The sequence below is a fragment of the Genypterus blacodes genome, unplaced genomic scaffold, assembly GCF_046128005.1.
Source record: "Genypterus blacodes isolate CSIRO-AG114 ecotype Tasmania unplaced genomic scaffold, CSIRO-AGI_Gbla_v1 ptg000120l_1, whole genome shotgun sequence".
NCBI lineage: Eukaryota > Metazoa > Chordata > Actinopteri > Ophidiiformes > Ophidiidae > Genypterus > Genypterus blacodes.
This window is the reverse complement of record NW_027466923.1, coordinates 2,981,063-3,053,151: the sequence shown is the minus strand read 5'-3', so window position 1 is coordinate 3,053,151 and position 72,089 is coordinate 2,981,063. Positions and strand designations below refer to the sequence as shown.

The 72,089-nt window shown below is 43.4% G+C and overlaps 2 protein-coding genes across 4 annotated transcripts; both read right to left on the bottom strand.

Moving 5' to 3' along the window:
• Positions 1-14,974: 14,974 nt before the first annotated feature.
• Positions 14,975-57,023, bottom strand: tnk2b (tyrosine kinase, non-receptor, 2b). Of its 3 annotated transcripts, XM_076162240.1 has the most exons (18): positions 56,754-57,023; positions 50,669-50,915; positions 29,955-30,132; positions 29,089-29,159; positions 26,980-27,249; positions 26,559-26,711; positions 26,006-26,169; positions 25,687-25,806; positions 25,319-25,445; positions 25,084-25,230; positions 24,858-24,952; positions 24,574-24,768; positions 24,247-24,338; positions 22,923-23,356; positions 21,652-22,812; positions 20,508-20,603; positions 20,027-20,157; positions 14,975-19,192 (listed from the first exon to the last, which is right to left on the bottom strand). In XM_076162240.1, the coding sequence occupies exons 3-18, from the start codon at positions 30,115-30,117 to the stop codon at positions 19,186-19,188; spliced, it is 3,426 nt and encodes a 1,141-aa protein (XP_076018355.1). In that variant the 5' UTR covers positions 30,118-30,132; positions 50,669-50,915; positions 56,754-57,023; the 3' UTR covers positions 14,975-19,185. The 3 variants fall into 3 exon arrangements, with proteins under 3 accessions (XP_076018355.1, XP_076018354.1, XP_076018356.1); XM_076162239.1 differs by lacking the exons at positions 50,669-50,915; positions 56,754-57,023 and adding an exon at positions 33,599-34,251; XM_076162241.1 differs by lacking the exons at positions 50,669-50,915; positions 56,754-57,023 and having other exon boundaries at positions 29,945-30,033.
• Positions 57,024-58,522: 1,499 nt separating this feature from the next.
• Positions 58,523-71,429, bottom strand: LOC143010076 (transferrin receptor protein 1-like). The gene is made up of 17 exons (XM_076162242.1): positions 71,277-71,429; positions 66,388-66,437; positions 65,714-65,951; positions 65,150-65,339; positions 64,792-65,014; positions 64,535-64,657; positions 64,345-64,440; positions 63,941-64,080; positions 63,668-63,813; positions 63,426-63,545; positions 63,230-63,315; positions 62,952-63,015; positions 62,760-62,827; positions 62,564-62,631; positions 62,114-62,441; positions 61,836-61,991; positions 58,523-61,568 (listed from the first exon to the last, which is right to left on the bottom strand). The coding sequence occupies exons 2-17, from the start codon at positions 66,418-66,420 to the stop codon at positions 61,326-61,328; spliced, it is 2,322 nt and encodes a 773-aa protein (XP_076018357.1). The 5' UTR covers positions 66,421-66,437; positions 71,277-71,429; the 3' UTR covers positions 58,523-61,325.
• Between the last annotated feature and the right edge of the window lie 660 nt (positions 71,430-72,089).

Sequence of the window (72,089 nt, the reverse complement as noted above, 5' to 3'; positions counted from 1 at the left end):
TCAAGATGGACCCAGCGGACTCCGACCAGTCAGCCAAGCTCTCCCCACCCAGGGCACCTTCATTGGACAACGCGATCAGATCCTTCGTGATGCAATGGAAAACCTGAAGTCGCTCTCAGCCAGCGTGAACCAGATTGGACAAAACTCTGCCAGGTTTCTACACAGCTTCTTCCTGCAGTCCTGGCTAATCCTCCAACCCCAATACAATCCTGAGACCAGCTGGCTCTCCAGCTGAGAGAGCCTGGGAGACATGGGTACGAGTCACAACACACAACAACTTACACGTCAAGCATTTGTTATCCGCAGGAACCAATGCACATTAATACATCCACAGCTAAAGATGCCGCCACCACAAACTTCTCCACCCTACACACACTCACCCTGCACACACACACACACACACACACACACACACACACACACACACACACACACACACACACACACACACACACACACACACACACACACACACACACACACACACACACACACACACACACACACACACATACAAAAGATATGAAAGTGCACCATTTCTCTTTATTCTCTCATTCCATTAAAAAGGAGCATGGGCCTGAATATGCAGCACATGGCAGAATCCACTACACGCCTCCCTTTTTCTTTTTCTCTCTCTCTCTCATGTATCACCAGAGACAAACAAGTAAATAAATAACATCGCTGGCACTCTTCAGAAAAACTGTAATTACCAACACCCAGCTTAATGGGAGGTGGGGGGTTTCAGAGGGGTGACAACTCCGGTGCCTTGAGCCTGGCTAAGAGCACACACACAATCATAGACAATCACATCTAACAAATACGAAGCCATTCATCATGATGTCAGTAGGAAGGACTCTTGGGTAAAAGCCTCTCAAATTAGAATTCCATTTCACTTGTTTACTCTGTTTTCACATGTGTGAAGGCCGCCGCTGTAAGGTTAAGTGTGTATGAGAAGAAGAGACTCTCCATTCTGTGGGAGGTAGGGCAACATGATTAGCTGTAACAGTGTGGTGTGTAGTGCCTGGCTGAATTCCCTGTAGCAGCTCTGCTCGCTAAACAGAAGGCTTGTTGCAACAAATTCCTCATTAGATTTGTTTTTCACAATTACATTTGCGAGTAAAGTTCTCCAGCTGGGAGCGTTGGCTTAAAGAAGCACTTACTCTGACTTACATTAGATATTATTGAATCAACACAAGGATAAAGAAAATTAATTATGAAGGAATATTCTATACATCAAATCCATTGTTTCCTAGATTGATATCTAGAATCCAATTGTGCAGTCGAGTCAACATTATTTCTATAGTTCAATATCCCATACAATTTCTCAAAGGGCATTACAGACCCACATCATCACATTCCCGACCCTGCCCTAAGCTCTCTAGGCGACAAGACGAGGAAAAACTCCAGAGAAAACCTTATTGTATAAGGGGAAAAGGGTAGAAACCTAAGGAGAAGCAATTGGACATATTGAATTATTGATGAACAATCCAAATAATCAATAAATTCATAATTTAGTTTGCCAATGAATCTCCTGCTTATTTCCACAGACAGCTTTAGCAAACAGAGCTTGAAATCCTCCACACTGGAGATTTGTCTTTGGATATCAATTACACAAATAAAAACATTAGCGCAGATTCATTTCAGATTTTTATTCATCTTATTTGTTTTTTGGAATAAATCTAAATTAAGGTTAAAAAATGAAACATACCTTCAAATGAATTCCAATGACTGTGTCTGTGTCATTTTACAATGCAGGTCTCAGTAGGAATACTTGTGTTATTTAGCCATAAATGGTAAAAAATCAATAAATGCCAAGGCCTTACATGACTGTGTGTTCAGCGCCTCCTAAATACACCCAACAATCAGGATCTTAATCATTTGGAAAGGATCTAGTGCAAAGATGATAGCCCTAATTTCCCTAGACACATATTTAGACTATTCAATAATTCAGAACATTCCTCTTTGGTAAATACACTACCTTTTTCTGATAATGAAGGGGACTGTTTGATGAACCTTTGCAATAAAAGGAGAATAATATATCATGCCATTTACAGCTGCTCTCCTGACTGTGTGGGGCCAACACCAACCCCAGCAGTGTCTGAAGATTACAGATTTGAAAGCATCAAACTGCAGCCAAAGCCTGGAAATGCATAATTTAGGTATCCAGCACACACTCAGTCCCTCCCTCATTTATCTTTCCTCTTCTCTCTCCCTATAGACTATGTGGTCTCTACCAGAACCTGCAGTCCCTCCATCACAGCAAGGACAAATGCACTTTTTAAATGTTTACTATTCGCTTTAGTACGGCAGCGTGAACAATGGGTTTACTAATCTGCTCGGTGACACATCATGCACACACGTTCACATACACACATGCATGCATTTCAAGTGCACACACAAAATGGTCAAGAGGCACATACTGTACTTGGAGAAGATCTATTGTTCTAAAACTGCAGAACATACAAAACATTACCAGATTCAACAATGAGCATCCTGGCAGGAATACGTTTTTGTATGGTATTCTCTATCTAATTGGGTTTGACAAACTAAAGCCTAAATAATTGAAAAGTGAGATGGCAAAATCTAGTCGGGAAAGCTAAAAACCCTTCCTGTGTAACCAGAGTGCAAGTTAGAATCTCACAGAATATTTAACAGGGGTGAAATTGGGATTTTGAACTCTAAATTTGGCCTAAGGCTGGCAAAACATCGGATTGGAATGGAGCGTTCATACACTGATGGCAGGGGCATACCGTGCAAGGAGACAACCTGCACGTCAGGAGCAGTTCGACATTCAGTGTGTTGCTCAGGAGCACTTTGATGTGCTTCAATGATCAGGCCAGCATCCTGATGGGACTCACTTCTTTAAGGGATCTCTACTAACAGAGCAACCCAGCCTCTGATCTGCTGCATACAGGTACAAATCTCTTATCTCTTAAAATAGTGAGAAAAAGTTCCAACAACAAACTACTGCTGCTCTCAAGTGTGGCACTATTCTGTATCAGTCGTTTGAATTACTTTTATATAATGTAATCTTTGTAAAATACAGGGAGTGAAATGGTTAGTTAAATATGTGCATATTTGGTATTCTTAGAGGATATTGTTGAAAGCTTTAGCTAACCAAAATGGAATCAGAGAGACAGACGATGACATAAATTAAAGTTTGCTACGAACCCTCATCTACATAAAACTATATTTTTAAGACAAAAATACAGGAGGATAAGAGTGCATATCACTGCCAAGGAGGACCAGCAGTCCTACAATTATCTCAGCTCTGAAATTTAACAGGTTAGTGCCCAAACCAACCTAAAACTGTCAAAATAATACAACTAAACTGAAGCTAAACTGAGATTGAAGCAAAAGAAGAAGAAAAAACTAATGTAAAGACACAGAATGAAATGAAGCTTGCAAGTGACAGAGAGAATCTATCAAGTGAAAAGAACTAACGCAGTAATGCAGAAATAAATGTGTTCAGCTTGTGTGAGCGTGCAGTGAATGCCAAAAGTTTGTTTTCCAGCATTTCACACTATAAGAACCTTCTCACTTTGTATTGAATCACAACAAAACATCATTTCCCTCACTTGTGTCGAAGCAATTAATACCTTCTTGGCATAATCTGGAATATGAATTTAAATGGAAAGAATTTACAGTCCTAACAACATTTAATCCTTGTTCATTCTCTTGGTCTCGTCTCCTGGTCCCTCGTGTATTTTAAACCAAGTTTCCTGCTTGTAGTTTACTCTTTGTTTGTCGTCTGTAAAGGTTCTGAGTCATCCAGGTCATGATATCCAAGGAAAGTAAATCTTAGACAACTGGACTTGCTGGTAAAGGCTTGAAGATGTTTCAAGGCTTCTTCCTTTCTTACAGACTGGTGGGGATTCCCAGGATTTGACCTCTGTGGAGTGGTGGTCAGGGTCTTTGATACTCCTGATCAGTCGTCTTGGTTGTAATGATTGGTGCTACGTCCCCTGAGGTCGGGAGTGGATAATGACCACAGTCGTTGGGGTTCTCCTTTCTGCTGTAGCAACATTCATTAGAGGCTGAATGATTGTTTAGCCTCCTGGGGAGGGATGAGAGAACAGCATTGTACGTGGGTGACAGGTGGTGTCATAGACCTCCTCTGTTTAGAAATGTTTTCTCTATCTTTACGTAGACAGCCTCTTTTACCCCTCTTTCAAACCATCCGTCTTCCCTGTTCCTTAAGGGACACTTGTCCTTTGAGGACAATAATGAGCGGACAACAATGTACACACAATGTACACATCCTGGACAGGGAAGACGGATCGTTATTATTGTTGATTGTTGTTAATAAAGGACTGCGTTTCTGTTACGTTTTATGCCCTGCACTTGCGTCCGCACCCTTGCTCTGTGGGTGATTCATGACAGTACAGTAAAGTTGACTATGACATCATTGCAATTCCAATCTACTTGTACTCTACCTCAGGGTCTATGTATAATGTTTAACAACAATGGTAGTGATAATACAACCTTCCTTCCTTCTCTCTATCTATCTCTCTCCTCTTTCCCCTCTTTCTATATAAAAAAATTATCTCAAAAATATCCTACAACTGTCTGCACAATGTTTGCTTCAATAAAAACAAATTGCAAAAAAAAGACAGTACAGTAAAGTTGTAATTTTACACATGTAGAATCTGCTATGACCCAGCTGCTGTTGACTTGTCCCAACTAGAGTACTGCACAATCATCTTCCTGTTTGTACTAAGGACTGTAGCAGCAGCATTTCAAATACTGGTGGCTTGGTACTGAGCCAGTTCAGACTTTATCCTCATATATGAACTTGTGCTTTTTTTATCAAAGGCGACGATGTGGCTCGACTCTTTCCCTTTCATCTGCTTTGATGGAAAAGGTGACTTATCTCTGCTAAATGTTGAACCACATGATGAGAAATGAGCAAACCATCACTTCCACTGTGTTGATCTTTCATTGCGCAAATTGAAATCTTTCATGTTGGGAGAACGTAAAGGCCAAAGTGGCAGACTGAACATTTCAGACATCCAAATTTAATTATTTTTCCAAACTTGAAAGTCAGTGAGCGGCAAATATTGCATTTGCATTTGAAGCTGTATCAGTAAAACTTCCAAAGGTGCAAGTTGATCACACATCAAATGTGCACATGAGCATTGCTTATTAATGTGCAAATATATGCAGATGCACACACACATCCTCAGGTAATGCTAATATGTGGTTTTATTATGTCTGGAGGGCATCGTCGCTCACACCGAAAGCTTCTCTGCTACCAATTATCTGCTTCTTCTAAGCAGTGAAAGAGCTCAAACTATTCTTTGCTGATTAACTATAGTCTTAAAGGATTAGTTAGTTTGTTTAAACCTGAGCCCTGTAATGATGTTTGTACCCATCCTAACCAAGTGGAACGTTTTCAATCAGACTTGTTTAGCTTCTGAAGCTCCCAGTGAAATTGAATACAACAATAGGTCAATAGGGAAAAATTACGAGGCTCTAATACCCCTAATCCCTAACTTGAGGTTAAAGAAAAGATTACTTTAAAAACAGCCAGGTAACAATGAGGAAAGATAATCACTTCCATCTACTTCAGTATTTTTCAATGATGATGAAAAACATCATGTTCCATATTCCAATTTTACTCCGCTTAAAAGATTCCAGCTTTCTGCTTTCAGGAATCCCTCCAGGGGAACGAGAGACTGAGAGGCAGCAGGATCTTCTGTTCCATTTAATTTAGTCTGTGTTGTCTCTCCTCTCAGGAAGTCATTTAACAACTTGATTAATCAGGCCTTTGTCTAAACCCTGATTATGAATGAGTCTCCGGTCCATTGTGTTACTGCAGCTGCTGTCATCTCAACATTCTTTACATCCATGCTGATTCTTTATAAACAGTATAGAATTCAGTAGAACACCTTGAATTCCTAGTGAAGAATGTATTGAACCACACATGACAGATTTCACACTTTTGGTTGTTAATAATGCAAGAATGTGGCAGCACATTTTGACTGCAAATGCATCGGTGACATCATCGCCTTTAACAAAGTGAATGTGAAGTTGTAATGGTACAGGGGCACACAAGGACATCACAGAGGGTGTTTTATATATACTGTGGGGTTACAGGACTCCAGGGGTGTATAACTCAAGCTGCTCAAAGTAAACATGAATGTGATTCCTTAAAGAGAGCATAATGTAGCCATGGGAACAGCAGCGCCATTTCTGTATTTAAGCGGGAGTTGTGAAATCTAATTTTAATGTGTGTTGGCGTACTTGAAGAAACAGACAAAGCTTACCTGTGATGCTGATCCCATCAACGATCCAGCTGCTCAATGTGGACTCACACAAGGAGGGCTGTGAAGTGAAAGTAAAATGAGATAAGGATGAAAACAGACATATTTAGTTATTGGTTCAAAAGCTCTGAGGGAGAAAGAGGCTGTCAAGTGAAACTCACAAGGAATCGTCCCAAAAGCAGAGGGAAAAAACACTCATATTTGATTCAGAATTAAACTTCAATTCACATATTAAGATCATCACAAAGATTGCATTTTATCACTCAAAAGCCCAACTAGAGCTCAACCCTTTCCTTTCTCACTGAGTAATACTGAAAGACTGTTATGTCCAGCAGGCTGTGCTGCTGTCGTGCTCTCCTCTACACTCTGCATAAACAAGCAATCAGTCAGCGACAACTAATGTAAAATACTGCTGCCTGAGTCACATATCACGGCTTCATTAGCAGTTAGTTTCAGTTAATGTTCGTATTGATTTAAAGAAAAATATTCTGTTAGTATCATGGTCTGGTGCTCTCCATGTATGAGCCAGTTTGGAACCCTAATTACAAGACCTGGAGCCTTTACCCCTGTAGATCAGTTCGTTTGGGCATATGTGAACACCGCAATCGATACACCTATTGTACTGTATACGGTAGGAACATAAACATTGTAAAGTTTACCTGATGCGTCTTCAGAGGAGACGTTGTTGGGTGAACATGTGGTTGTTTTCAGATCCACTTTTCCCACGGAGGTAACTTGAGACTGTGCGTCTTCTGAATTGATGCATCAAGATATTGTTTTCTACTCGTAGCCTTGAAATGTATGTATGTTGATCTAACAAACATTTGTGAATCAATGCGACAGTAACAAGCAAAGCAATTATGCCGCTGATCCGCCATTTTCAATGTTTGTTATTTTGTCCAGAGGAACAAACTTTCCCAGGTAAAAGGTGATTGGTCATCTGTGACCAATCACAAAACAGTTTATTAGCACGTCGGGTTACGTCGTTTACGCCACATTACGTTGTTAAGATTTGGTCCGCTGTTTAAACGCAAATCCAACCAAAGATTGTTTTTTAGGCTGATTCTCTGATGCGTAACTAACTAAGCGAACTACAGACTGAAAGGAAACATTTAATGAAAAGCAGTTCCTGATTTAATTGTAAATGTTAAGTCAGCCCTTTAAACCGGAAATGGATTTAACCCGGGCATCACGCTTCCGTTTGCGCCCTGTTGCTTTAAGAGTCCCCTGCAATGTAATATGACAATAAAGAAACAAACATTAACGTCTAATTTCACACTCCTTTGTATGAGTTATGCAGAGGGAGTCAGTTAGCAGCCAGCCTCACTATTTGGCAGACCCACTGATCTATAGGCACCATGTCTGATGTAGTGCGTATTTGCAGAGCGTAAGCATCTGTGGGAGGATTGTTATCAGTAATAGAAAATGTGCCAAGCAGCTATAAATAGAGAAAACAATCAGCACAAATGTACATAGCATATGTGCAAGTTGATATACAATGTGACTTTTATAGAGGAATTTCAAATTAAAACATGCGGTGCTGTTGCTGGGAGGCAATATTTGTGGACAAGATGAGGCAACAGAGTCCAGGCAAAGTGAAATAGCACAGCAACAATTTGATGTTAAGTGTGATAAAGTACAATGCAGAAAATAACCATCATAAAACTGCAGTATTTTCAGACTGTTACCATTTCTAAACTTGACCTGTGTTCCCAAAGAGCTATTTCCAGAACGTAATGCTGTGTTCATCAAAAATATCTGAATATTAAATTGTTACATTATGTGAATTGGAGAAAACAATGTAGTTGTACTGCAATGTGAACCGTGTCCCAAATATACCCAACACATTAATTATTAAACCTCAGCAAGTGCGTGGTAATGCTACATCATAACACTACTTTTCTTCTCAGCACTTACTCCGGTACAGTCTCAACCACATTTCCTGTTGAAGACTCTAAAACCTTATAAGCAGTATGCCTGGAAAAGACTGGATAACAAGTCCCTTGAAGCCATCCTGTGACGGGCAGAGCAACTGAATATCTTGTGTTAGCACTAGAACTTTCATTGGTCAGCTATTCTTGCTCAGGAAAACCTAAACAGGCAAACGCAGATCAGATAGCAGAGCAGAGATCAGGTCAGATGGGCCACACTGCAACTGTCAAAACCATAAATCGGAAAATCGGGAAAAAGTGGATGCAGGCAGCGTGACTGTGACCTGTACGTGTGGGGTGGCAGGAAGGAGAAATTGTAATATTGCAATTTGTGATCATATGATCTCGCCCAATCGATTTTTGCTATGGTCCTCCGTATTTCCCTACAGGATGTCGGGTCTGGCCTTGATTTGAAATTGATGCGGCCCTGGAGGGCTTCTGAGTAAATCCGAGGCGGTAATATGCACTCACAATACAGGAGAATCTGACCCAAGAACCATCAAAAAACTGTAAATTATGCTGCCAAATATCCAACTCCAATGCAATCGAACAACCAACAAAGTCGTAATTACAAGTTGCAACGTTTTACAAGTTTACCAGGTGTGACGTATAACATGAGCTTTTCCTTTTTCACAAGAAAATGTTGTGGCAGCCGTTAAGTTTGTAATTACACCTGAAAGAATATCGATTTCTGCTCTAATTATCATATATTGATATTATTTAAACCCACGAAGGTTAAATCCGGCCCTAAATTGACTTCATTCTAGTGTACCAAGATTAAAGAGGTAGGACAAGATGTGTTAGAGCTTATATTCACACTGACACAATAGCCACAATGTCTTTGGGGTTATAAATGATTTCTGTGTCACACTAAACAAGAGTTAAGTGTCTAAGGCAGAGTTTCATTAAGGCAATATAGTTCATTATTTGGTAATAAAGACATCTCTTATCAGCAATAGGCCACCTTGATTTTCATCTGATTTTTAGCTCCAATAGTATCAGCCACTTGAATTGATTGTGTGTGCCTGCATGTGTGTATATTCATCCGTGTGTGCATTTGAGTGTGTGTGCAATAAACATGCTTCCCAAGGCTGAACACACAATGAAAATGACTATAAGGTGGTCGATCTATTGGAGGCCCTCCAATCCCTTTCAGAGCAGATGGGTCACCTCTGATTGATCTGATTAGATGGACTGAAATACACGTGAGCGTACAACAAAGACATCATTGTTCTTGCAAGTTCGTCTCTTTCCCAGGGAATGAGACGTCACCTATGATGACAGAATTCAATATTCCATTTAAAGTTTGTGGAAACTAAGCGGAATTTAGTGGCCTACCATGAAGGTTATCCAAGAAATGAGCAGTTTTTCATGATTAGGTTCTTTGTTTTATCTATTTAAAAAGTAATGGACATTATATTTTATACAGAGATTATTATGTCATCCCAATATAAGTATACTCGTAAAACAAGCCAGGGTCATTGATTTTGCTTAGCCTACTGACCACTGCCTCAGATCCAAATTATTTCACAGGTGAACATATCCATCTCCTCAAGAAGAGCTTTGATGAGTAATGATTGACCTTTTCAATAAACTGCTAGGTTAGTTCTCTAATCTCTCCTCCTTAAAGTGACGTCACAGCAATTTTCTATTAAAATCTGCGCTCTTATGTACTGCGTAACACAAAGTCACTGACCCCTCTGTAATGCATGTGTGTGTGTGTGTGTGTGTGTGTGTGTGTGTGTGTGTGTGTGTGTGTGTGTGTGTGTGTTGTGATATGTAAGAGGGGGGTGCAAGACACATTTCAGAGCACAACACATTCTTACACGTCTCAATCACTGACATGATCAGTTATCAGTGTTGTGTTATTATAGCAGTTATCCAGCGACCTGTGCAGCCAGGAAAGCTCTGCATACACACATTTAAAAATGATGAATGCTATCATTCCAATGTGTCACAGCATCACAGTCTCATAGCTTTTCATTTGCATCTGCTGTCCATATCTAGACAGCGCTGCAGGTCAGTTTGGCATTTTTGACATGATTCCAGTATCTGCATGGTCACGATGGCTTAAAGCAAAGGCAACCAGCCCCTCATGATGTTAATTCATGCAGCCCACATGCTCCACTACAAGGGCCCTGGAACGAAAATTGGTTTGGAGACATCTGTAGTGTGTCTCTCTTATAGGCTCTCCAATTCACCAGGGTGGGATGGAGACAGCAGCCAGAATTAGGAAGAAAAATATTCCTAAACAAATCATAGATTTACTACAGAATTCAACAAGTAAAACACACGGTACACTTGGACTGGGACATAAAACAAAATGCATGATGCCAGCTATAGTTAAGAAACTACTGCAACATATATTTGGAACATAAATTATAATTATTGGCATCTGCTATTTAATGGGGCACGCTGGTGGTAAAACATTCGAGGTAGTGAAAAATGTATTAGTCAATAAAAATTACATACAAAAATTGAACTTATGTTGCAGAACGATAAATGGCGGAAGGAAGGTGAAATTCAAATGATTAACTTCTTTGAGAGTAAATCGTGTCAGTGTGTGTATGTTATTTTCTGCGATAAAACATGAAATACGATAATAACAAGCCGGGAAACAGGCATGGCAGGTGTGAGGTGTGAGGATGGTGTGTAAGATAACAAGGCAGAAGAGCGATGATGGGAGGTGGGGAGGCCGTTCAACTTTAAAGAGGAAGGAGTCAAGAGAATAACAAGTATAAAACCACACACACAAACACCAAGACAGAGAGACAGACAGAGTGAGAGAGAGATGGTCTTATGCGATGGTCTTATTTTGAAATTGGGCAGTACCTTTAAGCAAAATTAAGCATTGAAGTGGAACTTTTCATAAAATACACATCTACAGCCTGGCGCCAAGGTCAAAGGGCAACGGTTGAAGCATTAACCTTAGACACATGTTCTAGTGTTGAGGGAAACTGAGGTACCAAGAGGAAACCCCATTGTTCTCTCCTCTCCACCAAGCAGGTCTCAGCTCTGTCTTGCGAAGATCAAGGTGCCATATTTGACTCGAACGATCATGTTATGCTTATGAATAATCTTGAAAGGAGGATCTTGATCTTGAACTTGCTCTTGAGTCAAGAGGTGACCACTCAGTCTGAGAGCCTGTGAGATGAGGGATTTAGTCTTGGCAGCCGAAGTCTCAATAGTTCAAACTCTCCAGAGGATTAAAATGACACTTCAGAACACTATAAGACTTTAATATTACACAAAAACGATGAATGACTTGAATCTCTCTCTCTCTCCCTGTATATATGTATATATATATATATATAAACAGTTGCATAAAAACAATTTTTAATCTGCTGGACCATCACCTACATCAACATCTGTGCAACATCGGCTCACAATGATGCAATCATCTCTGAGGAAAAGGTGACAGTACAGTCCACTGCCCTAAAGCGCCCCAGTGGAAGAGCTCAGCACATCATCCTGACACACTGGGATCTGTCTGTTTGGAATCTAATATCCATCTAACAATATTAGAAATGTGCAATAAATTGGATTGTCGACCGTTCTGTAGGATTACAATCACAGCTTAATCCTGTAGAATGATATTTTAGAAGAGGAAAGGCAGGAGTACACTTCAGCTAAATAAATGGAACCCTCTGATTTCATTGTAGAGATCAGGTTTTGCAGCAAAGAGAGTCGCTCGAGTGTTTTATGTCACACGTTACAACAAAACACTGCACATTTCACACGTGTCTTTACATTCCGGCTGACTATGCACGTGTATTGGTACTCCCAGAAATCCAATTACATCCATGAGTGGAGGTCAGGCGACGGAACATGCACATGATGTACCAATACGACAGGCAGAACATTCATAAGCCACATAACAACCAGGATCCCCAAACACTTCAAGGGGGACCTTCAGAACATTCATGTCTAATTATGCCAAAAGATTGGACACGGTCCCTAACATCGCACTGTATGTGATCTCATCATGTCATATTTACAGTCCACATGGGAGATTAAATTCAGAATATGTTAATATTATGGCTTACAAGGAGGTTTGGACTCCTTGTGGTAGGTTGAGCGATGGCAAAGTCTGGAAGGTGAGAGTAAAGAATCAAATGGAACTTTATTAATTACTTAAGATGAGTTGATTCTTTACTAACCTTCAGGAATCTGGAGACACAAATCGGTACAATCAATTATTGATATTTCACTATTGTGTCTGTGTTCCCAATAACAAAACACACTCATTCCCACTGTCTTCACTAATCTAAATAAACCACAACAGTGCAGTATATTCTATCCTTACACAGTATTGATCAATAGCTCTGAGAACATAATGTCCCAGAGACAGAGAGGGATGAAGTGAGCCACAGAGGAACCACTGAACCCTTTACACTCTGCCATTATCACTGGAACTCACCCATAATCATTCTGTCACTCAGCATTCATTGTTTTATAATAAGTGAACAACTTCAGTTAATAACTCAATTTGCAGTACAGACAAATTACTGGATTACTTTGTGCATTTCAATATAGTGACTGATGGAACAACGGTGTTCTTACCTCTATTTACCTATGGATCAGTCTGAATTTGATGTCTGCGGGTGCCTGTACATAAATGATATGGAAATTATGCTATTACAGTTAGCGGCTCTACGGACTGATGTATACCGTCAGAGAGAAGGTAGATGAAAGGAAAAATGAAGGGCTATAATGCCATGGTTGCACATAGCTTTCAAACCTTTCATTTCCCCTTTTTCCTTGTATGATTTCCTTCAGACTTCTTCTCTTCCTCATTCCGCCCCCCACCCCCCTTCCCTACTTTACAGCCCACTTACTCTTTCATCACTTCATCTCTTTATACTCTCCAGCGCAGCCGTTCCTCCACACTGGAAAGGTTTTTGTGGGTGCACCTGACTGCAACTATGCTCAGTTCAGAGGTAAAGATTCAAGTCATGGCACCAAAGCAAACAGCAAGCAGGGAAAACAGTGCCCAGGGGAAAATGGATCTTCTTTTTTTAAAGAAGAGGAAAGAGATTTATTTATGTTATTTATTCCTTAAAGCAGACATCAGACACACAGATCCAGGAGGATACTAAAAAGTACAGTATACTCTTATCTTGGCAGCTCTCTTCCTCATCCTCTCTTGCTCATCCTGTGTTTTGCCCCCTGCCTTTTGTTTTGAGCCACAATAATTTCTCTGGGGGTTCCTCGGGGAAACCGACTGCACGGGTGACCAACACCACTGGAACAACACATATTAATAATTTGCCTAGGGACTGAGTAATGACACACGGATGTACCGAGCCCTGGCATTAATGTGGGGTCTACTGGGTCTTTCATTAGTACGCAGAAGTTTCATGGCTGTTACAGTGAGACAACGACCAAGTGTAGTGAACATGTATACAACTAAAACACATAGATCATATGTGGAAATAAATGTAATATGCATCAGATATGAAACACACACAAAAGGAAATTCCTTCACTCACACGTCATAAAATGTCCTTCTTCTACTTTGTCTACATATGAATGACTTGAAGTGACGAAGATTTCCTATGACCTTTGACCTTTGTATGATTGGATTATTTGATGGATATCGCCATCGATGTCACTCCATAACGTGGCGATATACATGCAGGGTGTTCCTTAGCTCCTCCCACTGTGGCATGCAGACACAGGTGAGCAATGGACTGCACATCACTGCCACGCCCAGGTGGGGGTGTGGCGGTGCACACTCTTAACTTCCTCGAGTCAAAGCAGTCTGTGTGTATGTGTGACATCCTAATTTCTCTCTGCTACATTGACCAGTTTCATTCTGTAATAAAGTTTTACCTTTATGGAGCGAGAGACCTTTTACATCATTAGGATTCTAGCCATCGTCAATACACAAATGAGTCTGTTATACCCTCACTTGAATGCCAATTCATCTGAATCAATTTATGAACCATGAGCCATAATAGACCTCTGTTTTGCCCCACAATAAGAAGGTCAATTCATATCTGTTTTGTGAGGATCAATACAGTGCAAGTTTCCTGCCAGGAAGTCAATGATCACATACACAAACACTGCCTAATTGCTTGAGATTGATCTGACACACAAACAAATACACACACACACACACACACACACACACCGTTCATCATTGATTAACAGGTTAACCTACCGTAAATGCTGTAATAGTGGCTCAGGTCTTTACTTGAGACAGGTTTATAGATAAACACTTGAACTCTATTTTCAAATTCCTCCCGTTTCTCATTGTGTGTATTTTCAGATGATGCATCTTTTTGTCAACATACACACTTACACACATACTATACTGTACATAATTCTGCAATTCACTGTAAAGACCATTATTGGACATTTATCATAATGTCCATTTCCACAGCATTACAGCCATTAATGCAACATACTGTACATGCTGTAAAAAAACAGCCATAATTATTTACCGTCAATCCAAATCACGCCTTAGTCCTTTTTCACGATTAAAGCCCTGAAGTGGTTTGTAGGAGACACATTTACTATCTCTCCTGGCATTAAAACTAAAATCGATGGCAGGAGATTTAGATGTCAGGTGAGGGAAGAGCAGAGACAGGTGGATTATGTGCAGTGTTGTCTGCATCTGGGAGCTCTAACAGACAGAATCCAGACCCTTGAAGAATTTTGATCGAGTTGCATTAAAATCAAATTAACTACATCTAAAACAGCAAGAGGAATAGCTCTGAATAGAATTGTGGCTACAAATGGTTTCTGCTTAACATAGATAACATAAAAAACTGTTGTTGGATTAGTTTATTCCTCTGTGTGTTGTATGGACACATGAATTCAGCATAGAATCTTGATACGGTCCGACTAAAACTAATTAAAATGTCATTTGGGGAAGATTCATAAACAGAAGGGGAAAAAAGTAAAAAATAATTCATTCTTTAATAAAAAATACATTTATAAATTCGGCAGCATGAACTTCGTTTCAACATTTCCAACAACCCAAGAAGGAAAAACAATGAAAAACAACTGTACAACAGGCATTTTGAAGAATACACAATACAAATGAGAACAAAGGGCCAAGCTGGGTTGGATGGAAAAACAGAAAGAAAATCAACAACCTACAAATGAGAATATTTTCTGAAATGACAAAAAAAAGAACTGAACAGTTTTCTAACATCAGAGTAACAGGAGAGTGTGGCTTTGGGTCGATCATAACACCAACCAAGGTTCATTTCAGTACTTCTAGTACATCTACAGCAGCGGGTATAAAACATACATACACACATGAACACACTGGAAGGAGGTCCAATATCAAGCCAACCATTCTTAATCAGATCATTACTAAACCCTCAGAGGGGAAAATGGCGTGTTTAGGGACTTCATCCTCCTCTGGGGTGAAAAAAGGAGAGACCAAACACTTATAAACACTAAGTGATGGTAACCAACAACAACATTTCCTGTTCATTGAATTACTGACATTACACAACATTGAAAGCTCCATTATCCTAACTGGATGGCCCTTGTGGATTACACACCGGGAGGTTACAGGTTCTACAGCAGCCATATTGCACACAGGATAAGCTTTACTGAGGTTGTAATCCAAACATCAATCAAGTACATCCTTGAAACTACAAAAGAACATGTTTTTTAAGCTTTATAGGGGACATATTGCATCAATTTCCATTCATTTCAAAAAACATTTACAATGCTTTCCTGTGCAAAAAAAACCCTACTTGAGGATCACTGTGCACACTGAGTGAAAACTGGAAATTGAAGTAATGTTACATGTTGATGTAAACATGTTCCAGCAGTAGAGGACCAATCAAAAACAAAGCTTTCAGGGCTGCTCAGGACCTGTAACTTTGTCTAACTGGATCCATTTCTATCAGGGGGCGACCTGTGCTTCTCCAGACCATATTACACTAAGAAATGTGGAAATATAAGAAAAAAGCACAATATGTCCCCTTGAATGTAAGCCAGACACCATGCAAACATGGCTTTGCCCTCAAATCGGTCTCATGTGAAAAGTAGAGGGTTTTTGTGTGTATGTGTGTGTGTGTGTGAGCATGGACAATGGTCTTTGTCTGAGACCAACTTTTTCGATGTGGTTTTAGGGGAAATACATATTTTGCTATCAACCCTTTATTTTGTTCCCACACAACAAGACAGCAGGGGCGGCGCCAGAGAAACGCCTTCACATATTATCGGGTATTCTATCCTATATAACCCCAGGCGCTTCTCCCAGGCCGCTCCAAGTCGCCTGTTTGAGTTCAATGCATATTCTGATGGACATCCAGTGGTACGCAAAAAAAAAGAAATCAATAGGTCAATTACCACCGACCATTATAATGTGGCCTTTACACATTTTTAGGGTTATGGTTACGGTTATGGAGGCTAAACTAATTAAAGAAGGCGGTTATCCCTTGTGCTGCAAGCATGAGATCGACAAAGTGCTGAGTCGTTTTGCACATTAAATCATTGTAAAGGCTTCAAAATCGAACCAAAATTTAAATATGAACATGGTAATCTATATTCTCTTTAATGTTATAAACCAAAATCATATTAGTGGGCACTCTCAGGGCTGAAAGTACACTCCACTTACATACCGTCAGAAATGATAAGTACCATTTTACAAACAGGAGGAAAGCTTGTAGAGATCTTGTGTGCATTACACTCCTAACCTCATGTCGGCTACATCAGGTTCATTTTAAAATTAAGTGGAATGCCTTTTATTTCCTTCCTGTCGGTACATTCTGTGCATACCGATGAACAAAATGAGGAATAAAAGCAGAACGGCCTTGATCATACTGAATAAGATGTCATTGTCACACACAGGCTACATTAACAAACCAAGTCTTGCCAGCATCCATTCTCTCTTTTTCGCCTCATTTAGTTATCTCCAATTCCCCTCCCTTCGTTCCTCTTTCAGCCTTTGTCACTGCTTGGCCCCCACTGTCTTAAGATGGGGGGAGGGGTTGGGGGTTCTTTGCTTCCCTAAGGAGGCCCATGGCATCTTTCCCAGACTCCTTGTTATGGTGGGTGAGTGTTTTATATCTGTCCACCTGTGTGCTCTGATAGTGATAATTTACTTGATTCCCGTCTACCTAAAATTGGGTCACTTGCAGCTGGGGGGGTCACTTGCAGCTGTCGGGGAGTAAATATAGCCGAGGTGAGCACATTCAGTGCTGACCCGTGTTCCTCTTTCTAAATGATTGGCCGTAAAGGTGCCACAGTTGTGTTTTGATGATGCCCAGCAGTTCTATGTTGGCAAAGTGCTTCGAGGGAAAGAATAGGGCCTGATTTTATGTGAGGGAGAGAAAGAATCCCCTGGGAAGGTGAAACATTTATTTTCCTGGCCTCCATGTGACAATATCCATAAACTTATATTTAATTCAAGGGGGAAATACATTAAATTAATACAAAATGGCCTGAACAAACAAATCACCTTCCTTTATCATGACCATTATGTAAAGAAAACCCATATACCTTCTCTTTAGACACAACATACGCATTCAAACACACAGCAAGTCGGTTGCATCTTTTGAGCATAAACCTGATACTTTTGTAAGAGATAAAAGGAGAAGTTTTCTTTCTCCTTTGATTTTTTTGTCCACTGGGATACTTGAAACACTGAATCTTGGCAGAAAAAGTCCAATTCTGGAAATCTGTGGATACTGACCAAATTCCCTCACCGAGCACAAAATGCAGAATGTAAATCTTGTACTTGTGTTCTATTCTGAAGGTCAAAGGAGGTTATTTGTTGTTCATACTAGAGCTTGACCTATATGCAACCATATATCATCCACCAACTGTCCCAAATGTGTGTTTATATGAAATAAATCGCACTCCACACACTTTACAGGCTGCATTTCTGAGTATTTAGGATTCTTTTCTTAATTTTTTGGAACATTTTGGAATATTTGTTATAAATTCTATATATTCTTGTCATAAGGTCTCATTCGGTTTTATGTAGTAGTTCTGTAGATGTTCTCAGCACTTAAAATAATGACTTTTGAGGGATTCTAGCCATTCAATGCAGGGACTAGATATTAAACCTAATATTGACCAATATATCATTATCAGATTTTGTTTCTTATCCTGGAAAATGCTGAACAAAATCCGAATCGGGCTACAATTAATTGAAGATTTTTTCTCCATAGCGTTCCAGCTGCAGTCAGTCTCCCATATTGTATCTACACTCCAACACAAATCACTTTAAACTTAACAGCAAGTTAAATCATGTTTACTTTGAATTTAGTTGTCTTTGCAAAAGGTTGAGGGTTTGAACGTAACTGCAAGAGCGGAGCTACAAATCTTCAGCCGCCAATACGTGAAATTGACCTTTAATGAAACACACACACACACACACACACACACACACACACACACACACACACACACACACACACACACAATATGCAGTAATTCATTCTGACACTCTGTTCACTGAATGAAATACCACGTCTCAGTCACACACAGCACTAGTACAGTGACCTCATGGCCAAACACGGGGCTCTTTTCAAAGTGCGACTAAGTACATTGTGCTTTTTTAGTTCTCACCTCTTGGGAGTCACCTCCCACATATTTAATGTCATAACCAACAGGAAAGAGCAAAGTGCCTCCCTGATGTTGGTCAACAGTGTAATTTGGCAGTGAATTTGACAGATGGATGATGAGCACACCCGTGATTTGTGAGCCTTTAGGGATCCGTTAAGCTGACATGCAGCAGTTAGCTCCTTCAGTAAAGCAATAATACACTGGAGGTCGGCTGATCAGAGGCTCCTCAACAGAGTCAAAAATGAATCAAATTCATCTTGAGTCTCTTCTATCCAAGGTTAAATTCCTCTGTTCATAGAAACTCTGAATCAAGCTACCATGAACTCTTTTCTGTGTGTTATTCGTGAGATTTTCACACTCAAAAGGATTGGAAGTCAAAGGCGATTCCACTTCTTCCGATGACGTCATACTGAGGATGAAGAGCAAAGCGCCGGGAAGGTTGGTCATCGTCTGCAAACATAAGGAAGATTTAGATTAGAGCGATGATACGGAAAGAAAGTGATGAGAGATGATGAGATGTAATGCCTAATCACAGCAAGTGAAGGGAGCAGCATGGGTGGAAATCCTGCTTTCACGCATGGATCAGTGATTTCCCTCAGATCAATGTCATTCACACTGAGAACCGCTCTACTCTCCAATCAGAAGGAAACAGATCAGGCTCCAAAATTGTTCCATACAGGCTATATCTCTCTTTGATGTAAGCTTGTGGAGAGGGTGGAAAGCTTTAATTATTTTAGGGAAGAACAAACAGGGCCAATTGTAGCTCTTTTCAGCTGGGATACTTGACACCTGGGATCTGAGAGTGACGGTACGTTCCGGAGCGCCCTCAGATGGGAAAACTCACCAATACGCCAACACTGGTATTACCATATCTCCTCAGTGAGTACACAACACAACAAAATCCTTGCCCCATAGTGCATATTGTCACACTTCTCCTGATTATAAGTCTAATTTATGTTCCAGTAATTCATATTTGGAGAGCAAACATCTCTGAAGTTTAACCCAGCCAGGAATGTTAAGAGATGAAATTGACTTGTAGTAGCAGCAACAACATCCAAATAAAAGATAAACATTGCCCCGATGCCAAGAGAGCGTAAAGGTGCCACAGACACAAGTTACAGTTTACATGAGGGCTGGAGGCTGTGAATGCAATAAAAAGGTAAAGATGTTAAATCAAACATTTTACTGAGGCAATAGAAGGAAGTTGAATTGGTGGCTCATTCTTCATAGTTATTGCTGGTCAAGGCGACTTGCTGGCAAAGCAAACACTCTAAGATGTAATACCTCTGCCTTGTTGTGGAGCCGTAGTTATCTAGCATTTGGGTGCTGGCCACTTCCAGGTTCCAGTCACACATCTCCAGCAGCTTTATACACTCCGTCCTGCTTCTCAGGCCCAAGCAGAACAGCTGCTCCACCTGCAGAGACACCGGGAGCCAGGGAGAGACATCAGGACAGGGATAGATGAGAGGGCAGGAGTTAGGATGATCTTTTCCCCTTGGGCTGCACATTTCTGTTTGTAAATGACCTGCATGCGTCTGGTGTGAATACAACTTTGCTCTAAAAGGCCATGCATGAGCAGATACAACAGAAAACATGATCTATATGAGCTGATGAACAGGAAAGGTCATCTGTGCAACAGTCAAATAAGAAAAATAGACTCCAAATCTACTTAGAGAACATACTTCCTCAGTTGTTTGTTGGAGGTTTCTGCATACATATTAAATGAATTTACAAAGTTGCAGGGTTTGTCATTGTGTGTTGTTACCTTGAGGTAATACACAGCTTTCTGGACATTCCAGTTGTGGTTTTGGAGGGCAGTCTGGCACTCCTCTATGGTCACACCATGAACTGCCTCCTGCACCTGAATGGCACAACCACACCACACACACACAGAGTTCAGAGCAGGTCTGTGCAGCAGCCAGTAACACACTCATTCTGCTCACTCTGAGGCATCACTCCTGTTTATGGTGTGTTAAAGGTTTGTATCAAGACCATTTATAAAGGCATCAAGTAAAGTCTTCTCATATTTGAAGTAGTCACAAGGTTATCAGAGAGGTTATCAGATTCTCCTGCGCAACAAAGCTACACACTACTTGAACTGCATGTGCAGCTACTTGTTTGGGCCATAACAGCAAAAATCAATAGGATTTCTTGTGAAATCCGTCTTCTGCCAACATGAGCTTGACAGTGATTGGCTCTTGAGCAGTCAATAATTTCCCATTTAAGGTATCAATCATGTCATAATGCCACAGCTATAACAACTACTAGAGAATGCATCTAAAGTAGATCATCTGTCTTGCAATGAAGTGCTCTGCAGTTCACTTCACACATGACCCCACCTGCCCTTTGACCTCTGCATAAATCTGATTCTACTTAAAATGAAGTACCTGATTGTTTATTCACACACATATATACAGTATGTCTACATCTGCTGTGTATATATGCTTTTAAAGTATGCTTCCAACTTCTTCAAATATATGCATGCATTTCTGCTCCATCTATTTTTGCTATGACAGAAATTTTCATTTGAATATGGAGTTAGAAACTGCAATGCAGCAAACTGCGTACTTCTCTGCCAAACAAGTGACACACACACACACAGTCTCAATAAGTACAGAAAGTCGTTTCTCTCTCGCAGTTTGATTGAGCACTCCGGTGACAGAAAGGGAGGCTCTGGTTGCAATAACTTAACAAATTCACACTTATTTGGTCTAATTTATGAGAATCAATCAAAACAGCATTAAGGAGGATATGAGGAGAAAATATATATTGGAAGTAAACTTTATAATAAAGCTTGTAGGACAGCATTCCATCAGCAGAACGATAGAACACAAGCTTAACACCCCAAAATTGTGCCGCTTTTCAGCAACCAGTAACATACAAGCATACAACAAACAATCTCTCCTCACCATCTTGACCTTGTCTTGTGAGTTCCCTCCTGGATCTGTTCTTGCCGTCACCGTTTGTGCCGTTAGACCCTCAGAACAGACTCGAGGAAGACCAATCGACGTATTCATCCCTGACCGTGCCACGCCCAGTGTGCTGTTGTTGTTGGAGGAGAAATTGGCCTTCAGTTCATTGGGCTGGACGAGGCCCTGTCCCTGGCCGGGTCCCTGGAGCGCCTGGAGGCTGTTGACTACCAAGGGTCTGACAGTAGCAGTGTTGGCTTGCCGTACGTGGTGCCTTTCCTCCGCAGGAAGACTCTCTGCCTCCCTGAAGAAGCGGTCGTAGCGTTCAAGGTACGGGGGCCTCTCTGGCAGGAGGTAATAGTGGGTGTTACTGACCTTACGCCCGTCGCGGACAATGGGGAGGATACAGGGGCCCTTGCTGGACGGGTCCTTTCCTTGTGCTTGAATCACCTTGGGTGCAGCATATTTAGGATCTGAGGCAAAGCTGTGTGTAGTAGGCATGAGTTTACCTGGAGAGGTGGAGAGATAGGTGCCATAGGCATGTGTGGAGGAGCAGGAGGTCAGGGGAGCCTGCATTGTGCTGGGGCTCACAGAATAAACTCTCTGCTGAGGAGAGCCCACTACAAGGCCCATGGGACTGGGAGTCCTGGAGCCTGGCTGGGACAAAGGGTCCCTGGGTGGAATCTGAGGTGGTCGGTCCTGGTCTGGACCTGATATGTCGTCTGTGGTGTCAGCTGGTGTGGGAGACAGGGAGATTTCCCCGGACCAGCGAACAGATACATAGTCACCCCGTTTTACAGGGCGAGGTGGGATGGGGACACGGGGAGGGATCTGGGGTTTGTCCTGCGTGTCCTGAGTCTGGGGAAATGAGGCGAAGCTCAGGGACGGTGAGCATGACCGAGCAGCACTTCGAGTGGGCACATTTAACCTTCTCATGCACTCTTGCTGCAGTTCCTGGAAGATCTCCGCTGACTGAGAGAAAGATGTAGACAGGCCTTGGCTTTGGTTGCTGGGGAGAAAGAGGTTGTCCTCCAGGCCTGGACCCCTAGAGAAAGGGGCCTCACCTTCTAACATCTGTCCACAGGAGAGAGACCTATCGGGACTGGAGACATCGTTCTGTTGCTCTTCGTACTGCTGCTCTGTGCTGTTGATGGAGCTCACCTTTAGAGGACAGACAATTAATTAATGAAGTTGTATTGAAACATTTGCAGCTAAACATACTGCTTTCCAAGTATTAAATAAGTGACATATGGCATCACCTCCTCTCATACCTCCATATCATCTTCGTCTTGAGCTACATCATCATACGCTGGAGGTGGGGGCAACGGTCGAGCATCCCAGTCCACTACTGGTGTGGGGTGAAGGGGGCGGGGTAACGATCTTGATGGACTCTGAGGTGGAGTCCGGTCCAGAATATTGTCTGCTTGCAAAGCCAGTTTAGCCAATGATGGGATCTGAAGTTCGACCACAGGGGAAGGGGTGGGTGTTGGCGGAGGGAACTCCTCCCCAAAGTCGATGAGGGACACGTCAATGTTTGGGACGTGGCCCGAGCCGGATGTCCGACCACTCCCCTGTTTGGACGCAGAGACCCACGCGGCAGGTTTAAGTTTGAGGCCTTTGACGGAAACTGGTTTGCAGAGTGATAATCTCTTTAGTCCTGTAGAGGTTGGATCCTCGTCGTCATTCACCGGATCATAGCAGGGTTCTGGAGACACAAATATTCAGTCAAACCAAGAGTTTCTCAGAGATTACTTCATCGCACAAACACCAAAATACGAGACACATGCCACTGCACAACAACACTCCTACAAACTCCTACAGGTCTGTCAGCAAACAAGTGCACAGCTGTTAGAGGGGCAGAGGGGGAGAGTATGGAGATGAAGAAACAACAATGTTGGAAACAGAAAAGTAAAAGCGGAGGACAGAATCACTGCAACGCAGGCGGAGGACGGAAAATAAAAACTTGGGATGTACCTGTGAGGAGTGGAGCTAAGAGGGAACAGAGAGGGCAGGAGCAATGGGTGAGGAGCTGCTGAGAGAGACCAGACTTACTCTTGACAAAAAATGCTGGCTGAGGAGGGCGGGGAGGAGGCTCCTCTAGAAAGGTTGCAAAAAAATATCAGGGAAGAGAAACAAAAAAAAGAGCAAAGAAAAAGAGCAGCAAAGAGAAATCGATCAGAAACAAAGAAGGAAGTATTAGACTCAACTGAAATAAAAGATTTGCAAAGCAAGTGCTCGAAAAGGAGGAAAGCAGATTTGAGCTTTCATCCAAAATAACATTATGCAATGTTTACATTTTACTCACCTCACTCAATAGTAGCAGTAAAACTATATTACCACTTATAATGAGAATAATGCTTCTTTTTGCTCCTGATTTCATATTTCAACTCAACTGAATGTGCCTGTAGTGAAAATAGTAATACAATTAAGTGAGGCCTTCAGGATTATTATTGATAACTTGTTCCTGCCTTGCTTCTTGCTCACAGTGCTACTTTCTTCCAGACATTTGACACAAAGTTCAATACAAGTTGGTTCTTACTCAAGAGGTTCTACAAGAGTTCAAATGGTGATGACTGTGGCATGGACCTTACTCACTTCTGGATCGGCTCGGCAGCTGTGTGGGCCCACCTGCATTGAGGTCTATACTGAGAACATCGGGAGGATCCATGGGATTGCCAAGGTACAAACTGTAAGGAAGAGAGAGGAAGAGACTGAAGTTCTTTTGCTGCAATACCCTGGTGGAAATCTACAATGTTCTACTGCCATCTATTGGTGAACGTTTAATAGTGCTAGTAGTACAATCCCAATGTGGTTTATCACTATTCTGCACTGTGTCTGTTGGTGATCGGCAGTATTAGAACTACTACCTAAAGTTGAATTGAGTCAAGGTAAAGCTGACAATCAACACAAGTTGGTTCTTACTCATCGATCCGGTCAGGGAAGCCCCAGCAGCGGTGAGGGTTGCTGTCTCCATGCCCTGTGTGAATGAAGCTGTTCTTCAGCGGTCGGCTAATGTCGTGAGCTGACAAACCCGCAACTGAAGTGACCACATTCCTGGGGAACTGGCCGACCTTCTGAGTCCGCTTGTTTTGACCACGCCACCAATAGTTCTCTGCCCTGGAAAAAGTAGAAAGTGGGGGTTTTTACTAAACATTTGAATGAATTGAATTTGATCATCTCATGTAAAAAACAGACAGGACACAGACCTTCCCTCAATGATGGTGATGACATCATTGATCTGGATTAGAAGTTTGTCAGGCTCGTCGAAGTCCTGAAGGGCACACATGTCCGTGGGCATCGTCTAAGATGGGCACATACAGTCAAGACATAGGTGAGACTTTAAAATAATGTTTCTGAGACAGTGATGTAGCGCCATCTGGTGGAGATACAAGTCCTGATCAATCACCATTTGCCTAAAAAAGCCTTCGTTACCTCAAGCAAGAATTCCCGTAGAGCGACAAATGTCGGTCTGTCATCTGATTTCTGAGCCCAGCACTGCAGCATGACATTATAAATATCCTGGGGACAATCCTCTGGCTTAGGGAGGCGTTCACCTTCTTTATCAATCTTATGCAGGATCTGGGATAGAAGAAAATTAATTGTATGACAAAAAGTAAACAGTTGAAGTCTGAAACAACAGTATCTACCCTGAGTATGACTCCTTTACCTGGCTCCCATTAAGACCCAGCCAAGGCTCCTGGCCATGGGTGAACATTTCCCACAGAGTCACTCCAAACATCCAAGTGTCTGTAGCGTGGGAAAAAGTTCTGGTCTTCAAACTCTCGGGAGCACACCTGCAGGAAGACAAGGAATTTTAAAAGAAGATTGAACCAATCACCTACAAACCTATTAAGGGTAATCCCTGCTTTAGGTGAGGGGACACTAGGCACAGGTATTGATTTATGGATGGGAACTCAAACAGATTACCAACTAGCTTCCCGGCTGGCAGGAAGTTAGGAAAGAAAACAACAATTCCCAGCAGCATTGTACACAACTAGAGAACCAGCTATTGTGTTGTTGCTTCATTGAACCCACCAAGCAAAGGGGACCTTGCGGTGCTCCTGCATGACGTAGTGCTCATCGTTGTTTGGCAACGCCCTCATCAGGCCAAAGTCACCGATCTTCACTCTGTGAGCTGAGGCCAGTAGAATATTCCTGAAACAATTTGGGAAACAATTTTAGTCATGCACTGTCTTTAAGTTTAGATTTTCTCAGGTATACACTAAGTCAACATTGAAAGGGACCCATCAGGGTAGGAGAGGGTGCTTGGACTCTGCAGTACAGCCAGCCAATCAGTGAGTGATCTAGTTGCTATGATCTAGTTCCATGTAGATCTCCATGGCCTTCTGCCTACCTGGCAGCCAGGTCCCTGTGAATGAACCTCCTCTGCTCCAGGTAGGCCATTCCACAGGCCACCTGCACAGCGTACTGACACAGAGTGTGGATCAACACGGGGCCCTGCGGACGAAGGCATCGCAGCCGCTCCAGCAGAGAACCCAGAGGAGCCAGCTCCGTCACCTAAAGGGCGGCGAGAGAGAGAAAGGGAGGGAGAGAGAGAAGATAGGGAAGGAAATGGAAGAAAGGGGAGAAAGATCAATATGTAGATAAGGCGAGCGCAGAACAATGTGGCCACATTAATCTCAAATTAAACCAGAGGAAATAACCACAATGTAACAAAGGGACAAAAATAACTAGGCAGAAATGTCAGCCTTCTTATTTTTCTCCTTTAGTCCTCCTGCTCTCCTCCCTTCCTCTCCATTTTCCTTCCTCTATCATCACCTCTAACAGCACAAAGCCTCAAGATGCCTGAGGTGATTAAGCTGGGACTTTGTGTGATTCAAATGTAATAAATATACACAGTGTATGCATTAATGCTTTGCGTGGGTGCGTTTGTGTGTGTCCACTACCATCTTCATCGGATGTGTGAGCACCACACCGTAGAGGCGGATGAGGTTCTGGTGGTCCAGTGAGTGCATGGCGTTGATCTCACAGATGAAGTCCTCCAGAGCGTCAGGCTGGCTGAGCACATCCGTCTTCAGACACTTCACTGCTACGTTCAGCTGGAAAGGATGAGAGCCAAGGAACAATGAACCGAGCACCAAGCGTCCATAGACTGCAGGCTCCGAAATACATTTCTGCTGAGATTTGATGGTACAAACGGGCAGCTGCGAGCAACACCAACCAGTGCAAAAATACAGAAACTGCTGGTAGGACAGTTGAAAAAACCGGCAGTGTGTGGCACTTTAAAAAAAATGGATCATAAATTATAAAGTAAGAGTGCAGAGCGAAGCAACCGCCAAAGACGACCTAATGTTTTCGCCTCCTCACCACTTTGCCTGCAGGCGTGAGCCACTCTCCTCTCTTGACTACGCCGAAGGAACCGTCCCCCAGCTTCTCAAACAGCGTCAGGTCCTTCTCCGGGATGAGGCAGGTCAAGGCCTGCTGCTGCCCATCCAGAGGAGCACCGCTTATGGGCTGTGTGGCCAGAACTCCCTCTCCCAGAACCAGGGGAGGTGTTGGGGACAGCTTGCGGAAGGAGGAGGCCGGCTGACCCTGCTGGGGAAAGTCTCCACCGTCTGGCCGTTTGCCACTGAACACCTACGATCAAGAAGAAGAGAATGCGTAAACTAAACATCTGTGCCTTTATGAAGGAAGCCAATACAATACATTTACTAGTTTCTCATACAACACAAACGCTCACATAAGTGAACCCAACTGTCTGACGCTGTGTGGGGACAGAAGAAGTTGCTGCTGGAGTGTTTTATCTCACAGCTTTTATTAGTCATGGAGCTATCAGCCCGGCCTCTTTGTACACAGATGACACCAGGCTGAGTCTGGAGAGCAGCGGGGGTTGGAGGGAGAGATCAGACATTTCCCATAACTCCCACTAATGTTTAAGGAAACTAACAGTCAGGTTTTTACAAGTATTTACAAAGGCACCATTTTTCTGTGTCCTCTTATGTTTCTTGTGTGTGTGTACTGTAATGTGTGTGGCAGGAAGAAACAGTACAGTTATAGTGGCTTGCGCAGAAGGAAACATCACTCGTCTCCTATCTGCGCCTACGGCCATTAGGGAGCAGACCCATAACTCAACACACACACAAAACCTTTTTCACGAGACACACAGCAGGGAGAGAGAGAATTTCCTGCCTCTTGACTTAAGCGCCGACAACAACAACAACACTCAAGACAACAGGAACCACTTAGCTGTTAGGAAATGACTCATTAGGAGGCACTATTAGATTAACTGACCTGAATGCTTCAATGAATGTGAATGTGTGTGTGTGTTTGTGTGTGTATGTGTGTGTGTGAGTGCATTCTATTCCTGTTTGCACTGAGCCGTGAAATAAAGAGCAGCTTTGTTTGTTTGTCCCCCTAAATAATTTAGAATTCCTAGTATAGAAACATTTAACCCTTTGACCTTTTTCAACTAAACTTCAATTTAACACTGAATTTACAGGAAGGACTATGGAATCTTTACACACTATAAGTTTCAGATGGATGGGAGTTGAATCGGCACCTTAAAAATTGTTGCATCATCAACACCGCTTAAAGAAATCGGTGCTGCTATAAGATGCTGAAGATGAGACCGAACACAGTGAGGTGACCAGACGGCTCAGTTTTTGGCAGGCTGTCCGTGTCCTGTCTGTGATTATGATTGGTTCGTGAAAGCGCTGTCGGTGAGAATTGATTAATGGTGCGATTTTGCTGTCGCTTTGCTCGCTGGTGGCATTAAATGGGAATGAAACTAACGTGAAATCAATGTTTGCAGGTCTGGGAAATGAAAATCAATACTAAGAAAAGGCATCAGCGGCGAGAGAAGAGAGGTGTGAATCAATTCCCAGTGTGGCAGCATTTGAATGGCCAGATATAAACAGGAGCCTGTGGTGTGTGGTTTCACATTCACACCGGACCAGACATGACATAATGCTCCAGACCTTTTAAAAACACCACATCTCTGTGGTCAGACTCTCTGTGTGTGTGCGTGTGCGTGTGCGTGTGTGTGTGTGTGTATGTGTGTGTGTGTGTGTGTGTATGTGTGTGTGTGTGTGTGTGTGTGTGTGTGTGTGTGTGTGTGTGTGTCTGGAAGGAAGCAGATTACCCTCGCTGATGATGGTGCCAGAGGCAGGAACAGACAGGTGTAATTTTAGAAGGAAACCGTCCTCAGGCCAACACACACACAAACACACGCACACACACACGGGCAGTGGCACTGTGTGTTTCGTGTGTGTGTGTAATTTTGCATTATTGAATGTTTTTTCTTATGTGAGCATTACTGAGCAAGGACAAATAAGGACAAGAATAAATCACGAGAATAAATGACAGACAGACAGATGGCACCATGGTGACAGAATGTTAGGCATACCATGTACCACACTAAATAAGTCCTGTGTGTGTGTGTGTGTGTGTGTGTGTTGTGCCTGTGTCAAACTCTACCTTGCTCATCCAGGATTTGCGTTTGCACATGGCTTTCCTCCTCTTCACCGCCTCCCACAGTCGTCTCTGCCCTTCATCATGAGAATTAGAGAGAGAGAATGAATACGATGAGTAATTCTGTACAAACCTCCAGAACCAAACTTGAGCTGTGGCACTTCCTCTCGCACTCTCCTCCCAAACAAATCGTCTCGGGATATGTTTCTTTGGATCTATTACAGTTTGGATACTCAAATGAAGTGAAATAGATTGTTTAAGTTTTGGGGCTTCTATCCAAACATTTGCGATGCTTCTATACGCAAAAACACATTGATCCACGTCGACACCCTGTTTGCTGTTTGTAACCTATAGGTTTTGGTTCAATAAAAGGGATAAAGATGCGGAGGGGATGGAGAATGGAAAGAAAGGAGTGAGGACAAGAAAGTGTAAGTAGCAATTTGAATGACAGAATAGGAAAGAAAAGCAGGAGAGCAGCAATCTGAGCAAAGGCAGGAGCTGTGAGTGTGTGAGTGGCAGAAGTGGGTGTAATTAGTCTTAAGCAGCTCTACAGCCCAGGCCTCAAGGGTGACAGTAATGAGACTAAAAAGCATCTGCAGACAAAAGAAGCAACACTTCAGTATCCCTTCCCGTTGTGTATAATTACCAGTTGTGAGTATAAAATGGTATTAGGGGCTTAAGTGAGTGGAAGCCAAGACACACACTGCAATTACAGCAGATAACAGTATGAACTCATTAATGATTGAGCAAGAATAATCTAGAAAGTTGTCATACATACTTGCACACCACATATACATTACACACTCAAGCAAAACCCTGGAAGCTCTCCTCGAACGAAGCTAGCGCACACACCCACACTCACTCGCTCTCACCAGGTCGACCCATGCCGATCTTCTCCAGGTCCTCGTTCTTGACGTAGTCGAAGTGCGACAGCCGCGTGACGTTCAGGTCGTCGCGGATGCGCAGGAAGTACTGCTGCAGCTGCACCTCCATCAGCAGCTCCAGAAGCCATTCTGTGCCCTCCTCACACTGCATGCTGCCGCCCAGTTTCTATAGAAACACACGGGAGAGAAAGAGAGTTTAAAGCAAACATTCAACATGTCTCTGCGTTGATGCTCAACACCACAAATATAATCTAAGAAAATGTGATTCTGTGCTTTGTCCCTTATGTTTGGATGCTGAATAGCACACAGAAAAATCTAATATCAAATCAAACTCCTTGCATTCCAACAAAGACATAGAGAGGACCAAGAAATGATCCACCCAAATTAAGTTTCTAATTTGGGTTAGTGCTTTACAGACATTATATTCCTACATACATATATTAATTCAGTCATTCAGGCGCAGATCGGCCAACTGTGATGAATGATGTACACCTGGTGTCCATAGCAACCACTGAAGACAAACTGAAGGCTCTTCCACCAGCTGAACACGCTGTAATAATGCGTTTCAAAACAATGGCGTCATCCCATCAATCTTCAATGTCAAAACACACCATCTGAGCTTGAAACACCATCCATCACTGTCAAATTCTCTTCCACTCCAGCCATAAATCAAGGTATAGATGAGCCCCTGTTACGACTCCTTTAAGCAGGACTAAACACTGCCAAAAACTAATCCAAACCTTAGCAAATGCACTTAAGTGCGTGTAAAACAGCTGGCCTGGCCTCTCATTACACCTGTTTCACAACCGTGTTAACCCTAATCCCATGTGAAATCTTTCAAAAAAAAAAAAGAAAAGCCAGACATTCCTAATCCTTAGAGACTGACAGGGAGAGCTTTGGGTTACGTTGAAGGGCGTAGAGGTCATTCTCCTCAGTGGTAATTGTGCTCTGTGAATGAGGAACTTCCTGTGCTGGCTGAGGCCGGGTGAAAAGGTCCAGGGGAAAGTATCAAAGGGGTCACAGCTTCCTCTCCGTCACTTCAAACTTCTCAATGGCTTTAGTTAGAGGTCACTTCCTATTGCTTAATTGGCTGTGACCTGCAGAGTTAAAGAATGTCACTGCCGAGCACACACACACACACACACACACACACACACGAATACACACCTAATGTAACAGCAAAAGAATCCATGACGAAAAAGTGAAAGATTCCAAAACACAGAACATTTTCAACTCAAGGAAAGATTCCACTATTGGAGCAATCCTGTGTTTTCCAGGAATGGAATGAGTAATGTCCTGATTTTCAAACTATTCAACACCATAAACTCACTGTCACACTTTATTCTGAAGGTTTGGATTTTAACTTAGATTAGGAAAGAAATAAAATGAATGAAACTAAAACCAGCACTAGATTTATGTGTGAAAAGTAAAGTGTTAACATTTCCACAACATAAATACACAGATTGACACAAACAGTCTGTCCCAGTGTCATGTGAAGTATTTTGAACAATTCAGCTTTTCAGGCAAATTCATTGAAAACTGATTTTAAGACTTTGGGCTTCAGACTCCAGACATTTAAAAATAGCTCTGACAGAAATCCTCTTTTTAAAAAGCGATCACAGAATAATCCTGCATAACAACCCGTCACATCTTGCACACACACACACACACACACACACACACACGCACACACAGTCTGCACTGAATGCCTCTGGTGCCTGTGGCATTAGTGGCAACTGCTGCTGCAGTCACTTGAATCCCTATTTCATTTTGCTGTATCATGTCTGACACTTAGCCTGAGAAAGACGATACAACAGCCTGTGTGGAGCGTCCACCACCGCTCTAAACTGGGCCCAGACCTCTGCCACTGCATTACATACATACGGACCAAATAAGACTCCTACACTGCCTTTTGCCTGTATTAGACAACAAAACCTGGATTTTTCCTGTTGCCACCTAAGCAAACTAACCCTCTTCATGGTAGATAGTGTGTTTTGGATAGAACTGATACTCATAATCTATCTAAGGCTTATAATTTGTGTAATTTCTGTCTGCTACACCCTGATCATCTCTACAATATAGGTTCATATATCATCTGCCCTCCAACATGCAAGTGTTACTTCTCCCCAGAGTGTCAAAGACGTAAGACAGCTTCCTATTCTGTGCTCTTTCCATGCCAGTGTCAAACCTGAGGCACGAGGGGGTCAAAGGCAACATTTCTGAAGGCTCACCCGTCACTCACCCATCTCTCCATCTCTCCCCCAGACCCCCCACAACAGTAGGGTCACATTTTTGCCATTCTTGAATACGTGTGCAGGCCAGAAGTCACATATGTGTGTGTGTGTGTGTGTGCGTGCGGTCGTTGGCTAAAAAGTGATGACTCTCCCAATCCAGCATAAAAATAATAGTGGTAATTTGACGCCATCACAGATTGTTATTTAATGAGCTCTGACAGTGGAAATTGGCAAAAACAACACAGAACCTTTGCAGCTGAAATGCTTCAATGTGATTTTTCCTTCCTTGTTTTTCTGAGCAAAAATGTCTGAAAATCACATTTGATGGCAACATAACACACACACACTCACACAATAACACCTCCACTGTCACAAGATCACAGAGTCTCTTCAGTTTTTAATGCATATATTACAATATTTTGACTATATATGTTGAATGTTGAACGTATTCGCAGCTTTCCGTACGTTTGATGCAACACTGCTGATATTCAACAACAAGACGAGCTTCCTAATTGTTTCCTGATCATGAACAGTACGAACATGTGACTGAATCTGTAGAATGGTAAATCATGAACACGTTAGAATATTTATGACGTGTAACTCAACTAGAAGATGACCACACAACTAAACTTGACTCTGCAGACATTGCAAATGTGTGAAGGCTGGAAGAAGACGGAGCTCAGTTCTACCATTAGGTGTGACTTCTGGCAGGACCCTGAGGAATCCCACCCGGGGGCCAGCATCAGTTTCCTATACGTTTATCTACAGAAATACTTTCAACTGACCACCTTGCAACACCCATAAACTGTCAGATCATATAAAACAAATAACACAAGGAGAGAAACTAAAAAGTGACGTGTAGAAGCTTGGACAGAAAGAAAAGAACACAATGAGCCTGGTAAGAAATGACTTTGGTGTGAACTCATTCCTCATGGTGGTGCAGAAATGAGCGTGCACACATGCATCCCACACACACACACACACACACACACACACACACACACACACACACACACACACACACACACACACACACACACACACACACACACACACACACACACACACACACACACACACACACACACACACACACACACACACACACACACACACACACACACACACACACACACACCTTCTCCATGTCCTGTATCGGATTCTTTTCTGCTCCGACATCCTGCTGCAATAACAACAACTCTCCCTGAGGACAGCCTCGGTCCAGCTGCAGAGTCCATACACACTCACGCACAGATTTTTTTTCTCAAAACCCATGACAGTTTTGCCTATATAAGGACAAAGTATTGTAGTTAGAGACCAATCGCCTGCAATCCTGACCATCAACATCAGATTAACAACACCAAAAGCCCTGAGTGGACTAACAGATTCCAGACTTACTCGATACACGTGAAAGCGTGCCAGGAAGGGGAATGACTTCTTCAGCTTGTCAAAACGCCGCATCTTGAATTCCCGTAGTCTGGATGTAAGTAGTTGCAAAGAAATCTGTGCTTTAAATGACTCGGGATGGCTGCTGCTCTTTTAAACCATAACCAAAGCCACACGAGTCAGAGTTTGACATAACAAGTTTTGATGGGTCTGCCAAGAAGAGCACACGGTCCACAGATCCAGACCGGCAGCTACCAACCGGACAGAGGGAAGGAGAACTTCCTAGAATCCTGTATAGAAGTCTGCAACATTCCATCATGGGGCAATCTTCCAGTCAGCTCCTCATTCAGCTTCAGCTCCCTTCAGAAGGAAAAAGGCGTTCATATAGAGCTCAGGGTGTGCAGTGAAGCGGCGAGCCAGCATCTGGATACGTGCAAAGAAATGCTGTAAAGCTGCTGTTTGTAGTCCTCCTGCAAATGAGCCACTGATCCAAAGTTACAGAACTCCACAAACAAGTCACTCCACCTTCCTCCCTCCCTTTCAGTCTCACTCCCTCATGCAGATTCTCTCTCTCTCTCTCTCTCTCTCTCTGTCCCTCTCTCTCTCTCTCTCTCTCTCTGTCTGTCTGCCTTGGGGGCCGTCTGCTTGACTGCTGAGCGAGTGAATCGGGGCGAAAACCAAGTTGCGCCTATTTTTAGCCCCACGCTCGACGGAAGGATGGAAAAGCAAACAGACAGTAGCTGCACGAGAGGGGGGAGGAAGGGGGGGGTGGGGTTGGGAGAGAAAGAGAGAGAGATTGGGTGCACGTGGGTCTGATTTATATTTATTTAGTGTGTAGGTGTGTGTATAAGGGAAAGTTTGCACATGTTTGGGGGTCAAGAGAACAACTATGTGTTTATGTTGTGTGTGAGTGTTTGTGTGTGTGTGTGTATGTGCCCTGAGTGGACATGCCGTTCCCTGCGTTGAAAAACAGAGTTGAGCAAGTGGTCAGTCTCTCTTCCTCTCTCTCTCTCTCTCTCTCTCTCTCTCCTCAGTCCTTTCCTCCAACTCTCACCCATCTGCACGCCTGCTCCCTTCTCCTCCCAGTTTCTCCTCCAGTTGTTTCCCCCATTTTCTCTGGTTTACCCCTCACCCTTTCTGCCCCCCCCCCCCCCCCCTTGCAGTCAGTCAGTCAGTCAGTGCAGAGCAGTGCAGTGCGTGGTGCAGAGGACAGAGGCTTCATGGTATTCAGCCGGAGGAGCATTTGATCCAGAGCCAAAGGGTCACATTCAACTCCAGGATGGAGAGCTCGTTTCCTGTGATGCAACTCCTCACACACACACACACACACACTTTCCCTCACTGTGATTGTGTTAAAATTCACCCTAGTGGTTCAGATTCACTTTTGGGACTTACTCACGTCACACATGTCTTAAATATTGTCTTGTACTGTATATACAGTAGTCGAGTGTTTAATCCCAGTCTAAAGTCAGGAACATCCTTCAGTGGTTTATATGCATATTTGGGTGGGGGTTGGGCCTTGCATGTCTCCCCTCATCATGAGCCGGAAAATCCGTTACAACGTTACATAAGAGCATCAGCCAGATCACCTAACAGACCACACAACAATCCATCGCCACACAATTGTAATTTAGAAGTCAAACGTTCTTCAGGGTAAAGTAACAAATATACCCAAAACTCTACACATTTGAAGCAGTATCCCATGCACACTGAGTGAAAACAGGCCATTTCTCCACTATTGTTATAACCAGGACCATGGACCAGGTTTGTCTTACTAAAAGGGATTTCTATAGGGAGGTGCGCACATAAAATGGCTAAAAGTGGAGAATGAATGAGTCAGCGCTCAAGAAACACATTTGCATAACAAGTAGTCTGTATGCAATTGTCCTTACTACCATTGAAGGCAAAACCAATTAAGCACCCAATCAATAGGGTTCCAACAGTAATCAGAGTAAACATGAGGTGTTGCGTAATCAAAACAATGCGGAAAGTCTTGCCACTCTTAAAGGAATACTATTGCAGTAAGTGTATTTCAATTTGGAGAAAAGAGAGAAGGAGTTCTTGTAGGTTAAACACAACAGAAATTAGGGAATAAAGCAAAATATTCACCTTAAGGTTACAGTATGCATCCTAAAAGACAACAAAGCACAGAGCACCTGACTGCAGTCCTCTCCTATATTCCCTTTGTGTGTGGGTCCATAGCATGTGGAGTAACACTCCCAGCCTGCTTCACTGTGCCGCCCTTCCTCTCCCAGCATCCCCTCCCTCTCAATGCTGCAGTTTCTCCTTTATTTGGTGCTGCCTTTTATTTCCTGCCTCTAATCCATCAAAAATGTTATCTCTCCACCATGCCAACCACTATAAACAAGCACATACCAGCAGCGTTTTACACGCTTAATAGCAGCATTTTACTGTTTGTTTTGTGGTTTTCCTAATTTCACAGTGTTTTCCTCCCTTCACTGATTTTGATTGTGCTTCCCTGATCAGTCTATGCATACAGAATTTGACTCGGCACTTTCTTAAACTTCTTTTTGCCAACAGAGCAGGTTTTAATTAAAAAGCTCCTCTGTTTACTGGAGGAAGGAAAGGGGGCAGGGAGGTCAGCAGACGTGGAGTCACTGAATGGAAGGAAAGAGAAAACAACAACAAAATGGAACCTGTTGCGTATGACTTTAATTAAAGGAAGGACAGGAGACGTGCTGTAGTTAGGAGCATGTTGGTGTGTGAAAGTTCAACTCTAGAGTGTGCTCGGCTGTGTATCAGGAATTTAACTTAATTTTATGTGGGTGGAGTCTGTTTAGAATGATGTGAGGACATCAATACAACTTATTACAACTTCTGAGGAAAACTGAAACCTATATAGAATGAGACAATAGGAGTCAGTCTTCCATCTGGCGTACATATAATCCATCAAGCAGTTTGTACCTCAAGAAAAGGGATTTGCTTTCATCACTAGCTCTCATGTTCCTCCCACGGCCACCTACAGCAGAACAACACTCCAGAGAGCCGTACATACATTCCTTCAGGAGTCATTTCGGCCTATGTCAGTTTCTTCCTCTCTCAGTAAGCAGATGTAAAGGTGACATCATGACTCTGGCTCTGATTCACCAAGCCCACAGGATGTGGCAGGGACAGCAGGAAAAAGCAAAGACCCTTCCCTTGTCTTGTTTCCCTCTGCGACCACAAGTACACATGAAAAACTCCCATTCCATGAGATTTGGACAAAGATTCCCTGAAGATCACATAATCTCTGTTGAGAACCCGTTTCATATACATAATAACTCAAGCTGCTGGGTGTGCTTTTGCTTTGGGTCACAGGAAACTCAAGATCATTTCTACAACAAACTTGGAAATGATGACTGTTTGGTTAAGTATGAGAACAGTTACGTGACGCAAACCAATAAAACAGATAGACCAATATGTTTTGGTCCGTCAGCCAACTTGCAGTTTTACTATGTTGCCACTAGGGGGCAACAAATCTTATGATCAGAATGCAAAGATCTTGTATTAGCTCATGTTACACTGTATTGCCTTCTATGTGCATTGGGCTTTATAATCAGATATGGTTGTCTCAAAAGTCAAAGTTGGTAACAGTAACATATTACCATCTACTGTGTGTGTGGGTGTGTGCTTCTTGTTGGGAAATCTTGTTCCACGCTCCAATAAAATTCAACCTAATTCCCTCTCCTTACATGCTGTGATCAATATCAGCCTCAGGAATCCGGTATACATTGGGTTGTTACAGTAATATGACAAGTTATTATTGACAATGTGGAAGCAACATATGACCTCATAACACTTCAAATCCTGAACCTCACAAAAGCAGCTATTGTTATTTAACAGCTCTTATTTGTTCACAACCCTTCTTTCTGTTTTTATCTTAGAAACACACAGACAACTGGAATAAAAACTCATTACCACACTGCTAATATTGTCTAAGTATGACCGAAATCAAAATAGTAGGTCACAGGCTAATGTGATTATGAAGAACAGGACATTGTGAGGCCTATGTCCAATGTCACACACACCCACACACTAAGCCTAATTCTGTAACATGATGCGTACTGTACACCCATACAGGCGTGTGGAGTCATGTACTCCCTACGTTGTAGTCACTGACGTACAGTACTGACCCTGAATGTTGGCGACTGACTGACTGAGACTGACAGAGATGAATTAACCAAGCTTAGCAGACCTGTGTGGACAGACTGTACATGTCAGTACATTCTCGTGGCAAGGACAGTCATAAATTGAGCAGAATAAATCATCATTATTTACCTTTATCAGCCTATCCTGAAATTGCAGGTCAAGGGATACAGGGTCACGAGTGGGCTGATCCCAGCATTCATTGGGCAAGAGTTAGGCTAATAAAAAAAAAATAACAGACAGAAACTAGAAACTAAACTAAACTCAGATTCACGTCTATGGACAATTTTGAGTTTCCCAATTCAACATGCATGTATTTAGATAGTGTCAAGGCACCGAAAGGAATCCCACGCAAACACAGGGAGAACAGGCGCAGACGAAGGCCTCTTCCTGGTTTGAACCCAGGACTTTCTTGCTCTTAGGATAACCGGTATTGCATCCGGCAGAAGCCTACGAGCACGCACAGATGGAAATGGTTCATCCTCGATATCAGAGATTGGAGCTCTTTAACAGATTCCGGATGTGACTTTTTCCTTTAATCCCTCCTGCGCCTCATCATTCACAAAGTCAGGAGAGGAGAGGAATTTTGTGGTGGGTGTGAATGTGGAGAGGTCCCGGCTATAGGATAGATAGACCTCTGCATATGAGCAGATCGCTTCCGGACAGCATATGTGTCCATACTGATAATCAGAGGTTAACATGCATGCCACTCACAACAAACCAACCCCCACTGACACTTCCTGCGTTGCCACCACCCTGAAAATCCACACATCCTAATCCCTTTTGATCCTCTGAAGCTGAAGGAGAGGCGAAAGGAGGGGATTTGGTGATAAGTCGGTCAAATGTCTTGCGTTGTACGTGCTCAAATAAGATAAACAAGTTAACACTCCATTAATTATTTCCATAAAAAAAGAGCAGTAGCCTAAACACTTCAACACTTTTGTTTTGAGTGCTTTGGTTTTTCTATAATAAGATAGAAAATAGTCAGTTCAAGCATAATGGGAGGCAGTGGCTCAGTGGGTAGAGCTTCCGCTTTGGAACCGGAGGGTTGCCGGTTCGAGCCCCTGCCAAGGTGCCCCTGAGCAAGGCACCGAACCCTCAATTGCTCCCCCCTCTGCGAAGGGTGGTAACTGTAATGTAAGTCGCTTTGGATAAAAGCGTCTGCCAAATGATCGTAATGTAATGTAATAATGCTGTAGAGTTTGAGCTCTGATTCAGCAGCCAACAGCCAGCCAGCGAAACACCCACTCACCTACTAGTCAGTCAGTCGGTCAGTCATTCACTCGGTCAGTCAGCCAGCTTGTTATGAGGAAGATGACAGCAACATTCTGTGGGTAATTTCCTGTCCAGAATTGCAGGTAGTAATTCCAGGCTTTGTAATGTTGCTAGTATCTGGAATCATTTAGCTCAAAAAGCTGTGCAATTTGCTTCAAATACTCCAACAACCATCTGGTCAGTCCACGGCTGACTGAGGCTATATAGCACAAACATAATACACATATTAACATGTTCCCATTCTTAACACTGCTAGTAAGTCTGCAATTGTCCTATGGCGAAACATTATGTGGACAGGAGTGCCTCGGAGCTCCTAAAATAGTGAATGACAAGAGCCCATGACCCATCAATCAATACTGTAAGTGATATGTATTCATAGGAAACAAACTGTCTCACTGTTCCTCTGCTGGCCAGTGTACTCTGTTGCTGTGACTAGTGTAACATACTGATGTAAACATGTTAGGTGACTAGAGGACCAATCAGAAGTGGGGGTTTCTGGATGCACTTCTATAGTTGTGAATCAAAGGCTTTGCATCTTGGGCATTGTCCTACTTTATTACACTATGCAATAATAATATCCTGCATAAATCCCTCCTTTATCATAACAGAAAGGGTAAAGAGACACAGAGCGACTTTATCTGTTGGTCATTCAAGCCAAAAGGACGTTCAGGCCTTTCAGTATTTTGGTACAGACAGGCGCCTGATCAATGTTCAACTCACTGACAGTCAAGGAGAAAGATGAATAGAGAAAATACAGGGGGGGTGTGGGGGGGAGGTCACAGTGCTCATCGGCCAACAGTTCATCAATGACCTCATGGTTCAATACCTCACACAGCTGGCCATGCGTGGGGGTGAGAACTGCTGAGTTTGTGAGCAACAAGTGTAAAATAAATAATTCTCTGTGACTCTGAGATCTATGATACATTATTATTATTTTCACACCATCCACAAATACATGTATTGCCTTTCCTTGGAATTACAGTACACCTCCCTGTAACACACGCACACACTTTCACATCATGTCACACAACTGCCTTTCCCACTGCAATGACATTTTCAGGAACACACACCCCAGTGCTGGCGCTCTTTTGAGGATGGGAGGATTGGGAGTTGTGTGAGAAACACGATGCCATTGACTTTAAACATGTGGGCATGCTCTGGAAACAGAAGAGGCGGACACTGAGAACAACAACAAATTAACCATCATGGAGAAGCTTGGGTTGTAATTTGAGGTTAATGCTGGTGAGTTGTGTTGGGTGTTTCCTTTGTCAAACAATAAGCTGAAATGCTTATTTAAACTATATTGATCATGCAAACAACTTGCGGCTCCGGCCCACAGGCTGATGACATTGTTATACTATTTCCAGACCAGCAAGTTTTTGGTGCCTAAATAAGCACCGTGGGATCCAGTTTTTGTCAGAGGAAATACTCTGAACGGTTCCTTATGTGGCTCCTCTACAGGCGCCTGAGCCTGTGGAAGATGGGTATAAGGAACCCTTTCTGGAACTCAGGAACTTCCCTTTGTTTACCACCAAAGAGCCATGGTTCCTATGTAATCTCCAATGGTTCACAAACTGTTGAGTGCCATTCAAAAACGCTGATTCATGGGACGCAAGTTTCCCTCTGGCCTAACAGGTAGGTGTCATGTTTAAATACTTGCATTCAGCGTATTTTTGTGCACAGCAACATAGTAACAGTAAGATGGCAAACTACACTTAACTGTGGACTGATGAGTAGGTGCAAGGCTGTCATTCTGTTTACGTGTACAGTAAGAGACCTAGAGACTTCAGAGACCTTACAACCAACGACCAAGCAAAGGAACTTAGAACCATTCAATTCATACTCCAGGTAGTTCATGATGATGACAATAGCTCAGAACTTTGGGTCCAAAAGCACTTTCTCTCACAACCCCATTAACACAACTCAAACGCCAATCAAAAGGTTGAGCAACACCGTACCCTTTGTTGTTGCTTGGTTCCTCATCACTGCTTATTAGCCACTAACAAAGCTACATACTAGTCCAAAGAAAATTACTGCAGTCCTTCCTTTGTGCCTTTACTAGAACTTAGTACTCTACGTTCTGTATATTCAGAGATAGAGAGAAGACGCCCCCACACAACCCACTGACACAACAACACGTTATATCATATAGCCCTTACTTATCTACAGCCATGTGTCTGAATCCCTAATTAAGAAAAGTGTAGAGGTCTACCTCTTCATCATCGCTGGGTAGGCGTTGGTAGTCTGAGTCCGAAGTGTCCTGCAGCTTCTGGTATTCTGCAGTTTCTCCCATGGTTGAGCCCGTACCTGCTCTAGACTACGTGTCCTCTTCCTCTTGAAATAGCCACAGCTGCACAAAGCCAGCCAGCCAGCGAAACACCCACTCACCTACTAGTCAGTCAGTCGGTCAGTCATTCACTCGGTCAGTTAGCCAGCTTGTTATGAGGAAGATGACAGCGACATTCTGTGGGTTTCCTGTCCAGAATTGCTGGTAGTAATTCCAGGCTTTGTAATGTTGCTTGTTTCTGGAATCATTTAGCTCAAACAGCTGTGCAGTTTGCTTCAAATACTCCCACATTCATTGTCTTCCTCAATTAGCTGTACTCCGCTTTGCTTGATAACAGCAGAAGAACGACTTCTTGTTTCCACATAGCGATAAGAGAACAGTGATCTCTGGCCAGCCTTAAATGAAAAGGTGTTGTCCTTTGTGGTAATGCACTCTTCTGGAAAGCTCCCATCTCATTCTTGATGAAGAGTTAACATAGTCCTTGTTTTTGTATGGCTGCGTGCAGGCAGAGAATCCTCCTTAGTAGAAGACAAAAGAAGACGTCCAGTTTGTCCTTTTCACATGTCAGTGATTCGGGAAGCAGCCAGCTGAGCATTCCAGTTTAATGCACGGATTTGAAACGTCCCCAGAGACGAGGAGCTCCCATAGGTGGGTCTGGTGTGGAGCTGCTGCGGTCCAGATGGAGTGTTGGGATGATGCAGCCAAGGTGTGGCACAGGAGGTGACAAATCCAACAGGGTTTATTTCTGTCGTCCCATCTCACGCAACAGCAATGACCTCTACCCTCGTTCGCTCTCATGCTCTACCTCGCTCATCTGTGCTGTCACTGTCTGTCTCTGTGTGTGTGTCTCGCTCGCTCGCCCGCCCGCACGCTCTGTGGCTGCTCTTGTTTGCCCTGCTTTAGTGCTGACGCATGCTCTTCACATCCAGCGATGCCTCTCTCTATCCGTTTCCATTTGTGTGCTCTGGGCATCACTCTGGCCAGCTTACCTTCACACCTTCATCACTGCTGCCTCCTGTTTTTCATTCATCAATTGTTTTGTTTCATCCTCTCTTCATGTGCCTCTCAGTTTCAATCCCAATCGTACTGGCAGCTTGACTCCACAGATGATCACATATAAAGTCTGAGGATTTTTTAACAGCGCTTTGTCCTAAATGCACTTACTGATTGCTCGGCTGATGCCTAATCCCTTGCCGCTGCGATTGTTTTTCCCCTCTCCTGCTTGCAGCCCCTCTCCACTCTAACCCACTTTGCCTCCCCCCCTTCTGCTTGATTTTTTTTTTTCATTTCCAGCTCCGGCTCGATGATTTGACGAGTGGTCGCCTCCTCTATTAGTGGTGGTGACATCAATCCATCCCACCTCCTCCCCAGCGCCCCCCACTCTACTACGTCCTGTCGTCACGGTGATCCAGTCGGCGGTGGTCCCGATAGAAGCAGCCAATGAGAGCGCGGCTGGCGAGCCGACGGGGGAGGGAGGGGGAGGAGAGACGAGGGAGGGGGCGGGGGGAGCCTTAATGAGGAGAGTTAATCTTCCCTGTGAGAGGGAGAAAAACACGGCCACGCTGCTTTGTGTGTGTTTGTGCGTATATGTGTGTCAAAAGCAACTCGTCTCTATAGGGAGGGCAGGGCAGGCCATCTGGATCCATGCTGAGTGGACATCTGGATGGAGGGGGAAAAAGGAATAAAAGAACCGTGTGTGTGAATAGGAGTGTGTGTGTGTGTGTGTGTGTTTAACACTAGTCCCTGGTCTCCCTAAGCTGTACTGTGATTACCACCATTACAGTCAAGATCCTGAGTGCCACTGACCACAGCTGTAACACTTCTTTATGATAGTAATTCCTTGTTGATTCTTTCACTCAAACCTTAATGAAATCATTTTCAGATTTCATTAAGCCATCTATGTCACTCCAACATTTAGTCATTTCTTTTCTCCATTTTTCCTTCTGTTTTATCCTACATGCTTCCTTCTTTCCTGTTCCCTTTCCTCCCACACCACCACTCCTTTATTCTCCTCTCTGTGGCTGGATCCACTCCAGTTCTGTCCATATCCTCAGGCTGCTTGACTTTTTGCTCACATTTCAGAGACGCTTAAGAGAAACTTGGTGTGTGAAGTCGTACAGATGAAATGAATGTGATTTCTGTTGTTCCACTTTCTCTGCGCATGTTGCTTTGTTTGCTGGTCTGTGCCGTTTGCTGTTGTGTTGCCCCCCCCCCCCCCTCCTCCTCCTCCTCCTTCACTTACAGCTGAATTCTGAATCTCTGATCCCTATTGGTCAGGCTGGACACTGTAGCAGCCAATCACATCCCTCAATGCATACCGCAGAGGCTTGTAACCTGCTTTGCCAGCCTCAACAACACCTCCTGTTAAACCAACCCCCAACATTCTGTCAGTTTATCCTCCCATCCATTTCTCCATGTCCACTCAGGTGAAAGCAGGAGAAGAAGGAGAATCAGCACGCATGCTGCTCTCAGCACAACAGGTCTGAGCAGCATCATCACCATCCGCATCATTTTAACCATCATCGTTATAATTATTGTTATTATCTCCTTCTGATGAAACAGACCATACTGAGCAGCACCTATTGAATGAAAAATATTGAGCTTTCTCCAAAGAATACATCCGGATTTACAGTAGAGGAGCTATTTGGTCTTTTTACACAATGCATATTTAACAACTCACAATCCATAAATGATCATACTGTAACAGTAGATAGTCCCCTCAGGATTTCACAATTTCTTTTTTGTTCTTTGAAATCGAAATCCTGAATTTTGCAGCAAATTTAGCAAAATTTTCCAAAGAATCACATTTAAAAAAAATCTAAATTCACAGAGTTTAAATAGAGCTACATGACAAACAAACACAAACAACAACATGCATGGAACAACCACTGTCTTGTGCCACTACGCATTGCAATTTCAGACACATCTTCAACATTCTAATCATCATCATCATCATGATAAAGCCAACCTCTACATTGATGTGAAAGTAATCACCACAATTTCTTCACTTCTGTTTTACGTTGCAATCAACACATCACCACTTCCACATTACTTGGATCTTAATGGCGAGTGTTTGTGTCGGTGACTTGGGGTGACTTGAGGTCCCACAATGTTGGACCTCTGAGGATCTCTAGCCGGGTCACCGAGTCGAACAGGAGCTGTGATGCCACTCAGGCGTAACAAAAGCTCCACATACAGAAACCCTGCAGCCAAGCCAGAAGGGAAACACGGACTTCACCCTCATCTATTTAATGCATGCATACAACAATTAAGGCAACAGCTGTCAATAAAGTTATCTCTCTGAAAATATTTGACAATTCTCCCCCCCCATTTAAATGACAAGAACAGCACCACACTTTCTGCTTCCATTATATACTGTGTTTGAGCTTTAGTATGGAAACCTGGAAAGCCCCTTTAAAACCCAAAGCTGGACCCGTCCCCCCTTTGACACCACCACCCCCATTTGTCAGCCACCCAGCATCAGGGGAGACATAAAGCAGAGCCTGTTAAAACATGAAAACGCCTTCTCAGTCCCTGTGATGGAGCAGAGAAAGCAGACCGGCTGGAGGTGTAACAGAACAGACTGAAGCATCATGAGCCACTGAAACCTGGAAAAATGCCTTTAAGAGACCTTTAAAAGGCCTTTAAAACTGGAGTCATGGGTCTCTCCTGTCTCTTTACGACCATTTGTGGGTAGACCGCAAGTACGGGGGCTTCAATAAGTTTTGGAACAGGAGCTGGATGAGATCCCTGATGTCTACTACAGGAAATATAACCAGAGTAGTCACTGAACATTACAGCAGGAGTGTGTGTGAGTGTGTAAGTGTGTCACAATTCAGCAGAAAGAAGGCTGGAATGTCTTCCTTCTGTTCTTCATTGTTGACCAACTTTAACTTAAACGCTATTAATCAAATAATTATGATAATCAATCACTTGTACAGTACAAATTTTAACTGAAATTAGATTAGAACAGTTCTACACATAGATCCATCTATCAGTCTATTTGTTGAGGTCTGAGTTTACAGTAAAAGGGTTACAGACCTGCGCCTGGTGGGCCTCCATGTGGAAAACAGTGTCAGAATCCTAAATCCCTAAGGCCTCACCCTCTACAGTAAGTCAAGGTAGCAACACCCACCAACCAGCTCTGATCAGAGATCAAGTTTTGTTGATTTAGTCTGACTTCACACAAGGGAGGGTGGAAAAATGCCATGCTGCTAGATGATTCATGATGTACCATACAAAAAGTGAAGTTAAGATTGACCAATGACTCTACTACAGTGACTTCACCACTCCTGGGAAAATGTTGACAAGGCAAATTAGCATTGGCCCGATGAGGAAGCTGGTGTCTCTGTGGTCAGGGTGTGGTCTGCAGAGCAATGAAAGCCGCCTTAGCACTTTGGTTGGCTTATATGGCCCAAATTAATTGCTACCCACATGGAATGTCCTCAAAACTAACCCCCTTTCCTCACATCGTTTCCTCAGCATAGGGCCAAAGAGCTCAGGCAGAAAGATGTGGGACGAACTAAACCTTAACCTTCAAAGGACGAACATCACACGCATACTGTAGTTGTCAAAAACTGGTAAGAACTGCTAATTCAGGGGATCAGAAGCTTTCTGTTGCATTGTACGGCTTTGCCACTCTTAGAGCAGGGAACCAATGGTGGTGGCTCAAACATCCAAGGCCTAGAGGAAACATCTACACACAGTATTCTTACAAAACACGTAAACCAAAATGAACAGCTGGTGACATCACAAATGAGGTGGCGGAGCTTTTCATACAAAACAGTTTCTATGCAGAAGTTGCGATTTGCTATGCGTGTACATTTAGGACCACTGGTCTTTGCGTCTAAACAAGTATATAGGTCATAAACAGTGATCCAGGAGGCATATCCCCAGCATTCACATAGCTTCACTCCTCTTCACTGTATGTCCACTGCATATTGTAGAATGACAGGATGTGGAAAAGGATTAAATTACTCGCATGAACAATATTTCATACCAATTTGTCAGGGGAGAAATATTATCCTTCACAAATCCTCTTTTGTCACATCTTTCTCAGAAAGATTTCCACTTCACCTAAATCTGTTGTGGGCAGGCACTGGTCCATGTAGGAGAGTGTGGTCTTATTGTGTGTGTGTGTGTGTGTGTGTGTGTGTGTGTGTGTTACGGTGTGTAACTGAGAGATAGTCCTCAAGGCTACATAATCCCCATGATGTCTTTCTAGGAAGCGATGAGGGGGCACGTGTATCTGTGTGGTATTAGCTGTCCAATGTATTCTCCCTGCAGGCTCAACAGGTGGGATTTAAGGGGGGGGGGCCTGCCGGGCTACACTGGGCAATGCTGGGTAGCGGAGGACAGGATTAGAGAGACAGGAGGACAGAACGCCGGTGCTGGTTGGCGTTGGAGCCAAGGTCACAGGTTATGAGGTATGCAAACCATCAGAGGCTTAAATCTCTCTATGTTTCACTGCCATCTGGATGCCTGGTCATACATCATAACAGGGGCTTTGAGCATGCGTGTGTATGTATGTGAGTGTGTGTGTAGTGACATTGAAGTGACACTGAGCATAGTAACTCATTGACACCCCTGGCACACATGCCAACCCTCCTGTTCTGGACTCAAGTCAAATCCTACATATGGTTCCTTGTCTGTCTAAACTGTTTAGTACCTGCAGCGCCGCCATCTGCAGCCATAGCATAGACTGGGTCTGCGTGTAGCTGTGTGATGGTGCATGTTCATCATTGTCAAACTGGTGGATGTACAGAATCATTTCTAGCAGGGCAGTAAAAAGTGAGTAAAACTATCTATTTCGCATAAAGCTCTTGAGATGAAGCGTCACTCTGGGTTATAGCTCAAAGAAACTACATCGGATTGAGACAAGTCTACCAGTAGCGTTTCTCCATTTGGCCACATGGGGGCAGACTGAGGCAGTTAGGAAACTGTTAGGAAACCAAACGCAGCGAAGCATTTACAGTCACAACATTTTATTCAGTTATTTTTTAAACAATTCTGATTGGATACACATCTGATCTATCTACATTCATGCTATATTTATCTCATTATTCTAATGACATAGTATCGTGACAGTTCTTTGCAATGGTGCTTCAGTCCAAGCAAAACTCATAACGATGTAATAGAAGTACCTGGACAGAGGAGACACCAGGAGGACACCAGGCAATAGCTGGAACATTAACATACCACACTATATTTACATGGTAATCTATGTTATAGCCTTTGCATGAGCACCCCAGGTGTTGGGTTTTAGGCTGGGTCCTGTTACAAAACATAATCTGCACAATCTATGCAAATGAAAGACTTTGCAGTGTGTGAAAGCGTTATTGTGCTGTGACCTGAGAAAAGTGACACTGCCTTAACATAAACATGCTTTTAGACATGAAGTTCAAGCCAGAATTACAGTAAATGAGGGAACTACTTTAGTTCAAGAGTAGGAAGCTACATTGTTCCTACAGTGAGCGTTTACTTCTCAAACTTTGTCAATGGGGGACACCGGGGTTAGTATTAACCCTATCTGCTCCACAGATAGTAGTTTAGTGTTTTGGCTTGCTTACGACACAATACCATGCTCCCAATCCACTGCAGTCATGGGATGAACCAGAACATTCATCATTACCATCAGCTGCTTTCAATCAGACCATTCAGTATCTCTTCTTTCCTAACAGCCTCAGTAAGTTTAACTAAACATCCGAAATATTCACAGATAGCGATTGTATGAAAGCTGGCATCTATTATATTACACTCATTCATTTTGAGGCCTAAACATGTTTGTGTGGCTTCACTGATACCCGGTTTGATTTTGTTTTTATTGCACATTCTTCTAGTGAGTTTGCTGTTTGAGAAAGCGTGGGCGTGCAAGTATGTGTGTGTGTGTGTGTGTGTGTGTGTGTGTGTGTGTGTGTGTGTGTGTGTGTGTGGGGGGGGGGGGGGGGGGGGGGGGGGGGGGGGGGGGGGGGGGGGCTTTGTCACAGACCTGCGGGAAAGACTGCAGAATTGCATCATCGCTGTCTACTGTGTGTGTGTGTGTGTGTGCGCCTAGTTAATTTACAAGCTGCTCTTCCGGTCCCCTTGACCCAGACAAAAACAGTGTGTGTGTGTGTGTCTGTCTGTCTTTGTGTGTGTGTTTGTGTGTGTGTGTGTGTGTGTGTGTGTGTGTGTGTGTGTGTGTGTGTGTGTGTGTGTGTGTGTGTGTGTGTGTGTGTGTGTGTGTGTGGGAGAGAGAATGCAGTTAAAATTGAAAAGAACAGAGATAAAAGAGCAGAACACTTCTATAAATGCGGTTGTACAGCGATGATGAGATACTGAGTCAGATTCTAACCTTTACCCCAGACACAAACAAGCACACAGAGCCAAAACAACCTTGATAGACGAGTCCGATCAGTCCAACTCATCAGGCTCCATCACAGTATCGCCCCCGATCTGATTTGTTTTGATTTGATACGCCACAAAACTACATATAAACCTTACAGAGAGTCTGGATGAAGACGATGGTTTTATACGACGTACTCAAAGATTACAGCTGAAAATGATCTGAGGAGTTTAGCAGAGCTTGTAATGAAACCTGCGAGAAACCCGGTTACGTTCTCGCCCGGTTGCTGTGACTCGCCGGTGTCACAAGGTGATCTATTACAGGGTCATTTAATCAACGCAACTTGATGCGTTAACGACACAGCTAACATACAATAGACCCGGAAGTGCCGGACAGCATGCCTTGTGCTTGAGGGGTTGGGGGTGGTTGGTAAGGCAATACCTGTATGTGTGTGTAAAGGAAGGGAGGGAGAGGAAGAGGATTATGGAGAGACATTATGGCTGAAGATGAAGGATAATGAGATGGAAAACAGAGGAGTGTGAGATGCTTTACAAATGGAGGGGAGGGAGACTGATTGATGGGTAAGGCGAGCAGAGCAGCAGTGGGGGTGTGAGGTGACAGCCGGATGGAGGTTCAGGGTTAAAATAACACTATCATCTCTCTCACACACACACACATGTACATACACTCTTTCACTCCCCAAGGCTCCCCCCTAATGTTCTCCTCTGTCAGTCTGGGCCCCTAAGACCCTCCAAGCATTCAGAGTCACCATCCACAAAAAGCACACACACTGCTCACTGCTGCTATTCTGGGAGCTTCCTCTCTGCTCCGCCCCCTCTCACCTCTCTCTGCCTCTTCTTCTTCATTCTAATGCTTTCTGACTCTGCTCCTCTAGCTGCTGTGACACCAGGTGATACATTCAGGTGCAGGGAAGGCCCAGGTGCATCCATGTAGCAGAGGTAGGAGGCCTGGCGTGACCTTGCTGTGACTATTAGTGTCGGGAGATAAGCATCTTTAACCAGGCTGCTCCTGCTTTGCATACTGTTCCAATTATAGAATCATTAACAGGCCTAAACACGGATGGTCTGGCTGTGATAAGAGAACAACCAGCCTGGTGGCAACATTAAGCATTAGGTTATTTATAAGGTGTTTCACAACAACCGGAAGTTAGTCAGTAATCAGTGCACGCATCCACAGATACACATGCACACCTACATCTACTCAGCTCTCATACAAACTCAAACACTGTGATCTTAGATTCTGTTTGTACTGACACACACACACACACACACACACACACACACACACACACAGTGGAGAGACTGGCTGGTGAGCATCCTGTGTGCGGGTCGGTTTGTGATAAGGAACAGAGGGGTTTGTTAGAACGTAAACAAAGTCCCTCTCGGTGCACAAACACATAGCGGATGAGGAGTGGAAGTAAGAAAATCATTTACACTCAAAGAGCAATACAACATTTTTCTGATTCCTTCACCATTCTGTCACTCTACCTTAAACTCACACACACACACATACACACACACGCACTGATACCCACGGATGACCGCATCTCTCGAGTTCGCTTCTCCTCCGCATTCAGAGGTGAATAGCTCCTATTCAGAGGAAACAGCGCGTAGGTCTCTGGAGCTCTCTGCACCGTCACTGTCTGACTATTTCAAGCCTTCATAGCTCACACACTCACTCACACTCACTCACACTCACACACACACACACACACACACACACACACACACACACACACACACACACACACACACACACACACACACACACACACACACACACACACACACACAATCATTCCAGCCCAAACCTCAGCCTTCCTTCTGTGGTTACATTTCCTCCTCTGCATTTGATCCACCCAAAGTAGTCACAAAACAAAATCAATTTGTTGGTCATAAGAAACAGAAGCCCTCCACCCTCTTTCGTCAACATCGGTTCAGGATGTTTCAAGTAAACCTGCTGAAAAACAAACAAACCACCCGCATACACACACACACGCACACGGGTACACACACGTGCACAGTCCTACCTGCCTGCAGCCGACAGCGATGGAAACCTCTCGTTGCTCCGTCTTCAGAGTCTGCTCTGACACCGCCGATGCTGATCTCAGGTCGATGACAGGAAGTCAACCACGTGAGGTCGAGGCCCCCGATCCATCGAGGTGAGATTTTGCCCGGTGACGCATCTGGTGGCTCTGTGAAGTCAGCATGAGCTCACATGATTTCATCTCCGCCCCATGAGCCAGCACAAACCTGGGAGCGAGTTGCAGGAAAAGCCTGGAAAAGCGATATGATCAACAAAAAGGTTAGATTACGGTCTGCAGGACAACACAGCCTGCAAAGGGAAAAACTACAAGAACAAAGAAATATGTCAAAACCTCTACATTTGGTCGCATTTTATCATGCAAAATATGATTCAACAACGATTTATGGTACGTTTAAGTAAAAACAGATCATTTCTTTATTTGAAAAGACCTTAATAGTACATTAAAAGAGCTTCAGGTAATGATTTTAAACATAATCATGCAGTTTATAATAATGTTTCAGGAGAGCATACAAAGATTAATTTCAGGTAAGAAATGCATTTAAGTCTGACATCCGCTACTTTCCTCTTTTCTTTTGTTCTATTTCAAGCCGAACGAAACTTTACCCCTATTAACAGGAAGCCAGGTTTTTTCAACACCCACCCACACACACACACACACACACACACAGTTGAAGCAACACCTGGCCTGAGTTAACCAAAGAGAGAAGTAATTCTTTCATAATCGTTCCCTGATCAAGCTGAAAGTTAAACCAATCTGGATAAAATATCAGGCCCACTTGATCATTCATAAGCGTCCTGAAGGAACAATTCAAGCCTTGTTTAACAGAATTTAGGCCACAAAATTTAAATGGTTTGTTCCCCACAGCCTTCAGAATCATTAATCTATAGTAGGCTTCCCACCAGAAACAACTTCCATCTTTCCGGGATCTGAATTGACTTGACACTGTCCCAAAGCCAGGTCTGGGGGCTGGGTTAGGAATGCCCAAGGGGGCCCTGAGCAGGACAGGGAGGCATGAATGAATCAATGCGATTCACACGGACACACGAGGACATAGTCCAACCCACCACCTAGTAAAGCGGAGGGCTGGGGCCTACAGTGCCAGAGGAGAAAGCTGACAACAAGACAAAACACCAAGCTATTCTTCCTCAACAAACCATTCCTTTGTCCCTCCAGAAAACACACGGATCAGACTCATACTCGGTGAAGGGCTATCCATGCACAGTGTGCGCATGCTGGACAGTGACACACACCAATCACAAATGCACTCGGCAGTCAGGGAGCTTTTTAAGTGGAAATCAGCTGCAGAGAATGTCATTCATTTATTGACATGAGCTATTGACAACAAACTGTAACGCATCAAAGGCAGTGGGTTATATATTTCTGTTACTCAATTCTCTCAGTGGGCAGGATAGGGAGAGGGCAGTTTATAGTTGCAGCTCACACCCTGACACACACACACACACACACACACACACACACACACACACACACACACCACCCAGGTCCAAGGGAGTGTAAGAAAAACACACGCACGCAGACGCATACACCCAAAACTAAAGGCCACTGAACTCCACAAATGTATATTAAGAATGCCAAATGACTTAAGTGCCTTGCTCAAAGGTATCTCAGGGTTGGTTGGTGAAAGAAAGATGCAGGTTTTCATCTACCTTACATCACAGCTGTTCCTAAAGACTGTGGGGATGCTACACGGTGAAGTCATCAGTCATCAGTGCAGTGCTACATAGAGCAAGATGAAGGAAGACGACACCGCTTTGATACAAATTGTGCACAGACACTTACAGATATTTCCAGCGTTTATCTAGCATTTGTTCTTATGAAGCAGCTTCTGATTGAGGCTGTCCTGTCTCTTCCATTGCAGCGTCACTGCTGATTCATGCACTCCGCGGTCAACAGAAAGGCCTTTCATTCAAAACACCCCGGCCCCTCCCCCAACTGATGAAGTCAACATGGCACCACTGACCAAGAAATAAAAAAAAAAGTGTTTTGAATTACCTCATCTTGAAGTTTACTAGAACTTCTTGAACATGGACAATGGTCTTTGTCTGAGACCAACTTTTTCGATGTGGTTTTAGGGGAAATACATATTTTGCTATCAACCCTTTATTTTGTTCCCACACAACAAGACAGCAGGGGCGGCGCCAGAGAAACGCCTTCACATATTATCGGGTATTCTATCCTATATAACCCCAGGCGCTTCTCCCAGGCCGCTCCAAGTCGCCTGTTTGAGTTCAATGCATATTCTGATGGACATCCAGTGGTACGCAAAAAAAAAAGAAATCAATAGGTCAATTACCACCGACCATTATAATGTGGCCTTTACACATTTTTAGGGTTATGGTTACGGTTATGGAGGCTAAACTAATTAAAGAAGGCGGTTATCCCTTGTGCTGCAAGCATGAGATCGACAAAGTGCTGAGTCGTTTTGCACATTAAATCATTGTAAAGGCTTCAAAATCGAACCAAAATTTAAATATGAACATGGTAATCTATATTCTCTTTAATGTTATAAACCAAAATCATATTAGTGGGCACTCTCAGGGCTTTGCACATGGATATGAAGTCAGCCAACCAGTGGGGGAAGAGAATGGAGCTAAAGGAGAACTAGGTTTCTCTGAATTTGACAACATTACCTGTTTGAGTGGCTCTTATGGAAAAGCTCTGCACTCTCTTTTATAACAAACTTAACAAATGTTGTACTCCAGCCATTACTCAGGCTACAATGAGGTAATCAGATATCAACTAATATAAGCTGGGTCAAGTATATTCTCTCCCGAGGACAAAGCAGAGCTGCGGTGGATGCGGTGTAACGAGATACGACACAGGCGAGTAACACTTTCTCTGCTGGTGAGTGAGGAAGAGGAGGGCAGTACCTGAGCTGAGGAGAGAGAAACATTATCTTTCCTCTCACTAGGGGCAGGAGACATTACAGGAAATCCATCTCTCTCTGTAGTCTGTGTTCTTAATCATCACATTAATGGCACACCACTGTATGGAAAGATGTTGTAGGTATAATCCATCTTGTTTGAAACACATAGATGGTAAATGTTTGATATAAGTGTGGAATATTGGGTGGACATCGGCTTGCAGGGGAGAGAAACAACAACGCAGGAAGGACAAAACAACAACGCACAATGCTTAATGTATGCCTCTAGGGAGGCAGTGGCTCAGTGGGTAGAGCTTCCGCTTGGGAACCGGAGGGTTGCCGGTTCGAGCCCCTGCCGAGGTGCCCCTGAGCAAGGCACCGAACCCTCAATTGCTCCCCCCCCCTTTATCCAAAGGTAAGTCGCTTTGGATAAAAGCGTTTGCCAAAATGATCGTAATAATCTATAGTTAGGGATACCGAACTCTATACACTAATATCTATGTTTAGGAATTGCTTCAAGTTTCAAACCTCAGACAGACAATAGACAGACGGAATTAAAAGGTTTCTGCCATTTGCTCAATATTCTGTATGAATTTCAACCTCATCATGGTGTTGAGATGACATTTGAAAGCTTTAACAAGTCAGCAAATGTACAATATAGTAAATCTGAATAAGAAACGAAGAGAGGATCAAATGAGGTAGCATAGAGGATCATTTCTGAATCAACCTTTGCAGTACCTGTTGCCGCAATATCTTCAACCGCAATATGCAACGTTTTGTTTGTTCTGGTGTCAAATGAAAGCACACAATCATGTTTTGATTGGCCAATCCGTCACTGTGTTTATATGCTCGTGCTTATTTGTCCGCCCGGGAATGAAGGCAGGTGGAGGTTGTAAACGTGGAGGGACTTAAAGGTGTTGCATAATCGCAGATGATACTTTGAGGAAATGCATGCAGAGGTGGCTTACTTAGACTAAAACATTTATAAGGCTGAATAAATGGACATACAGGATGGTGTTTCAATGACATGATGCTGTTAACATGAAGTTAACCCCATACAAAAATGTATTAGATATACTGCCTTAACAGAACTATACTCAAACTTTCAGTTCTTAAAATGAGCTGAACTGACACTGAACCTGCATTCTAACTCACTGACCTCAATCCAAATTATTAGGCCTGTCTGTCAATATCTCTTATAAGATACAGTACACCCTATAGATCCCAGCTTTAATAACTCTGTCATCAAGTGTTTTCATATTTTTTGTTGCTTGTGTATGAAGGTGGTGCAACACTCCTGCAGGCTGTGACATCCTGTTGGGAGAGAGCCCGCTGTACTGCTGAACGCCTGCTGGGCATCAGGCCAGTATTGACAGACAATGTCCTGAAGTTTTGAATCCTTCTCACATATCGCATCAACACGAGCTGTCAGAGCTGTCACAAAGGGTTTGAGCTCTAATGCTTTCGGAGGTCTGTGAGCCAACATGCTCAGTATTATACCAACTTCCTTTCAGGATCGTTCACCTTCCTAGTGAGGAGAAAAGAATGAGAAAGAAACCTTCAGGGTATATTTCATATTTTGTCTTCTGACGCTTTCAAACTCTTCTTGGGTGACTGTGTGGTTCCCTCCAAGTTGGATATGCCCCCCAAGGCAGGTGTCCAGGCATCCTGGTCAGATTCAAGAACTACTCTCAACATGAAGGAGCTAGGGTTCTATTCCACACGACTCACCACGTCTCTAAGGGTGAGATCTGACAACAAGGAAATGCAATCTGGCCACTAACTCCCATGGAGCTAAGGTACTTTGATACCCTTACTTCTGATCAGGAACTCCTTCACCTGGGTAGCAATTCACTCCCAACTGTAGGGGACAATCCACCACTAACCAGGGTCTCAGATTCGGTGGTCCTTACTCTCATTCCTGCCACTCAGCTGCCAATCACCCTAGTGCTCACTGAAGGTCACAGCATTTATTAGATAGGACGACTTGGCATCCTGGACCATCAGGAGCCCAATTACACAGACAGAACCATGCGGTGCTATGCATGAACAACTTTACGATGTATCAACAATGTTCTGTACAAGGGTGGGCTGGACTTTGCACCCTCAGAAGACTGCGGGTCTAGACTGATTTTATACTGGAAAACCAACCACCATTACGTTTAACTGGATACACACGATGAAGAGATACAAAGAACGATTAATTTAACAACCCTCACGACTGTTGTAACCTGGTTTACGAGGACGAGGATTCTCTTTCCAACAAAGTGTGTGTATGTGTGTGTGTTATTGTGAGATTCAGGACGGCTGTTCACAGGCAAAATGAGGTTGACAGCGTAGGAGGGAGACGGCTTCATTCTGCTGCCCTCAGGCCTCATATCTCATGCCAGGTGTGTCAGGTGTGTGTGTGTGCGCGAGTGTGTGTTTCAGAGAGAGAGAAACAGAAAACGATAATACACAACAAGTGGGAACAAGAAGAGCCCCTGTGAAGCTAAGCAGCACACGTCTGTCACATATTTCTTAACTTTGATGTGTTCTATCCCTCCTTTACTATAGGTGATAATCACCTCTAAGTACTTCAGACTCACAACACGGACAGAACACATGGAAGCACTAGGTTTGCCATTACTAATAACTAACAACACAAAGGATCAAAGTCATTTCATCAGCTTCTTAAACGTGTATAATCATGACAAGGACGTCATTCGGGAGTGATCTTACGCTTCTCATCGTGTTCCCTCATTGTATAGTGTATCTCATTAAAATGTGCAAAAACCTGAGGTTGAGAAACGCCCAGTAAAGCAAACCAAGGGGTCATGAACAGCACTGAAAGCTTTGTTTGTGTCCTCTAATGAAGGAAGGAGTTCAGCAATTTCTACTGTAGCTTTAGGTTTCAGCACTAACATGAAGAGAAATTGAAAAAAGATCAATAAACCTTTTTAAACTAGTTATTTTTGTGTAATTTCACGTGTCTGAGTTACTGTTGGCACCATGAATGTTGGTGCAGGTTCTGTAACAGTGACACCTCTCACCTGTTGGCTCATAAAGTGACTAGAAAGACATTTATTATTGACATTTATATTAAAAAATGGCGCGAATACTAACTTTCTGCGGTACACATTGCACGCATTATACACACACACATTGGCACATTGGCACATTGACGCTTGCCGGTGCACGTACCTGTCAAACAGAGCTGCTGTCACCTCCCAAACTCCCAGCAAATCGCCTTTACAACAAGCGCACAACTCCGCACATGTTGACGCTTTAGTTGTGTGACTTTAGCCGCAAAGTGAACTAAGTTTGCTGCAATCAGAGAGCTGACTTCAATGCTTCACTTAAACACACGTACAGACACAAACACTCATCGATACACACGTACACACACACATACACTGCGTCCCTGAACGCGGCCTGCGTGAAGCCTCCCGGCGTTAAATCTGTGGTGTCTTTGTACGAGCCAAGATCGTCTGTGTACGCAAAGATGTATTACTCCGCCTCTATCTATCTATCTATCTATCTATCTAATCTATCCATCCACTGTTTTGTTTTGTTTGTTCATCCTATGGTAAGCTAGTCAATTTATTGGTAAAGTTTATACTTAATTAATCACAATGCTGAGATAGATTAATGAACAGGTTGACTGGAAACATCCCAGGGGCCTAAAAAGTCAAGGAAAGCCCCTCCAAGTTCTGAGAATTGTGCTTGAATAATACATTTCCTAGTGGAGATCAGTTTATTTAGGTCTGTTTAGGCTATTAAGAGCAACGCACATGCTTTAATAGTGGAGGAAACTGGATTAGTGGGTTGTTCTTCTTCATGCAAAAACAAGGAAAACATTCAAACTCCACAATTCAAGAACCAGAAGGACCACAGCCTTCAAACGCAGGACCTTCTTGCTGTGAAGAAAACCGGTGTATGTTTGGATGAGCGCTGAATTGGACCAAGCAGGTAACGGTGCTAAGAAGTGAATGATTGGCAAGAGGGCGAGAGATTGGCGAGGTCAGCGGCCCGTCAGTTACTATGATCTGAACGTTTTCTTCACACTTTGTTATATTTTACCGCAGCTTGAATCAGCAGCAGCGTGACACGTCTTTCCTCTCATGTCCACACTCTTCTGCTCAGGCGGCCCACTCTTAAAGGAACATGCCACACTTTTACAATTATATCAGACCACATACAGCAGCATGTGCAAACTGAAGTGGTGTGTAGTATATCTGTGTATATGCTAAGTTAGACCAATGATGGGTCTGGCGATAGAAAAAGATCAATAGGTTATTGCATTTAAGGGATAGCTTTTTCTTTCTTTCAGACTATTGTTATCTCAACTGACCAAAGACAAAGTAAGTAACTAACCAAATGAAAACGTCAAAGTCCTATCAAATGCTGTTCCGCGAACTCTGAAAACATTGATCTCATGAGGTATGATAAGTTAGGTCGGGAAATAAACTCAGAATATGCTTGACTTTGTCGCCATCTTCTGGTCAAAGTCTGTACATGCAGACAGGAAATCTGTTCACTGAAAGGTCGCTACGATTCTGCCATATAAACAAATGATCTTGGAGTGATGGAGTACAGACTGGATGTTGTAACTTGAGTGCTGAACCTGCCTGAACACCACACAGCTTCTGTACAGTATATGTTGAGGTATTTCCATCCTGGCTAAGAACACCTGTCACTTACCGACCAAAGACTATGTGAAGCAGATTCGTATTGGCTTGAACCAGTGGCCCACCTGACTGACTTCACAGTGGATTTACACAATCATTGCAGACCTATTGGGTGATTGCACCATTGATCAATAATGTGTTTATTGTTCAACTGTAACTTGCCTGCTTCTTCACTTGCGGCTTGTGTCTTACACCATTAACAGTGCAGGAACCTCTCCTTTCATCACCTCTTATCTGGCTGCTTCCATTTTCTCTTTTATACAACAATCATTTGTGACCAAATACTCTGATGAAATGGTTTATTGCAGCAACACAAAGGACAGGCAGAGCAAGCTTGTATGCAGTTCCGCAAAAATGCAGTTTCTCGCCAACAACTGCTTTTAAAAAACAAACAGAAGACTTAATTTCAGTGTACATCAGGTTGTCAAATTTACAAATATAACTTGTAGAACAAACAAACCTTCATTCAGAACAGATCAACTTAGAACTATGATTGAATGTCCAAATGTCTAAAATGTAATTTCCAAATAAGTGAACAAATACAAATTTTTCTTCTAAAGCATTAAGAGGATGTTTAGCTAATACAATAAACTTTACTTTGGAATATTGGATTTTTTTTCCCCAATACAATGCGTTTTGGGTACAGTTCTTCGTACATTAGCATTTTCTGTCAACATTTGCCTAAATCCCAGTAACTTTATTCAAGCAGATAAGAGGAAAGAGAGGAACTGATTCAAATTCAAACACATGGATACACACACACACCCCCACCCACCCACCCACCAACAACAAAACTAAGTGCTTTTAGGTTGGAACTCAGCACTCTGACGCCCAAAAAAAAGGCACGAGTAACCACTAACAAAAGAGAGTGCACAAAGAGAAAGACAAAACAAAACCCCATAAAGCAGAGCCATTCTCTCTTTAGTAGAAATACTGGACCGCGCCGCTATGACTATAGTGGTCCCAAACATTTCTCTTTACCCAAACCAAAACAGACATTCCATATGGTCACATCCCCGAATCAGAGGAATCCAAAACTGAAGCCATTTCGACCAACAGGTTTTTTGTTAGAGCTTGTGATGTCATAGAAGTGAATGCCCTCAGATGAAGATGCTTTTCCTGAATGTTTTAAACTCACATCAGAACTGTGCGCAGGAAGGCAAGGGGGAAAACTACAGACGTCCGTTGCGCCACCATCACCATGGGAACACAACAGAAGGGCTATTTTAGATGCAGAAAGCTTGTGCACTGTGTAGCAATGTAAAGTATATACACATTATGGGAAACACTGTCCCCGATAATAAAAACATCCACCCCTACAGTGAAATATGGAGGGCACTGCCTCCGATACGGATATACACTGGTAGGCAAAAACTACCTTATTTTCCCACATTATGGAAGACACTGCTTCCGATAATGGTGTTAACGGGTGAGAAGTGTACGCGCACCAAGGGACCAGTACACACACAGAGCCAGAGCTTATCAATTTAGCACAAGGCAACTTGCAGTAAACGTGTGGGGGCTTACCACTGTAACGTGTGTGTGTGTGTGCGCGATATGTCAGCTGGCTCAGCTTGAAGGGCCACACTACTGATTTTACAGATCAAGTTCAGTTTATTGGTCATAGGAGCACTATGGAGGAACTGTGGAAACAGGGGTGCACCCGCTTTTCTTCTACGCTCTGCTTCTTCCATCCACTGCTGCACAGTGGATGGAAGAATTAGAATCAAACATGGTGGTAAAGGTGGCCTGTGTCCATCTTTACCCAGATGGACACAGGCCCGGCGAGGTATCCTGGCCGGACACCTGAACCGCCTCAGAAGGCTCCTCTCGCTATCGAGGAGCAGCTGTTCCACTCTGAGTTCCCACCCCGCCAACATCTCATCACCATGTCACGAGGGTCGAGGGTCTCCCGGGCTTTTCACAGCTCCCCCAAAATAGCATTTCTACATTTCTCCTCCTGAATAACGCCTCCCTGACCAATAAACAGCACTTGATTCCCAACTCCAATGTCAGTTAAACCCAGAACAGTGAGGTTTGAGGAGTATCCGGCAGCTCTGTGTTCAGTACTGGTCAACAGGTAGACTTCTTTTAGCAGATGCTGCTTTTGTCATTTCGACAGTATAACTGTCATAATTATGGAAGGCACTGCTCCCGATAATTATAGGGTTGGTTTTTTTTTATAAAAGGCAATAAAAAAATATTTATAGTGAACCCTGCCACTGATAAATAAATAACAATAAATAGACGTACGCTTTTACGGTTTCAGTGCCGGAGAGTCGGTCATTCTCCCTTGGTTTGTGTGAGGCCTGCAGAGATTTGGACTCGCGTCAGAGGACGACGAATTGCATTTCTTCAAAAGGCAGCAGCGAAGGAGACTATTAAATGAAGCAAAGTAACAGCTGATTGTCTCATTTGTTCTGTGTCACGCCGCTGCTGTATGTGTTTCGTGGAATCCGTCCCCGGTTTGCTTAGCAACTTTTGAGTCACTGACAAATGACTTGACGAGCGGATCTCAGCACAGCAGGTCGTATAGCTACCAGTAAAACCAGCTCAGGTGAAGAGTAGTGGAAATAATAGCAGTTGTGGGATGGAATAACGGAAAATAAGCTTGTGTCATACGCTGTGTGTTTTTGCGATAGCTGAGCTGGTGGCTATGACCTGAGGCTGTGCTGAGAGAGCTTCACTGTCCCTTCTCTCAGTGCTGCCATCAGAAGAAGGTCACCAACAACAACAAAGTATTCAATATTTGGGATTGTAGATTATGGATGGAAGGATTCTTTCCAAAAAAGAAATGTCTTAAGGGTCATTTCACTAAATACTTCAAGGCAGCGGAACTGAATTTCTAGCACTTGTTTTTGACTTCATGGAAGATTTTCAGACAGGCAGACCGGCCAGTAAATAACTTATGTGTAACGTTAGGGAGGGCTATTGTGCGATAGTGTTATGTCGCAGTAATTCCACTGTTATCATTTTCAAGAAACTTGTTAATCTAGTTTCAAATCCACCTGCGAGTACTTAAAGGTAACAACTTTGTTAAATGGGACAAACCATAAACCAGGGAGGAAGGAGGGGAGTTGACATTTTAGATTTGGTTATTTAAGGACCAGATGTCCCCGGCTAGCGAGTTGGCACAGGCCTGAATGGTCCAGGTCGCTAAGGCGAACTGGTTGCGGAACTCTATGACGTCGGCCTCGGGGTGTTTTGTATTGAGTTGGCCCAGGTGGTCGATCAGCGCCTTGATGGTGTGTGGGCCGGACCCGAGGAAGACGTGGCGGAAAGGATTGGTGTTGGGAGACGCATATGGAGACAGGAAGTTTCTCTCCACCTACACAAAAAGGGAAGAGGTATATGGGATGATGAAAGAAAGAAAGAAAAACACGCTTTCTAAAATCTGCTTTTGCGCCTGGCAAAGTCGGCCTTTTCACAAAGATTCCTTGTTTGTGCGTTTGTTCCATCCATAATAATCATTTTTGCACTCGTGTTAAAGACCAAGATGCTGAAGACATCAGAAGTACAAATAATGTTTTTTGCATTTAAGCCGTCATGAAGAAGCCTAGTAGCAAACTCAAGGATCTACTGCCTGGCGCCTTACCGTCATGATGCGGTCGTTGATGATGCGGCACATCTCGATGTCCAGGACGCTGTTATCCAGGTCTTCTTTTAGGCCATGAAAAGCGCGGCTGAACGAGCCGTAAGCCGAGAACAACCACTGCATCGTGAAGCCCTGGGGCAGCGAGTTGGGCTGCACCTGGAAGCAGACAAAACCGTAACATACTTAATACCCATAATACACACAACAAGAGGAGAGCGAAGCTAAAAAACAAAGGTTGGACAGCAATGCCAACCCCCTTCTTAGGTCGTCACACTCACCCTTCGAAGAATGCTGACCTTCTTGTTGATATCTACCACATGCCCACGGATGATGCTGTCATACTTCTGCAAGTCCATCTGCAGCACGTAGTCATGTACGAGGCGCAGCGCAATCTGACCTGCAAACTGGGCAGCCGCCACCGCCACTTTTTCGGTCTGAGTGGATGTCGCCAAGTTCAGCTTGTCTCTGGTGTCCAGCATTGTGCCGAAGTACAGATAGTCAGTGGACTGACTTCCTGAATTTGAGGTGAATCTAAACGAAACTGAGGGAATTCCAGAAAAAGCCAGGAAAGGATAAGCAGCACTGTCCGTCTTCAGAGACTCCCACCTGCAAAAATATATAAATACATCATCAAAACCCAGCAAAGATGAGAATGACAACTATGTTAAATTTTCCGATTGTGGCTGGGCTAGAAAATCCCGGATGTATAGGTAAGTGTGCAAACGTACACATTCTTCTCCCAGGCAGAACCTCCATGTTTCAAATAGAGTGAAGTAGCATCTACAGGAGAGTTCACCTGAGGAAAGAGGCGGATCATCATTGCATTAAATTAACGGAAGATGGATTTCTTAAAAAAAAAAAAAAAAAAAGCCATTCAATCATTGAACAGAAGACCTATACTGCTGAGATCACCAGATGATTTACCTCTTTCAGAGTGTTCTCCACCAGTCTGTGCATCAAGGGGCTTCCTGACACTTTAAACCCATTCAGACCTGGAAAAGAGACCAGACACTTGTTTTCAGTCTCCTGTTGTATACTGTCATAATGTATCTATGCATACATTTAAGACAAACCGGTCCAATGAGACCAGACTACAATGTATATGACAGCAAATACCTGTTACAGCACCGTCCAGGTTGATGTAGGAGAAGGCCTTCATGCTCAGAGAGGACAGATAACCCTGTTGAACAAAAACATAAAAAGATTACAAACACCTTCCCTGCTGCATAACACTGCTATCTAATAAGGAAACATAGGGAGCAGTAGGCGTGGCTTGGCTAAGGAAGGTAGAGGGAAGGTCATCTAGGGATAGGAAGGTTCGCTTGGATAAGAGCGATATACAAGTAGTACAGTAGGGGGAAAAAGAGACAAATCAACTGCAATGCAATTCTCACCTCCAACCACTCGGTGGCGCCAACGCTGCCATATTCTCCACCACTCCAGCTGGCAAACACTATGCTCCTCCTGGGCTTGAAGCGATCTGGATAGAATGAAATGGTGCTTCATTAGTAAATCTAGTAACCAGTCCCATCTCTTCCTTCATGGCAGCCAAAACCGATACACGATCACCCTCGTGAAACAAAGCCTCACCATTCTTCACCATTTCCGAGATGGAGCGTGCAAGTTCCAGGAGGACACCTGTGCCGACGGTGGATGAAGCGAAACCTGGACCCCATGCATCTCTCTTGGCCCCGATGACAACATACCGGTCTAGAATGGTGCAGGGGGTGAAAGGGTCACTTACAAAGTCATCAACCTCCTCCTACTCCCTAATCCCATATTCAAGCTCATCATCACAGGGGAATCATAGCTGCCTTGTTGAATTGCTGTACCTGAATCCACAAATCCTTCGATGACTCCAAAGATATTGGTGATCTTCTTCTCCGTCAGAACGTTATTGACCTCCACGGTGACAACATCGCTCTCATTTCCCAGCCTGATGCCTCCCCACTCGTTCACAGGCTGTCCACCCAGCTGCCTGTGGGACAGATAACAGCGTTAACATTTTAAACTACACTACATGTAAGCAGGTAGAGGCAATTTCAACCAAAACATTTCCGACCAATGAGCAACACAAGCTTTCTCCAATGGTTATGTTTATATACCTCATAATGTTGGTAGCCATGCGTGCTGTGATGGTCTGAGCCAAGATGGATGGCAAGCCTGAAGACTGGACTTGAGGGAACTGGGTGTGGTTGAAAGAGGGGAAGCCCGGGGTGTAGGGGTCGCCTGAACCCATGTGGACCTGAGGGAGACGGACACGGGAGGTTTTACAAGGGCGGGTTTTGAATCAACTGCATTTGTTAACTTTTAATTGTTTCCCCTATCTGAACTGAAAACAGCAGGTGGCCATGTTGCATTATAATTTGTATCGTAAGTATTGTAGTTTTTAGTAGTGTAGTTTTTGTTTTTCCCGTATCGGGACCAAAATAAATATGGATCCAAATGTAAACATATCCAGCTCACTGCATTTGCCTTCCACCATCATCCCAACATCCTACACACTTACATGTCCATAAAGTTCTGTATCGTCAGCCATTGGGTAATCGGCCTGATCGGGGTAGATGAGCACGGCAGCGGCATTCATTTTGGCTGCGTTGGCCACCTGTGGACACAGAATGAGAAGGGAGTATCAGGGTGTATCAAGAAGAAACGCATACCCACTAGAGTCAGAAGGTCCACACAAACACAGCACCCACCTTCTCAGCCAAACTGATGTTCCCAGCTCTGACCAGGATGACTCTGCCAGTCATGTTGATGTTCATTTTGCTCAGCAACATGAAGTCATTTTCCTGCCCGTAATAAGCATAGAGGACTGGACCCTGGAAAAAGACAATCACGGTCATTTGCTGTAATGTCCTGCTTTAATCTAGTTGAGGAGACAGAGTATAATTGCTTTTCCTGCTCATTACAGTTGGTAAAATAAAGGACATCTAAGGCCTCAGCGTGTAGTTACCGTTGCTGTTCCAGTGGCGCTGTACGACAGGAATCCAGTCACAGCCTCCTTCCTCCCTTTGAAAGTCACTTTGTTGAGGGCAGTGGCTGCGGCTTCCTGTACCTTGATGAAGTGATCATCTGTCCAATATTTAATGCCGTTCAGTTTAAACCTATTGACGACCTTATTTCCCAAACTGTCGTCACCCGGAGAACCAGCCCGGTGGTCGTTTCTTTCCAAGTCCCTGGAAGAGAAGGAAATTCAACATGAAGGAGGGGACGTGGAGCGTAAGGAGACATTCAAATGCTCCCGTCACATTTGGTTTTACAAGAGGCTGACGCAGCCACACCGCTGTGGAGGATCGAGTAGATATATGTACCTGAACGTTTCTTCGAATTTGGATGGACCGAGTTTCTCAGCAAGAAGCCTTTTGACGTCAGCCCAGTTCATGAGGGGGGCAGCACCCGTCTCCGAGGGAATCTCATACTTGTCATCAAAAGGGAGCACGGCGGCTGCAGTGGTGGGAGCCAAGTCCTTCTTGCGATGAACCAGGTAGCCGATTAAGTACCCTGATTGATGAACAACAAGAGAACTCCAATGAGAGAGGAACGGAGAGAAAAGGACAAGGAACCAGGGACAGCATCGCCGCATCACATTTCACCCTTTAAACCTTAAAGTCAGCAGTTTGTAACGCTACACCAACAGCTTACAATTTCAATTCAGTGTCCAATATTACAAGCCTCAAACTCTCGACTCGACTTACATTTCACCGAGTCATCACTTACTGTATATAACTGTGTAATCTGACACGAAAAGATCAGTTTGAAAAAAATAAATAAAGAACTACAATGATTCAGTATTTGTGTCCTGATGATTAATTGATTTTAATTCAGATTAGAGCAACATCAGCATTTCTCCCCCAACCATAACCATCATCGCTTACCAATGATGAAGATGAGGAGGGTGGTTCCGGCCAAGAAGCAGATATTCTTCGGCGTGCGCTCGAGCTTCTGGACGACCATGGATCTGCGAGTGGGGCTGTGATTGAGGTGGTTGCCCACGCCGTTCTCCGCCGCTCCCTCCTCCATGTCAGACGACAGCTTCATCTCCACCTGACTGTTGTCGCCTTCCATGTTCTGGGTCAAGTTGAAGCGCGTGTAGGAGTGCGGCTCCCCGTTAAACTGCGACGACAGAGCGATGCAGAGACATTGGATTTCAATCTAAAATGCAAGTCTGCCACGTGTCCTGTTAAATGCATTTGCGACATCTGCAAATGGATGCACACTAAGAATGGAAGCCAACTGGAATCCCCTTGTGGTAAAGTGCATTCATGTGCTGCAAAGGTTTCCCCCCCACCACCCCCATCAGTAGGAGGCGCTACAGACAAGGCTTTGCAATTTGTGGTTTGCAGTCGGGATGTGATAAGAAAACCAGCAAATTCCGGTCAAAAGCTGCTCATAACAATGTATAATCTCAGAATGTCCTAATCTCATAACACCAGTTGCTGTGCCTTACAGTAACCTGGCACACATTCTGAGAAGGTGTTCAACGTGTGTAAACTCAATTTGAAGACATTAAACAGCTCGTCATTTAAGGATGAAAAGGTAAAATACTCACTATTTTAGATATTGTTGACCTTGCCTGGTCCATTGTGGCGTCACAGGTTCCTAAAAAGGGAAACAAGAGGAAAAGGTCTTGAGTTTTCAGTAGAGCATCAGGCTAAACCGTCGGCTGTGGTTGCTCGTCGCTCGTCTCGTTTCAGACTTTTGCATTTATGTACAGCGTGTACAATCTGTTGCTGTTTCGCTTCTTGGAATAATGGGGTATCCAAAGATCACATCCCACCTCTTGTCCAAACATCCATGGGGTTTCCTGTGTTGCTGACTAGAAAGGGAACTGTGTTTCCAGGCACAGAAAGCCCAGTGTCCAGCTCCAGGAGGTCAGCACACACTCCATGCCTCCGTGTGAATCCCTCACCAGAAGAATACAATATCAGAAAATAACTGAGCTTCCCACTAGCTTTGATTCCACAGGCGAGCCAAACAAAGCAAGGTCTCAGTTTAAACAGGGAAACAGGACCTGAAATGCAAGTCTTCTATATATTTGCTTAAATTATGTACCAAGAGCCATTCACATGATCGCCTCTCTCTGTTCTGTAAGGTGCTTCGGTCAATCCAGGCCAAATGGGTCAGAACCATTACACCTAGAAGAGGGACAGCCCAGTTCAGGACCTGGCCTCATAACGTGAGGCCAGGTACACATTTAATACGAGTGGACGCATCTTCTCAGGGTGTTGATTAGTTCTGAAGTCGAGCCGTTCATTTGCAGCGCTCCATGGACTTTGCCTCTTGAACTGCTACCAGGGAGACAAGCCCAAAGTGGGTTGCCCGGCTTTTTTTAGTAATATTTCCCCCTCTTAACCCAAGATGTTTCCACGGCAGCTACAGGGTTCAAACCTATGGGGGAAGCAGCGGGGCCGAATGATTGCAGCAACAAAAAGGGAGGCAGTGGCTCAGTGGGTAGTGCTTCCCCTTGGGAACCGGAGGGTCGCTGGTTCGAGCTTGCCGAGGTGCCCCTGAGCAAGGCACCGAACCCTCAATTGCTCCCCCCTCTGCGAAGGGTGGTAATGTAATGTAAGTCGCTTTGGATAAAAGCGTCTGCCAAATGATCGTAATGTAATGTAATGTAATGTAACAAAGCAAAGTGTTAATCAAATGAACGTCGACTTTACAGCGATACAACCATCTAATCTTTACAAGAGGAGCTGGCAGTTTTTCACACCCTCAAAACAAACTATAACCTGTTAAACTTCCTATGACGCCAAGCAAATGGTTCACAACTCTCAAGTAAACCTTTGAATAAAGATAGTGAAGTGAGGACCAGTATCACTGAGCAGTCCCTGAGACAGCAGTCATGACCTTCAGCACAGAACCAAACGGACGCCCAAATCTCTCAAATGACCCTGAGCTTATCAGCAACTGAAGCAGGCTAATCCAACTCTTTTACAAATCAACTTTTTCCTGACTCGTCTGTGCATCCGTTGGTCTCCTGGCTGTCTTTTATTTTATTACGCATTAAAAAGGCTGATAAGTGTTACATATCTATAAAAAGTGTAGTTTGAGTTGCATGTTACATAGAAGTACTACACATACAAACTGACTAATGCCTCTCTAAATTTGCAAGCTCCATTAGTAGGAGATCCAAAGTCAGGATATTGAGCGAGTGACCTTGCTAACCCACACTAGCATGCTTCCATGATAGCCTTGATGAAAATCCTAGGCTTGCACTCAGCGCAAGGACACCAGGGGGAGAAACGTCACAACGCAGCCGTACAACAACTAGCCAGCACCCAAAATGCTTTGGCTATTCTTGGCATTATGCATCCAATTTTAGAATTACACTTGGCCTTAGGTAGCCACTGGCCTGCTTTAACTGCTGTAACCTTGAGGGGAGTACAACTCTCATATTGCTGTTTGTTTAACAGCAATACAGTGTTGCCAAAGGTCATAAACTCAACTGGCAACTAGTAAGCTTTGCATTCTGCCTGGTTGATAAGTAGCTGATCATGCAGAGGGTAACATAGGGTGAACCTCATGCAGCCTCTTATTATTATTTATTACCCTGGCTAGTCCTGCTTTTCAAGTTTAGCTGCATCTATAAATAAACGGTCTCGGTGTTAAAACTAGACAAATGTACTCGAGCATTAACAACTAGAGCTCGAACCCAAATGTCCTTGAGCGGGTCCTGTTGCTCCTCCGTCTCTGAACCATGATTAAGAGTTACATCCACTATCTCAACTGAATGACATTTAGCCTCGACGCTGTTGGGCAAAGATAGCGAGATACACAAAGTCACACCCTGTACGTAAGCACAGTCAAGTCTAACCTGTTGCGTGTGACGTGTACAAGAAGAGCAGGGCAGCGTGCGCTCCAGGTTAACAGATGGAAATGGATAGAGCTCAGCCAGACAATACACTGCACCACTACTGACCCCCAAGGATTTGCATGAGGCAGCCATTATGATTCATTACAGGGATCAGTTTCTCCTCTCCACTATTTGGGTTGCATAAAATGGAAATCCATTTTCCATACAACGCAAAAAAAAAGCTAACTCATGATGATGGCAAACGTGAAAGAATGAGAGATAAGATAAGATGAAATTTTATTATCCCGAGGGAAATTACGGTGCAGTTACAGTACAGCATGAAAAAACAAGACCCAGAAATCACCCAACTAGTGCAATAATGAAAAAAGTGCAAGAATGCAAGTAGATTGCGTTTAAATCCATATAAACGACCTGTTCTTTAAACAGTCGGACCTCTTAATCCTGTGCATGGCTAAACCATAAGGACCTCAGTTCCAGTATGAAAATGGGTCAGGGTTTGTTGATGTGACAAAAAGAGACCATGTTGAGACTGCTGCCATGATCATTTGCCTCGTCTTTGTCTTTCCATCATCAATGTTACATCTTTATGCACACAACAACAACTATGAAAACCCAAACAAATGCACCACAATCTAGAATCAGCAAACAAAACTACAAAATCCAAGTCACAGCATTTCAGATTACGCCGCGTAAACCATAAATATGTCCTCGTATGAAACATCAGCTGCATAATCACGTTACACTCCGTATATAAATATATATTTTCCCACATCAGAAGTTGGTCTAATCCTCATCTGCTTTAAACGGAACAGTTCAGTCCTTGTATTTCGTTGAACAATGAAATGAAACGAGGCACAACAAGAGAACGGGTAGGCGGAAAATGGAGGAAGACGAAATAGTAAAATGACATGTAAAGGACTGATGAGGGGGGGCAGGAGGGGGGGGCAGGAGGGGATAAGGGGAGAGAGGTCAGGAGTGCGGAGGAGTCATTGTGTAGTGGCGAATCATGTGAGAGTCATGTTGGGAGAAAAGCTCCACCGGCTCATGGGAAAATGAGCCAGAAGTAGAGCAGTGACGCAGACAAATCCCTATTTATTGGGAATTTATTAAACACAGGATCCAAATCCTTTACAGAGACGAGACAATCACCACCTATTAGCTCTGAGTGCTGACATTTCCATTTTGCAACCACGACTCCTACCTTCATTCTCAGGCATCTACCTCTTAGACAATGTGCGCATACAGCATCAGAAAACAGAGCAGGTTGCCCACGACGAGTTTACAGAGACAGAAATTACACAATCTCACCATTGGTGGAGCTAAAATCAGCACATTTTAGGGATTTTCAACTAAATAATGACAAATTATTATCAGTACTATTTGGTATACTTGATAGTATTAGAGCTTATTATTATTATCATCATTACAGACACACAAAAGTCTTTTAGCCAATAAAACACAATATAAAAGCAGAAACAAAAGGTTTAACCGTGTCCAACATTTAATTGGATTTCTGTTTGCATATTTGTTAACACACACACACACACACACACACACACACACACAAACGGAGTAGAAATATGATAAGCGCATATCAGCTGATACTAGTGGCTTGCTTATCGGAACTACACCCGTTTGACACTTTGCTTCGCTACAGAGAAGCAAATTGAGGAAATGTAGTATCGTTTAGGGAGGGTTCAGAGGTCAACCTGTCCGGAACAGCTTTATTTGATGCTACATGGCTTTAGCATCTCGCCCATTCATTCATTCAAACAAACGCTACTACTCTATTTTGGAATACGGCGGCAAGGACGCAAGCCCACTCGGTCATGTGAGCCATACTGAGGTCGGGCAATGACGTTGGGTTAATGTCGGAGCGCTAATAAAGAAATAGTCGAACCATTTCTTTATAGAACCGACATTGTCATACAACACCATCTCCCTTCACAGGAAGTAGTCAGGCCCCGTACCGCTATATATCCTGCACCACTTAAGTGAACCCACGTGTCCACATATTTTTGAACGTACAGTGCATTTATTTATACATTTGTTTATAATGTACATTTATTCGTGATTATATTCACGCTCCATATTGAATTGTGAGCACAGGCGCTGGCGACGGAAGCTTAAGTAGCTACAACCATATCGTATCCATATGTTGCTGGCCAGGTGTTAAGGTCAGTTTACAGTCGAAATGTCGGCACGTCTACCTACTGACCTGCTTACCCCCTGTCAGGAACACACCCGCCATGCTAACTTTAGGCGCTTTAGTTAGTCTAGAGGGCTCTTGAGGAGACGTGACTTCTAGTGCTTCGAATCATGGCGTCCTCGGCGGCAACGTGCCAACCGACATGCCGGCAAACCTCAATTCCGATCAATGAGAGAAAGCAGGAAGGGGAAGCGCGACAACCATCTTTTTGACAGGTGGCGCTCAAAAGAGCCTCAATTTACGGCAGGCATCACATTCTTGCAGCCTTGACAACGGAGTAAGATTCATTCAGAAATAACGAGAATGTGCGTAAATTGTTGAGACATTATTTGCGACATAATACGCTTAAACGACGCTATACTTCGATTTCGAAGCATTGGACCGAAATGTCTGTCACAGATAAAATCCTCACCTCCTTTTAAAACAAACTTGAATTGACTGCTGTCTTCTTCACCTTCACCTTCTTCTTCTTCTTGTTTCCTTGATATGCTCCTCTCTCAGTTAGCGACCTTGACCATGCCGCCTCTGTGGCAAGACAGCAATTTATCAGGCATGCAGCAGCGTCATTTCCTGAGCCGGTGTTCTCGCGTGGTTTGAATCCAGGCCCCGCCCTTTTTTGCGGGGGACCATATTTGCTCAATCTCAGCAAATATACACTATATACATTAAAAATTATACCGAATTCATTTCAAGCAACAAACACACGGAATAAATACAAAACAATGTTGTTATAAGAGCCAAAGGTGAATTCGATAATTATTAGTAATTCATATACTCCATATTATTCTAAAATGTATATTTTTGTAATGTATAAATGTGACATCGACGTTGTAAATTTGTTGGATGACATCGTTATTGTAAGTTTGTAAGTTTGGATGGCTGGTGTAACTTGTTTGTAGGAGCATATCACATATTATTTAGCAGGCTTTAGAAGAGGCAACAATGTGCCACTACAGTTATTATGATAAGGGGTTATTCACCATTGTATATAGCCATTTGTTCATTTCAGTTCTTTTATATACTTAAACTAAACACAAACATGCCAAACTATAGTCCAATTTTTTTTACTCAATTTACTCCAGATCAGATAAAACAGGCTGCCATAAAGTAGAATAGGATTACATATAGGGACACAGGTGCATTCTTTGCTCTATTATCTGAATGTATAAACCACACCTTAGAGGTAAAGAATATAAGAGACAAACTATTATATTAACTGTAACCT

What these genes read in the sequence shown, in the direction of transcription:
- LOC143010076 (XM_076162242.1), bottom strand. Translation starts at nt 66,420, where the DNA reads ATGGACCAGGCAAGGTCAACAATATCTAAAATA. An exon ending in CCTCCTCATCTTCATCATTG is followed by an intron (nt 65,340 to 65,713) that starts GTAAGCGATGAT and finishes TTCATCAATCAG; the next exon opens with GGTACTTAATCGGCTACCTG. An exon ending in TCAACGACCGCATCATGACG is followed by an intron (nt 61,569 to 61,835) that starts GTAAGGCGCCAG and finishes CTTTTTGTGTAG; the next exon opens with GTGGAGAGAAACTTCCTGTC.
- tnk2b (XM_076162239.1), bottom strand. Translation starts at nt 33,661, where the DNA reads ATGCGGCGTTTTGACAAGCTGAAGAAGTCATTCCCCTTCCTGGCACGC. An exon ending in CACAGGGACCTGGCTGCCAG is followed by an intron (nt 25,807 to 26,005) that starts GTAGGCAGAAGG and finishes AAATTGTTTCAG; the next exon opens with GAATATTCTACTGGCCTCAG. An exon ending in AAGCTGTGTATTACCTCAAG is followed by an intron (nt 20,158 to 20,507) that starts GTAACAACACAC and finishes GTGTCTCTGCAG; the next exon opens with GTGGAGCAGCTGTTCTGCTT.